At 49.6% G+C, this 72,089-nt stretch overlaps 1 protein-coding gene across 1 annotated transcript; it reads right to left on the bottom strand.

The window, feature by feature from the left end:
- Positions 1-30,268: 30,268 nt before the first annotated feature.
- LOC119969889 (gonadotropin-releasing hormone receptor-like) lies at positions 30,269-59,167 on the bottom strand. The gene is made up of 3 exons (XM_038803869.1): positions 58,622-59,167; positions 39,258-39,465; positions 30,269-30,528 (listed from the first exon to the last, which is right to left on the bottom strand). Exons 1-3 carry the CDS (start codon positions 59,165-59,167, stop codon positions 30,284-30,286), a joined length of 999 nt encoding a protein of 332 aa, XP_038659797.1. The 3' UTR covers positions 30,269-30,283.
- Positions 59,168-72,089: the final 12,922 nt, after the last annotated feature.

Below are 72,089 nucleotides of genomic sequence, written 5' to 3'. Positions count from 1 at the left end.
AAAGCACCTTCCAAACCCATGACTCCTACCATTTAGAAGGACAAGGGTAGCAGATACATGGGGACACTACCACCTGGAGGTTTCCCCCCAAGTCACTCACCATGTTGCATTGGAAATATATCGGCGTTCCTTCACTGTCACTGGTTCAAAGGCTTGGAATTGTCTTCCTAACAGCATAGTGGACTACAGTGGTTCAAGAAGGCAGCTCATCACCAGTTTAAAGGCAATTAGGGATGGGCAATAAATGCTAGCCTAGGCAGCGACGCCCACATCCCTTGAATGAGTAAACAAAATGCAATTAAATTCTGCAGAAATAGCTGATGTGAACATAGAAACAGGAGTCATCAAGCCATCTCTCAAGCCTGTTCAGTCATTTAATTAGATAATGCTGCACTGCATCCTTATTCCAATTATCCGCCTTAGTACCTTCTGTAATACCATTGCCGAACAAAAAATTATCTATCTCAGTTTTCACATTTCAATTGAGTTAGCTTCAACAACGTTTTGGGAAGAAGTGTTCCAGATTTACACTACCCTTTGTGTGAAGAATTGCTTCCTACAATATGTCTGAATGGTCGAGCTTGAATTTAAATATGGGCAGGATTTAATGGAAAAGTTTCTAAGTGTAATTTGTGGTTGATTTTACTGGGAAGTATCTGCCGGCTCTGCTGGCGAGTTCCCTGCAGCTATCTAACAACACTTTACTCACTTTTTTGGGCTCTGGGGAGGTTTCTCACTGGTTTGGCCCACACTTAAGAGTTTCTTTCATCACTAAGGGGTGCTGAGCTCAGAGATCGGGCCGCCATTTTGAAAGGGTGCCCCGATCTCTGTGAGCCCATGGGCATTACCTCACATCTCCCTAAGTGAGGCTATCCCGCTATAGGGCCCTTGGGGACCCCTCCTTTTAAGGCCTGTAATAAAAAATGGAAAAATGTGGCATTTGAGCAGTGGTTGTTGTCCTGGGAGAACTTAGGTTTTTGTTTGGGGATCCAATGTTGGGCGAAGGGAGCGGGTGACCAACTTGAGCTGGTGTCTTTGGAGGAACGGGAGGTTACCAGTCAGTGCCTTGAAACTCAGTTAAAAATCATGTCAAATCTTTGACCATGTTGAGGGGGAGAAAGAAAAGGTGGTTGGCCACTATTTCTATCTGCGGGTGTGAATCGACCCCAGTGGGAGCCGTTGCTGTTTAAAGAAAGGTGGCAGTTGGCAGCGCATGCGGGAGGCGCGTGCTGGCGCTCGCGGTTGCAGTTATTTAACGGCAGTTAAGAGCAGTTGGGGCTGTTGGCAGCAGTCAGTTGAACAAAGGCAGCTGGAGAGGAAGGCAGCAGACAACCGGAGCAGAAGAAAAAAAGCCAACGGCATGCGGAGGCTGGGCGAATGGCTCCGCAAAGCGAACAAAATGCCAGCGGCTATAAAGAAAAAGGTCATCAACAAATAAATAAAGAGCAGGAGGAAGAAAGAAGAATCAAACAACCCAGAAAATATATCGGAAGATCCCCAAGACTAAAAGAATGACGATTGACAAGGAAGACCTGAAGGTCTTACTACTGGCCCAATACATCAAAAGAAAAAGATCTGTTATATCCTTTTTAAAAATAAATTTTAATCTTTTAATTTTGAAAATAAACTTTATTTAAGTTTAAGAATTAATTCCAGTGGTAACGTTTATTTATTCTACTTATAAAGCCTGACCCGTGTTAGTGCTATTAAGTGATAAGTAAACTAAATCTTCTGGGATGATATGGGTCATACCGGTGATTAACTTGGCAAAATTAGTTTGATCCGAATAGCACCCACCAAAGTCTATCCAGGAGTCAGAGACCAGGTAATTCCTGTGCACCACGTAGAATTTCCCGATCCTTTGTGGTTTGGGGAGAATTCTTGGTGGTAATAACTTTAGGCCCCTCCCACACCCCCTTCCAGGATCCCCCTTCCAGAACCCCCACCCGTCATCCCCCAACCTCCTATCCTCTGCAGCCCCCGCCCCCCCCCCCCATCCTTCATGCCCCCCTCCACCCTCCTTTCAAGGGCATGGCCCCTCTTGTGCCCTTGGCAATGCCAATCTGGCACCGGGCACCCTTGCACTGTCATCCTGGCACCATGGGCAGTGATTCTGCCGGCTTGGCAGTGCCACCCGAGCAACTTGGCAGTGTCAGCCGGGCAGTGCCAAGGTGCCTGCGCTCAAGGGGGAGGGCCACCCTGCACTATCCCTGGCTACCCAGGGGCCTCCAATTGCTTGGGAGACCCCCGGGGGCCATTCTGCTTGTCAATGCTTGTGTGGACCAGAACTGAATGGCACCCAGCTGTGGCCTCCCTGGGGAGGCTGGTAGATACCGGGTAAGTCAGACATAAGTTTTAAAAATGTAAATTTAGAGTCCCCAATTATTTTTTCCAATTAAGGGGCAATTTAGCGTGGCCAATCCACCTACCCTGCACATCGTTGGGTTGTGGGGGTGAAACCCATGCAGACACAGGGAGAATGTGGAAACTCCACATGGATAGTGACCTGGGGCCAGGATCGAACCCGGGTCCTCAGCGCCATAGGCAGCAGTGCTAACCACTGCCCTAAGTAGGCCTTAAGTACGTTTAAGGCCTACTTACATGAGTGCAGCTTGGTCCCATCCATTGTGAGGGTATTCCTGATCCCAACACCTCGCGGGACTTGGGTAGATCCCGCGAGGCATTGTGGCTGTCAGGAAGCCGTGGGATACTTCACCCGGGATCCACCAGCCACACTGCACTCCCATTGGGGTAGACGTGGCCGGTAGATAGCACCCTATGGCTCCTTGTTCTAGACTGTGTTACCAGAGGAAATAGTGTCCCTCTATCTACCCTACCAACTCCTGTATTGTCTCACATGCTTCTTTAAAGGCCAGTATTTATTGCATATCCTTTTTAAAAAATAGCCCCTTCCAAAAGCTCCCCCACGTTGGGCATGCCCAGAACATATGGGCATGGTTTGCTGGGCTCCCCGAGCACCCAGCACATCTGTCTTCGCCCCCGAAGAACCTCCTCATGCTCGTCCTGGTCATATGAGCCCTATGTAGCACCTTGAACTGTATGAGGCTAAGCCTCGCAAACGAAGAGGAGGAATTCACCCTTTCCAGGGCATCCGCCCACGTCCCCTCCTCAATCTCCTCACCCAGCTCCTCTTCCCATTTAGCCTTCAGCTCCTCCGCCGAGGCCTCGTCTACCTCCTGCATTACGTGGTATATGTCCAAAATCCTCCCTCCTCCAACCCACACCCCTGAGTGCACCCTGTCCCGTACCCCATGTGGGGGCAACAGAGGGAACCCCTCCACCTACAACGCCTTAACCTGCATGTACCTAAACATGTTCCCCGGGGGGAGCCCAAACTTCCCCTCTAACTCACCCAGGCTCACGAACCTCCCATCCACAAACAGGTCCCTCAACCTCCTAATACCTACACTGTGCCAGCCCAGAAACCCGCCATCGATGCTCCCTGGAACAAACCGGTGGTTCCCCCGTATCGGGGACTCCATCGAGTCCCCCCACCTCCCCCCTATGCTGTCTCCATTGCCCCCAAATTTTGAGAGTAGCCGCCACCACCGGGCTCGTGGTATACCTCGTTGGAGGGAGTGGCAACGGTTCCGTTACCAACAACTCCAGGCTCGTGTCCACACAGGACGCCATCTCCATCCTCTTCCATGCTACCCCTTCCCCGTCCATTACCCACTTACGCACCATCGCTGCGTTGGCAGCCCAATAGTACCCACAGAGGTTGGGCAGCGCCAGCCCCCCCCCCCCCATCCCTGCTCCGCTCCAAAAACACCCTTCTCACCCTCGGAGTCCCATGCGCCCATACAAATCCCGTGATACTCCTGTTAACCCTCCGAAAAAAGGCCTTCGGGATAAGGATGGGAAGGCACTGGAACAGGAACAGAGACCTCGGGAGCACCGTCATCTTGGCGGACTGCACCCTACCCGCCAGCGACAGCGGTAACATATCCCACCTTTGAAACTCCTCTATTTGCTCCACCAACCTTGTGAGGTTACGCTTGTGCAGGGCCCCTCAGCTCCTAGCCACCTGGACTCCCAGGTACCTAAAGCTCCTCCCTGCGTGCTTCAGTGGAAGCCTACCAATCCCCTCCTCCTGATCCCCCGGGAGCACAACGAACAGCTCGCCCTTACCCAGGTTGAGCTTATACCCAGAAAAGCCCCCAAATGCGCTGAGAATCCTCATCACCTCCGGCATTCCCCCCACCGGGTCCGCCACATACAGCAGCAGGTCGTTCGCATAAAGCGACACTCGATGCTCCTCCCCACCCTGCACCAGGCCCCTCCAGTTTCCCGACTCTCTCAATGCTATGGCCAGGGGCTCAATTGCCAACGCAAAGAGCAAGGGGGACAGGGGACACCCCTGTCTCATCCCCCGGTGCAGCCGAAAGCACTCCGACCTCCTCCTATTCGTGGCTACACTCGCCATCGGGGCCTCATAAAGCAGCCTCACCCAACGTCCAAACCCCTCCCCAAACCCAAACCTTGCCAACACCTCCCACAGATACCCCCACTCAACCCTATCAAAGGCCTTCTCTGCGTCTAATGCCACCACTATCTCCGCCTCCCCTTCCACAGCCGGCATCATAATGACATTCAGAAGCCTTCGTATGTTGGTATTCAACTGCCTTCCCTTCACAAACCCTGTCTGGTCCTCGTGAATTACCCCCGGCACACAATCCTCTATCCTTGTAGCTAAGATCTTCGCTAACAGCTTGGCGTCTACATTTAGCAGCGAGATTGGCCTATATGACCCACGCTGCAGGGGGTCCTTGTCCCGCTTAAGGATCAAGGAAATCAGCGCCCGTGACATAGTTGGGGGCAAAGCTCCCCCCTCCCTAGCCTCGTTAAAGATCCGAACCAACAGTAGGTCTGCGTACATTTTGTAAAATTCGGCCGGAAACCCATCCGGCGCCGGCGCCTTCCCTGACTGCATGCTGCCTATCCCTTTAACCAGCTCCTCCAGCTCAATCGGCGCCTCCAGTCCCTCCATCTGCCCCGCCTCCACCATCGGAAATCACAGCTTGACCAAGAAGCGCCCCATTCCCCCCCCCCCCCCCCCACCCCCACCCCTCCACCGGGGGTTCAGACCGTTACAATTCCCCATAAAAGTCCCTAAAGACCCCATTAACGTCTACCAGCCCTCCGCACCACCTTCCCATCTCTATCCTTCACTCCCCCAATCTCCCAGGCCGCGTCTCGCTTTCGGAGCTGGTGTGCCAGCATCCTACTCGCCTTCTGCACGTGGGAGAAAAACGAGTACTCCCTGGCCCTTGGCCTCGCAAACCTCCAGGGATCCACCCCTCCCATCTGATCCATAAACCCCCTCAACACCTTAGCCGCCACCGGCCTCCTACCCATCCGGGACCTGGATCGATCCAATGGGGGATCCACCACCGTGTTGAATTCCCCCCTATGATCAGGCCCCCCGCCCCCAGATACGGAATGCGGCCCAACATTCGCCGTATAAACCCCGCATCGTCCCAGTTTGGGGCGTAAACATTCACCAGCACCACGCGCTCACCCTGCAGTTTACCACTCACCATCACATACCTCCCGCCACTGTCAGCCACCACATTTGACACCTCAAACAACACCCTCTTTCACACCAGGATCGCCACCCCCCCGATTCTTCTAATCCAGCCCTGAATGAAATACTTGACCCACCCATCACTTCCTCAGTCGAACCTGGTCCGCCACCTTCAGGTGCGTCTCTTGGAGCATGGCCACATCCGCCTTCAGCCCCTTCAAGTGCGTAAACACCCGGGCCCGTTTGACCGGCCCGTTCAGCCCCCTCACATTCCAAGTTATCAGCCGGATCAGAGGGCTCCCTGCCCCCCTCCCCTGCCGACTAGCCATAACCCATCCCCTGCCCACCACTGGCCAGCGCCCTCCGCTCGGCTTGTTCCCCATGGCGGCAACTCCCCCCCCCCCCCCCCCCCCCAGGCTAGGACCCCTCCTAGCCGCGCCCCCCCTTCCATAGCACTCCCGAGCCAGCTAACATCTGCTGACCCCGGTGACTCCCGCCACACCTCCGACCCCTCCCCACGTGGGGCTACACCTTCAACCCCTCCCCACATGGGGCTACTCCTCCTCCTCCGTGCGCATCAGCAGGCCCCCCCCCCCCCCCCCCCCCCCCCCACTCTTGCGCGGGAAAATAAAAACCAGCAAAGGCCCGCGCTTCTCAGACCCGACCCCGCAGCACGGGAAACCAGAGGAAAGCCCGCGCTTTCACCCTGCCCAACACCGCCTCCTCTTGGGCATCTCCCATTGCCAGTCCCCACCACCAGCTCCCCACACTCCCAGTTTACACCCCTGCCCAAACCCGTCCACCAGGCCCATACGAAAAGACATAAAGACATCGCCCCACCCACCCTAAAGTCAACACACATCCTGCATGAAACAGAGAAGCCCCCCCCTCCAAGAAAATAGACACAGTTACATTTACATACAAAACCCCCATCCCTGACTCTCAGTTTGAGTCCAATTTCTTGTCCTGCACAAAGGCCCACGCCTCCTCCAGGGACCCAAAATAATGGTGAGGTCCTTGTAGGTGACCCACAGACGCACCGGCTGCAACATGCCAAACTTCACGCTCTGTCTGTGGAGCACCGCCTTCGTCCGGTTGTACCCGGCCCTCCGCTTAGCCACCTCCGCACTCCAGTCCTGGTAGATCCGCACCACCGTGTTCTCCCACTTGCTGCTCCGCTCCTTCTTGGCCCATCGAAGCACGCACTCCCGGTCAACGAACCGGTGGAACCGCACCAGCACCGCGGCGGCTCATTCGGCTTGGGCCTCCTGGCCAGTATTCTGTGGGCCCCCTCCAGCTCCAGGGGCCCCTGGAAGGACCCAGCTCCCATCAGTTCAACAAAACGACCACATAGGCCTCCAGGTCCGACCCTTCCAGCCCCTCCATGAGGCCCAGGATCCGTAAATTTTTCCACCTCGACCGGTTGTCCATCTCCTCGAACCGCTCCTGCCACTTTTTATGGAGCACCTCGTGCATCTCCACCTTCCTTGCGAGGGCCGCGGCCTCATCCTCCCTTTCAGTGGCCTGCTGCTGCAGCTCCCGGATTGCGGCCCCCTGGGCTGTCTGAGTCTCCAGCAGTTTACTGGTGGTAGCCTTCAGCGACTCCAGCAGCTCCACATTAAGCTCCTGAAAGCAGCGCCGAAGAGTCTCCTGCTGCTCCTGCGCCCACTGCCTCCACTCCTCGAGGGCTCCGCCGGCCGCCATTTTGTTTTCCTTCCCCTGCTTTTCCAGAGGCGTTGCCACCGCTTTTCTGCTCGCCCCACTCCTGGTCCAGACCATAGAACCCTGGGGATCTACTGCAGACCCCTTCCCACGTCGGGAATCGTCGATAAAGCGCCGCTGGGGGCCCTGAAAAGATCCCCAAAGTCCGTTTCTAGCGGGAGCTGCCGAACGTGCGGCTTAGCTCCGCATAGCCGCAACCGGAAGTCCTTATTGCATATCCTTAACTGTCCTTCAATCAGTGTTAGTGTGTTGCCTTTTTGAACCGCTGCAGTCCATGTGGTGTCGGTGAACCCACTGTGCTGTTAGTGATAGAGTTCCAGAATATTGACCCAGTGGAACAGTGATATAGTCCCAAGTCAGGGTGGTGAGCAGGAGTGGCTGTTGAAGGTAGTGGAAGGGTTGCCAATCAAGTGGGCTGTGTTATCAAAGATGATGTTGAGTTTTTTGATTGTTGTTGTTGCTGCACTCATCCAAACACTCCTGACCCTTGCCTTGTAGCTGGTGGACAGGATTTAATGAAAAATGAAATGAAAATCGCTTATTGTCACAAGTAGGCTTCAAATAAAGCTACTGTGAAAAGCTCCTAGTCGCCACATTCCGGCGCCTGTTCGGGGAGGCTGATATGGGAATTGAACCGTGCTGCTGGCCTGCCTTGGTCTTCTGATCAGGAGATGAGATACTGGCTACAGAAGTCCCATCCTCTGACCTCTTGTAGCCATAGTGCTTACATGGCTGGTCCAGTTTAGCTTTTGATCAGTGGTAACCCCAGGATATTGATAGCTGGGATTTAGCAAAGGTAATGTGATTGAAAGTCAAGGGGAGATGATGAGATCCTCTCTTTCGGAGTTAGTTATTGTCTGGTACTTGTGTGGTTTGAATGTTACTTGCCATTTATCACCTCAAACCTGAATGTTGCTGCATATGGGCATAGCAAACATCCGTATCTGCAAAGTCACGAATGGTGCTGAACATTGTGCAATCATCAGCGAACATCCTCACTTCTGACTTTAGGTAAATGATGAAGCAGCTGAAGGTGGTTATGCTGAGGACACAACCCTGATAATTCCTGCAATGATGTCCTGGGACTGAGATGATTTCTGTCTAACAACCACAACCATCTTCCCTTGTGCCAGGTATGACCTCAACCAGCAGAGAGTTTTCTACCTGATTCCCATGACTCCAATTTTGAGAGGGCTCCTTGATGCCAAACTCAGTCAAATGTTGCCTTGTTGTCAAGGGCAGTAATGAGGTCAGAAGCTGAATGACCCTGGCAGAACCCAAACTGAGCATCAATGAGCAGGTTATTGCTGAGTAAGTGTCACTTGATAGCACTGCCGATGATACCTTCCATCACTTTCTGATGACCAAGAGTGAGTTGATGGGACATTTATTGTTCAAGTTGCATTTGTCCTGCTTTTTGTGTTCAGGACAAACCTGGGAAATTTTCCACGTCACCGGGTAGATACTAGTGTTGTAACTGTACTGGAACAGCTTGGCTAGGAGTGTGGCAAGTTCTGGAGCATAAGTTTTCAGTACTATTGCTGGAATATTGTCAGAGCCTTTGCAGTATCCTGTGCCTTCAGCCATTTCTTGATGTCACGTGGAATGAACTGAATTCACCGAAGACTGACATTTCTGTTATTGAGGACCTGCGGAGGAAGTCGAGATGGATCAGCCTTTCAGCACTTCTCGCTGAACATTATTGCAAATGCTTTAGCCTTATCTTTTGCTTTAATATGCTGGGTTCTTCATCATTGAGGATGGTGATATTTATGGGACCTCTTCCTCCAGTGAGTTGTTTAATTGTTCACCTTCATTCGCAGCTGGATGTGGCAGGACTATAGAGCTTAGATCTGATCTGTTAGCTGTCGAATCACTTAGCCCGATCTATCAAATACTGCTTGGCACGCAAGTAGTCTTGTGTTGTGTTATGTTGACACCTTATTTTTAGGTATTCCTGACGCTGCTCCTCTGCAATCTTCATAATAATAATCTTTGCTGTCGCAAGTAGGCTTACATTAACACTGCAATGAAGTTACTGTGAAAAGCTCCTAGTCGCCACATTCCGGCATCTGTTCGGGTACACAGAGGGAGAATTCAGAATGTCCAATTCACCTAACAAGCATGTCTTCGGGACTTGTGGGAGGAAACTGGAGCACACGGAGGAAACGCATGTAGACACAGGGAAAACGTGCAGACTCTGCACAGACACTGATCCAAACCGGGAATTTAATCTGGGACCATCGCGCCGTGAAGCAACAGTGCTAACCACTGTGCTACCTTGCCGCCCATTACACCAGGTTAATCTTGCGACTTGATGGTAGTATGAGAGTGGGGAATATGCTGGGCCATGAGGTTATACCTTGTGGTTGAGTACAATTCTGCTGCTTCTGATAGCCCAAGCAGGGATGAACCGTTTTGAATTGCTAGATCTGTTCGAAATCTAGCCTATTTAGCACAGTAGTAGTGCCTCACAATACAATAGAGGGTATCCTCGATGTGAAGATGGGATTTTGTCTCCACATGAGATGTGTGGTGATCACTCCTACTGTCATGGAAAGATGCATCTGTGACAGGTAATTTAGTGAGGATGAGGTAAAGCAGGTTCCCCTCTTGTTGGTTCCCTCACCACCTGCTGCATTTTCTGTCTGCTAACAAGGTTCTGTTCCTTCGCTGGTCTTTCTCAAACTTGCTGCTCCAAGAATGTGCTATATTAAATGTCCTTATCTGAAAACATCGGACACGATCTACCAGCCAATAGGAGCGCGGCATGGCCTGTAGATGCTGGGTGAAACCTCCCATAGGCTTCCCGACAGCCACGAGGTGTTGTGATCAAGAACCTGCCCATAGAGGGCGGGACCAAGTCGCTCATGTAGGTCGGCTTGAATCTACTTAAGGCCTACTTACCCAGGACCTACCAGCTTCCCAGGATCTACCGGGCTCCCCAAGGAGGCTGCAGCTGGGTGCCGTCGAGGACAGGTCCACATAAATGTGAACCAGGCGGAACAGCATCTAGGGGGGGTTCTGCTAGGCCATTGGAGACCACAGGGTGGCCTCCTGGCCCTCCCCCTGGAATGTAGGCGCCTTGGCACAGCCAAGCTGGCACCTGCCCAGGGAATCAGGGCATCCGTGACCTCATGTATGTACTTGTGGGCTGTAGCTTGTGAAATGCCACACAGGTCCCTGTTGGAGCCCTGGAATGATCCTGAGGCATAGATGTTCAGGGCTGCGGTGATCTTGATGGCCACTGTGTACAGATATCCTCCACCTCCATGTGGTACCTAGTCCACGAGGACATAGGCACAGCTGCCTCACTGTCCCCTTGCTGAGGGTCGGCAATAAAAGATCATCCAATGGCTGATATGGGTGAGCTGAAAAATATATACTTTTAAAATTGTAAATGCCTGGGACATTACATATGTGACTACCACAATAGGTGCATTGTGAAGGCTGACAGCGACAATGAATCCTCTCTCCCCCTTCTTCATGTCAAGCATTGGGTTGGAGGGGATGGAGACAGTGATAGAGGGCATGCAAATTAATAATTGATTTTGGCCAGTTGCTACGGTAAATCAAGTGCTCGGGCAAGTAGTTCCATATCCCCTATGGCTCCAGCAGGCCTCCCAGTTTTTGCTCTCCAATACAATGAAAGTTGGATACCAGAAAACTGTGCAGTTGATACTTGAAGCTGCCAATGACTAACATCAATTGAGTCTGATTCCTCCACCATCATTCATGATCTCTGACCTGGCCCTAAGTAGGGCCTACTCCAAGGTTTATCAGGCTGTGCAGAGGGATACGAATAAACCATCTCTGATCCTGAGATACAGTCGATTCTTGAGTGTTTCTTGCCAGGTGTATTTCCAACCCATTAACATGATTGTGGAAACATGGCCAAACCCAAAGCTATTAGGAGACTGGTACATGCTGCCATGAAGCAGTACTCTTACCCAGCTGACAGTATACCACATATTTGAGCCACTGTTCTCATCTGTTAAGAGTTGTATGTATTTTCTGCGTATTTAGCTTAAGTATCATATCCAAACATTACTTCTTAATAAACAACTTTAAAATCACCCATGACTGTGTTAACACACTGAACTATGTGTACATTTGTATTGTTTATTATTATAAAATCAAAAATGCCTTAATAAAATGTTTTTTTTAAAAAATTACCCATGACTTCGACCAGCTTTTTGGGTAATAGGGTGACTCCCAGACCAAACCTTCCATGCCTTAGTCTCAGGAAAACATTGCATGAGTTCCGCAGGGTGGTGTCCCGGGTCCAACCAGCCACAGATGCTTTACCGTTTACTTTATGCATGGAGTAGCTAAATAAGGTTGGTTAGCTGCAAACACAGGTAGCCATATGGGATTTGAAGTCGTAGCGATAACGGAGACTTGGTTTAAAAACGGCAAAAAAAATTCCTAAGCACTAAATATTGGTTACAGTTAAGAAACAGTAGAGGTGCCATTACACTACTGACTGCATTCTATAGACTGCTAACGAGTGGGAAAGTTGTAGAAACAAATTTGCAAGGAAATTACAGGGAGGCGCAAAAGCTTTAGAGAAGTGGTGGGGGGGGGGGGGGGGGGGGGGGGGGTACCATCAGCAAGTTCGCAGATAACAGAAAAATTGCTGGTATGGTAAATAGCGAGGAGGAAAGCCTTAGATTGCAGGATGATATAGACGGGCTGGTCAGATGGGCAGAAAGTGGCGAATGGAATTTAACCCTGAAAAGTGTGAGGTGATGCATTTTGGGAGGACTAACACGACAAGGGGATATACAATGAACAGTAGGATGCTAGGAATTACGGAGGACCAGTGGGACCTTGGGGTGCATATCCAAAGATCCCTGAAGGCAGCAGGACAGGTAGATAAAATGGTTAAAGGCACATGGAATACTTGCCTTTATCAGCCGAGGCATAGAATATAAGAGCAGGGAGGTTATGATGGAGCTGTATAAAATGCTCATTAGGCCACAGCTAGAGTACTGTGTGCAGTTCTGGTTTCCACACTATCAGAAGGAAATCATTATACAAGGAAGGGTGCAGTGCTGATTCACTAGGATGATGCTTGAGCTGGAGCATTTGAGCTATGAAGAGAGGCCGGTTAGGCTGGGGTTGTTTTCCTTAGAGCAGAAAGGGCTGAGGGGGGGGGGGGGGGGGAGAACGTGACTGAGCTGTACAAAATTATGTGGGACATAGATAGGGTAGATAGGAAGAAGCATTTCCCCTTAGTTGAGGGGTCAGTAAACAGGGGCCAAAGGTTTAAGGTAAGGGGATTTAGAGGAGATTTGAGGAAAAACATTTTCAGCCAGAGGCTGGTGTGAATCTGGAACTCGCTGTCTGAAAGGGTGTTAGAAATGTGGGGCGGGATTCTCCCCTACCCGGCGGGGCGGGGGGTCCCGGCAGGATGGAGTGGCGTGAACCACTCCGGCGTCGGGCCGCCCCAAAGATGCGGAAGTCTCTGCACCTTTAGGGGTCAAGCCCTAACCTTGAGGGGTTAGGCCCGCGCTGGAGTGGTTGGCGCCCCGTCGGTCGGCGGGAATGGCCTTTGGCACCACGCCAGCCGGGGCCGAAAGGACTTGGCCGGCCGGCGGAAGTTCCCGCATGCGCCGGAGCGTCAGCGGCTGCTGACGTCATCCCCGCGCATGCGCAGGGGAGGGGGTCACTTCCGCCATCATGAAGACGATGGCGAACGCGGAAGGAAAAGAATGCCCCCACGCCACAGGCCCGCCCGCCGATCGGTGGGCCCTGATCGCGGGCCAGGCCACCCCCCCGGGGCCAGATTGCCCCGTGGCCACACCCCCCCCCCCCCCCCCCCCCCCCCGGGAGCCTGCCCAAACTGCCTGGTCCCGCCAGTAAGGTAGGTGGTTTGATTCACGCCGGCGGGACCGGCATGACTGCGGTGGGACTTTGGCCCATCGCGGGCCGGAGAATCGCCGGGGGGGGGGGGCGCCGACAGGCGCGGCGCGATTCCCGCCCCCACCGAATCTCTGGTGCCAGAGACGGCGGGGGGTCGGAGAATCCCGCCCAGGAACCCTCACAACATTTAAGAAGCATTTGGATGAACACTTGAAACATACAAGGCTGGACCAAGTGCTGGAACATGGGATGAGAACAGGTATGTGCTTTATGTCCGCCGCAGACACGGTGAACCGAAGGGTCTCTTCTGTGCTTTATAACTCTGTGACATTAGGGAGGGTGCAGAAAAGACTTCTGGGGATGGTTCCAGGGATGAAAGACTTCAGATATGGATCGATTGGAGAGGCTGGGATTGTTCTCCTTAGAGAGCAGAAGATTTAAAAAAAAACGTTTCTAGTACATTTTTAAATATTGTATACAAAATTACAAAACATGCAAACATACCTTCAACAAAACACCAACCCCATACAAATTACTCCCTCAACAACTTTCCAAAACAACAAAAAATAAAGGAAAATAAAGCAGCCTGCTACTGTTCAGTACCGCCCCCCATCTCCGCCCTTCCCCAACAGCTGACAGTGACCAATCCTATGAAATACACAGTCGCCGTGACCGGTGGAACCTTTCAATCGATCTCCCCATGGTGTGTTTGACCTTCTTGAGGTACATAAACTTCATCAAATTCCCTAGCCATGTTGAGGCACTCAACCCAATAGGATACGCCTCCGCGCCACCAACGAGACGAAGGAAGGACATCTGTCCCTGCACCCATCCGAAGCACCGGCACATCCGAAACCCCACATCTAGCCACCAGGGGGCGGGGCTCTAATTTACTACTTAGGATCAGCGACATGCTGTCAAAAAAGGGCCTCCAGAAACCCACCATCTTAGAACAGAACCAAAACATGGGTGTCATGCAGTGCTCGCATCTATCCTCCATCCCCTCAAAAGAACAATTCAACCTCACCTTCGTGAGGTGTGTTTGAAACACTACCTTCAGCTGGATAAGGCTCAGCCTCACACACCATGGTGTAGCATTCGCCCTCCGCAGTGCCTCACTCCACATCCCTTCCTCCAGTATTAGCCCGACTCCTCCACCCATTTCACTTTAACCCTTCCAGTGAACTAAACTCTTTCCCTGCAATCAGCACATACTGCCCTTCTCCGACACTGAACAGGAGAGAATCCGCTCCAATATGAAAGATCGTGGCACCACCGGGAGAGCTCAAAAAAGCCTAAGACCAAAGTTTTCTTTCAGCTCCTCCAGGCTGGCAAACCGCCCCTCCAAAAATAAAGTGGTGCTGTTACCAAAGCCCCCAAACATGACCCCGACTCCATCTGAACCCAGAGAGCCCCCAGGTCCCCACACCACCCCAACACCTTCTCTGCATTGGCCGCCCAATAATAATACAGCAAATTTGGCAACGCTAAACCCCCTGCCTGTCTTTCCCTCTGCAGCGCCACCCTCCGAATCCACGGGGCCTTACCCACCCAAATAGAACCAAAATAAGCCACTCGATCTTTTGGAAAAACAACTTGGGCAGGGAACACGGGGAGACATGAAATAAAAATAGAAATCTCGGCAAGGTGTAAAACTTAATTCATTGGACCCGGCCCGCCAAAGATAATGGGAGACTATCCCACCTCAGCAAGTCCACTTTAACTCTACCCCCAGGCTTGTTTAATCAACATCCGAAGCTGCCACCAGTCCCCCACCATCGGGACCCCTAGGTATTGAAAGCTGGTCCCCACCAACCGAAATGGCAACCCCCCCCAAACCAACTCCCCGCCCTGATACAGTAACCACAAAATATTCAGTCTTCCCTATGTTCAACTCGGAACCAGAGAAGGCACTGAAGCCCTGCAAAATACCCAAAATATTCCCTATAGACAACCCCTGGGCCCTAACATACAGCAGCAAATCATCATCATGTAACGATACTCTATGTTCCACCCCACCTCTAATGATCCCACTCCACGCATTTGAGGCCCTTAACGCAATGGCCAATGGCTCAATTGCCAGCGCAAACTACAAAGGACACATCGGACACCCCTGCCTCATACCTGGATAGAACTGAAAGGACCTGGAGTTCATGGTGTTGGTACAACCACTAGCAAACGGAGCCGCATACAGCAACTGCACCCATGAAAAGGTATTCCCACTCCACCCGGTCGAATGCCTTCTCTGCATTCAATATTACAATTATCTCCGATACCGGCCCGGCTGTATGGGTAAGCACCACATTCAGCCGCCCCTTTACAAACCCCGTCTGATCTTCCCCTAGTACTTCTTGGAGACAACCTTAATGCCAATACCTTGGCCAGTAACTTGACATCTACATTTAACAGGGAGATTGGATGATATGATCCACACATTGAGGGGTCTTTATCCTTCTTCTGGAGCAGTGAGATGGACGCCTGCCCCAGTGTCTCTGGGGAGGGGGGGGGGGGGGTGCCCCGTGCAAAAGAGCCCCTAAACATGCTCTACAACAACGGACCCAACTGATTTGAAAACCTCTTATAAAATTCCACCGGGAATCCATCTGGCCCCCGTGCCTTCCTGCCTGCAAATACTTTGATGCTGCCTGAATCTCCTCCAGGCACAATGGCACATCTAGCACCTCCCACAAATCCTCCCTCAGCTTGGGAAACCCCAAACCCCCCCCCCCCCAGAAACTCCACCATCCCTCGTTCATCCTCCAGCGGCTCTGACCTATACAACCTCTCATAGAAGGTCTGAAACACTCCATTCACCTTATTCGGGTTGGAGACTAGCCTATCCTCCAAATTCCTAATCCGACCAATCTCCCTGGTCACCTCCTGCCGCCTTAGCTGGTGAGCCAAGAGACAATTGGCCTTCTTCCCATATTCATACAGTGCCCCTTTCGCCCGCCTCAATGGCCGCACCACCCTGTCTGTGGTCAGCAAGTCAAACTACATTTGCAGTTTTTACCTGCACGCCAAAAGCTCAGGTCAGGTCCTTAGATCCACCCCTAGAATCCCATCCACCAGTTTCTGTAGCTCCTCCCTTGCCTGCCTGCCCACATATGGCTTAAACCCTATGATCTTCAGGGTGAAACCTCTCCGGTATCATTATTTTCAGTTATAACCCTCTCTGTCCGGAACTGAACCCTCTTATTAATTAGGATCGGCACCCTCCCTTGCGCCCTACTATCAAAGCCTGAGTGAAACGCCTGGCTCTCCCAGGCTTTCCAGCTTGATCCTGTTCTTGGTAAACACACCACGTCGGCTCTCAGACTCTTTAAATGAGTAAACGCCGTCGCCCTCTTTACTGGTCCTTCCAGGCCTTGCATGTTCGAGGTGACTAACCTTGTCGGGGGCCTCTCACCCTCCCTCACCATCTAGACTTGTGTTTCTCAAAATTTTTTTTCCCTGGAAACACTTTTGCCAACCTTTGTGACCCATGCCGGCCGACCTTTGCGACCCATGCCACGTTCCGTTACCTTTAATGCAAAGCAGGAGCCTGCTTGGAACCCATGAAATGAAAAAATGAAATGAAAATTGCTTATTGTCACAAGTAGGCTTCAAATGAAGTTACTGTGAAAAGCCCCTAGTCGCCACATTCTGGCGCCTGTTCGGGGAGGCTGGTACTGGGATCTCACTTGAATCAGATTCACAAAAGGAGGAGGAATTGCACATATCAGGTGCAGACTTCTGCCAGTTCTTTGTGCCGTTTTCATCTTTTTGAAAACGGAAAAGCCAACCTTGCACGGTCATTGTGAAGGGATATAGCAACAAAATGCTTGTTTTGCTCATGACTGGATACTCCTGGGAAATGCTACTCCAGAATGCTGACAGCCTAATGGGCTTTTGGCGTGTTTTTAATGTGGTAGCACAGGTCAGGTACGGCTGTGGCCTCTTTTAATTTGGAGTCAGCTGTAAGTTAATAACCGACTCTGGGGTCTCAACCTCAAAAGGAATTTCTCACCCATCACTTCTCTTTCAAAATCTGAAACGTCTGTTTTCATTTGCCAGTACTTCACTGCATAATACACACACGGGCTTTGCATTCTTATTTACATTGGCACAATTGACAAAACCATACCCCACGAGTTAAATTTCTTCTTTGTGAACTATCAATCAGGGGCCCTGGAGCTCAGTTCAGTGCTAACACTAGCACTGCTCTGTCTTGCCCTGGACTCTCCTGACAGCTGTCTCCAGATTCAGTTGTGAAATCCTGCCTATTTGTGTTTCTGGCCGTCTCTTATTTGTAACAAAGTAATTCATCTTCACAGTCAACTTGCCAGCAGCTACTAAATGGAAACAGCTCTCCTCTGTGATTTGGTGCCAAAGCACATACATGGCGCTTGTCGCCAAGTGTACATGCAGGATGCTGACCTGCTCACTGCTGCACTCTCTGTCCAGAAGACCACACACAACCTAATTTATTTTCATTTATAAGGCTGCAGCGGCCATCATTCTCAGCGGCCGTGGGTGCTTCTCCCGTGATTGGGACCACTGCAGGAATGACACGACCGATCACTCTGCGACTCTCCCGACACCTGCCGGCAACCCATCGATGGGTCGTGAGCCACACTTTGAAAAACCGGGGCTAAGGTATTGGTGAGGCGGCTGGAGAAGTGTATGCCGGTCATGGTATTGGAGGATCAGGTGGGTTGTGTGAGGGGGAGGAAGTTGTCGAGTAACATTCGACGTATATGGAATGTGGTTATGATGCTGTCTAAGGGCAGGATGCCGGATGTAATTGTGGCTATGGATGTGGTGAAGGAATTTGGTAGAGTAGAGTGTTCGAGTTTTGTTCGAGGTTCTGGACCCATGTTTATCTCATGGATGGGGTTGTTATATGCGATCCCATGGCTAGCTTTAGGACAAATTTTATTAGAACGTGAGACTTACGACTCCATAGGGGTACGCAGCAGGGGTCCCGTTATCCTTACTTCTGTTTGCGTTGGCTATTGACCCTTGGCTATTGCACTCCGGCATCAGGGCAGTGGTCGAGTATTAAAGGGGAGGCAGGGAGCATAGAGTCTCGCTGTCTGCAGGTGACATTTTCTGTATATTTCCAATCCGTTGGAATGTATGAATAGGATAATGGGCAAAATTGAGATGTTTGGTACTTTTGTTTGCCCCGGTGACGCCGGTAGTGGCTTTGTCCTTAAAAGTCTGGAACCAGCTCAGCCAACATTTTGGTGTGGAGGGTATGTGGGTGCTGGCTCCGGTTCGGATGGATGCGACCTGTAGGGACTGGCATAGGGAAGGGGTGCAAGGAGTGAGGAACTTGTTTGTGGAAGGAAGGTTTTTAAGTTTGCACAAGTTGCAGAAGGTACCCTCCACCCCTCAGTTGCCAGAGAACACTTTGTTGGACAGGTTGTTGTCGCGAGATGAGAAGGGGAAAGTTCCATGGATGGCACATGGAAAGCATAAATTGAGAAGGTGAAGCGGAAGTGGGAGGAGGAGCTGGGCATGGAGTTGGGATGGAGGGTGTGGAGTGAGATAATGCACTGGGTATATACAACATCGTCCTGTGCTAGGCTGAACTTGGTACGGTTCAAAGTGGTGCAGAGGGCTCACATGATGAGGGCGCGGGTGTGTGCGTTCTTTTTGGAGGTAGAGGATAAGTGTGAGAAATGCGGTGTTGGGCCAGCAAATCATGTCCACATGTTTTGGGCATGTACGAGAATAGTGGGGTTTTGGAACCCGATATTTATCGAAAATTGTGGGGGTGAAGATGTCGCCGGGCCCTCTGGTGGCAATCTTTAGGGAGTCGGAGCTGCCGAAGCTCTTGGGAGGAGGGGGGCTGATGGGTGGCCTTCGCCAATCTGATTGCACGGCAGCAAATTCTCTTGGAGTGAAGGTCGGTGGAGCCATCGAGGCTGGGGCATGTAGCAGAATTCCTCAAGTTGGAAAAGATCAAGTTTTCCCTTAGGGGCTCGGTGGTGGGGGAGCAAATGGGGGGAAAATGCCAAACTGTGGGAATTGTATTATGTTTGTTGAATTATTATGTGTTTATGTGTGTGTATGCTCTGGTTTTAATATAAATATTGGGGATGTATAATGATTCTCTGTTACGTGGAGAATTTCTGGCCATGTTGGCCCAGGCATCCATTTCACTGATCGCGAAGAAGGATAAGGATCTTGTGGAGTGCGGGTCTTATCGGCCCATTTCTTTGCTGAACACCAATGTGAAGGTGCCAGCAAAGGTCTTGGTGAGGCATCTGGAGGGTTGTGTTCCAGAGGTGGTCTCTGAGGATTAGATTGGCTTTATTAAGGGGCGACAGTTGTCGACTAATATTAGGCGACTTTTCAACGTTGTCATGACCCCATCTAAGGGGAAGGTGCCTGAATTAATCATCTCTACGGAAGCAGAGCAGGCTTTCGATCAGGTGGAATGAAGGTACCTTTTTGAGGTCCTGGGATGATTTGGGGGGGGGGGGGGGGGGGCAGGATAGGGTGTCCCTTTATGCGGATAGCCTGTCACTGTGTCTCAGATCTCTATCATCTATGGGGATGATAATGGGGCTGTTAAGGAAGTTTGGATCCTTCCCAGGGTACAAACGTAAAGTGACCAAGAGCAAATTATTTTCGGTAAACTCCCTGGGTAGGGGAGCAGACTCAGGAACCCTGCCGTTCAAGCTGGCCAAGACGGAATTCAGATATTGTGGAATTCAGGTAGCTCCTGATTGGACCCTGCTGCACAAATTGAACTTGGCCAGCCTGGTGGAGGGGATGAAAGAGGGATTGAAGAGGTGGGATGTTCTCCCACTTTCCTTGGCGGGAAGAGTACAGACGATCAAAATGAACATTCTGCTGAGGTTTCCATTTTTGTTCCGGTCTCTCCTGATCTGCCTCCCCAAAGCTTTTCCTGTTAGGCTGGATAACCTAATCTCGGCCTTTTTGTGGGCAGGTAAGACATCCAGGATCTGGAGAGCCTTTATACAGAGGGGACAGTGTTCGGGCGGCCTGGTGTTACCAAATTGAATGTTATACTACTGGGCGGCAAATGTAGAGAAGGTGTGGTGGTGATGGGGGGGAGCATGGGTTGGGGTTGGAGCAAATGGAAGAGGCTTCCTGTGTTGGGTCGAGTTTAAAGGCATGGTCACAGCCCCTCTCCTATTTTTTCCGGCCATGTTTACAGCAGGCCCGGCACTGATGGCATCCCTTAAAATTTGGAATCCGTTTAAGATTTGGGATAGTGGGCATGTCGGTATTGCCGCCAATCTGCGGAAATCATAGATTTACACCGTCAGGGATAGATGCAACATGCAGGATTTGGAAGAGGGAGGGGGTCGAGAGGATGAGGGATCGGTTTGTGGAGGGTAGGATCGCAGGACTGGAGGAGTTGAAGGAAAAATACCAATTCCCGAAGGGGAGTGAATTTAGATGTATGCAGGTGCGGGACTTTGCTCGCAAAGAACTTCTTTTGTTCCCCCAGAACTTCTTTTGTTCCCCCAGTTGCTGTGGAATACACTGATGGATAGATTGTTATCGTGCAATGAGCTGGGGAAGCGAGCATCTTGGATATATATGGGTGGCTGCTGGAGTTGGGGAAGGATCCATTCACAGTAGTAAAAGGAAAGTGGGAGGAAGAACTGGGCTTGATACTGGAGGGAGGTGCCTGGAGTGAGATACTGTATTGGGTGACATGTCTAGAGTACGCATGAATGGATTCTTCCCCGATGTGGAGGATAGATGAGAGAGGTGGTTAAGGGGGCCGGCGAATCACTCACACATGTTCTCGTCCTGCCCAAAATTGGTTGAGTTCTGGGCCTCGGTCTGTGAGATCAGTGATCATGGAGCTGTGCCCATTGGTGGCGATTATTGGGGTGTTGGATTTGCCGGAGGTTCTGGAGGGGAAGGGGGTCGGTGTCTTGGCCTTCGCCTTTCTGATTGCCCCTTGACGAATCCTACTTGAACATAGAACATAGAACATAGAACGATACAGCGCAGTACAGGCCCTTCGGCCCTCGATGTTGCACCGACATGGAAAAAATCTAAAGGCCATCTAACCTACACTATGCCCTTATCATTCATATGCTTATCCAATAAATTTTTAAATGCCCTCAATGTTGGCGAGCTTACTACTGTTGCAGGTAGGGCATTCCACGGCCTCACCACTCTTTGCGTAAAAAACCCACCTCTGACCTCTGTCCTATATCTATTACCCCTCAATTTAAGGCTATGTCCCCTCGTGCTAGCCACCTCCATCCGCGGGAGAAGGCTCTCGCTGTCCACCCTATCTAACCCTCTGATCATTTTGTATGCCTCTATTAAGTCACCTCTTAACCTTCTTCTCTCTAACGAAAACAACCTCAAGTCCATCAGCCTTTCCTCATAAGATTTTCCCTCCATACCAGGCAACATCCTGGTAAATCTCCTCTGCACCCGTTCCAAAGCTTCCACGTCCTTCCTATAATGAGGCGACCAGAACTGTACGCAATACTCCAAATGCGGCCGTACTAGAGTTTTGTACAACTGCAACATGACCTCATGGCTCCGGAACTCAATCCCTCTACCAATAAAGGCCAACACACCATAGGCCTTCTTCACAACCCTATCAACCTGGGTGGCAACTTTCAGGGATCTATGTACATGGACACCGAGATATCTCTGCTCATCCACACTACCAAGAATTTTACCATTAGCCAAATATTCCGCATTTCTGTTATTCTTTCCAAAGTGAATCACCTCACACTTCTCCACATTAAACTCCATTTGCCACCTCTCAGCCCAGCTCTGCAGCTTATCTATGTCCCTCTGTAACCTGCAACATCCTTCCGCACTGTCTACAACTCCACCGACTTTAGTGTCGTCTGCAAATTTACTCACCCATCCTTCTGCGCCCTCCTCTAGGTCATTTATAAAAATGACAAACAGCAACGGCCCCAGAACAGATCCTTGTGGTACGCCACTCATAACTGAACTCCATTCTGAACATTTCCCATCAACTACCACTCTCTGTCTTCTTTCAACTAGCCAATTTCTGATCAACATCTCTAAATCACCCTCAATCCCCAGCCTCCGTATTTTCTGCAATAGCCGACCGTGGGGAACCTTATCAAACGCTTTACTGAAATCCATATACACCACATCAACTGCTCTACCCTCGTCTACCTGTTCAGTCACCTTCTCAAAGAACTCGATAAGGTTTGTGAGGCATGACCTACCCTTCACAAAACCATGCTGACTGTCCCTAATCATATTATTCCTATCTAGATGATTATAAATCGTATCTTTTATAATCCTCTCCAAGACTTTACCCACCACAGATGTTAGGCTCACCGGCCTATAGTTACCGGGGTCATCTCTACTCCCCTTCTTGAACAAAGGGACCACATTTGCTATCCTCCAGTCCTCTGGCACTATTCCTGTAGCCAATGATGACCTAAAAATCAAAGCCAAAGGCTCAGCAATCTCTTCCCTGGCTTCCCAGAGAATCCTAGGATAAATCCCATCCGGCCCCGGGGACTTATCTATTTTCACCTTGTCCAGAATTGCCAACACTTCTTCCCTATGCACCTCAATGCCATCTATTCTATTAGCCTGGGTCTCAGCATTCTCCTCCACAATATTATCTTTTTCTTGAGTGAATACTGATGAAAAGTATTCATTTAGTATCTCGCTTATCTCCTCAGCCTCCACACACAACTTCCCACCACTGTCCTTGACTGGCCCTACACTTCCCCTAGTCATTCTTTTATTCCTGACATACCTATAGAAAGCTTTTGGGTTTTCCTTGATCCTACCTGCCAAAGACTTCTCATGTCCCCTCCTTGCTCGTCTCAGCTCTCTCTTTAGATCCTTCCTCGCTTCCTTGTAACTATCAAGCGCCCCAACTGAAACTTCACGCCTCATCTTCACATAGGCCTCCTTCTTCCTCTTAACAAGAGATTCCACTTCTTTGGTAAACCACGGTTCCCTCGCTCGACCCCTTCCTCCCTGCCTGACTGGTACGTACTTATCAAGAACATGCAATAGCTGTTCCTTGAACAAGCTCCACATATCCAGTGTGCCCAACCCTTGCAGCCTACTTCTCCAACCAACACATCCTAAGTCATGTCTAATGGCATCATAATTGCCCTTCCCCCAGCTATAACTCTTGCCCTGCGGGGTATACTTATCCCTTTCCATCACTAACGTAAAGGTCACCGAATTGTGGTCACTGTTTCCAAAGTGTTCACCTACCTCCAGATCTAACACCTGGTTCATTACCCAAAACCAAATCCAATGTGGCCTCGCCTCTTGTTGGCCTGTCAACATATTGTGTCAGGAAACCCTCCTGCACACATTGTACAAAGAATGACCCATCTAATGTACTCGAACTATATCTTTTCCAGTCAATATTTGGAAAGTTAAAGTCTCCCATAACAACTACCCTGTTACTTTCGCTCTTTTCCAGAATCATCTTCGCCATCCTTTCCTCTACATCCCTAGAACTATTAGGTGGCCTATAGAAAACTCCCAACAGGGTGACCTCTCCTTTCCTGTTTCTAACCTCAGCCCATACTACCTCGGAAGAAGAGTCCCCATCTAGCATCCTTTCCGCCACTGTAATACTGTCCTTGACTAGCAGCGCCACACCTCCCCCTCTTTTGCCCCCTTCTCTGAGCTTACTAAAACACCTAAACCCCGGAACCTGCAACAACCACTTGCTTGGAGGTTGGCGGTGCCACCCAGGACTTCAGCGTGGTTGGGGGACGTGGCAAAGTTCCAGCGAGTAGATAAAATCAAGAATGCCCTTAGAGGGTTGGAGGAAGGGTTTCACTCAAAATGGAGGCCGTTCATCGCTGTCTTTGATGATCTGCTTGTTGCCAGCAATTAAGTGGGAGAGGGGACAGGATGGAGGGGAGAGAGGTTTGGGGGGAGCTGGGGGTTTTCTTTGGGGTATTAGTTAGTTTATAAAAATATAAATGGCACACTGTTTTGCCAGATATCAGAGTGTGTTTTATATGTTTGTGGAATTTTCTGTATTGTTTGGAATAAAATATAATTTAAAAAAATACAAAGGACAAATACGTGACCCTGGTCCCATGTTCCTGGGACCCTGGCCTCAGCTCAGAGGAGAGTTTTCCTCACCTGTCCTCTCGGTCTAAATGATAGAGATTGATTGCTCTGATGGGCTAACAATTCTATTATTGGCATACTGTGCAATTATCAGGGTGGTCTAAGATGAAACATGGGGCTGGATTCTCCGCCCCGCGGTGCCACATTTCTGCCTCGACCCGCCGGCGGGATTCTCCATTACGCCGACCGGTCAATGGGGTTTCCCATTGTGGGGCAGCCCCACGCTGTCGGGAAACCCCCGGGCATCGGCAAAACGGAGAATCACACCGGCGGAGAATCCCGCCCATGGTCTTTCTTCATTGAACAATTCCGATGTTCCTATGATGGTGAACTCAGCTAACATCAGATGAGATCAGAATTGGTTTGAATCAATCAGGTTCTTTATTGCATAGCAAAGTGAATGGACAGAGCGACAGACATAATTGGATACATATGGTTTAACTGGCAAAAGTTATCCATCCACAATGATGTAAAAACACTGAACATGCAACACACCCACAGCTCCTCAGAAAATAATTCAATATTGCTTAGACAGTTTACCGAGGGGACTCCAGCCTATCCTTTGGGAATACTGGTTGGGCCACTCTTTGCATGGGTAAGACTGGGTGGAGCTTACGCCGCACAGGGACCATCCATTTTACTTCAAGATGTCATTCGGAGTCCTGTGTATATTGTAGGACCTCTAATACTACACGTGGCATTCCTCGTGAAGCAGGTGGGCTCTACTGGTTAAGATGGTGATGGACAGAATGCCAGTACAAACGCGATAGTAAATGGTCAGATGCCATTCAGAGATGCTACAGCCCTGTTCAGATGGCTGGAGTTAAAATTGGCCCTTGCGTTTTACAAATTGTAAATTGCAATGTTATTGTTATATCATATGCAGGGAATTCCCATGGTGGTCTCTGGTTTTTGGACTTTTATGCCCGGTCTCAGGGATAGTTTTTGGATGAGTTGGTGTGGGAGGTCATAAGGAGGTTGGAGAATGTCCAAGTGAGAAAAGTCCTGGAAATAAGGGGGCGAGCAAATGTCCACGGCGAGTGCTGCTGTGAGTGCTACAGGAACGAAGATGGTGGGGGCTGGGTCGTCAGGTGGGGCCGCTCCCCACATGGTGGAAACTCTTACTAAGCCGGTGGAGTTTGAAAGGCTGTTTGCTCACCATTTGGAGGTGCTTGAGAGGGAGATGACAGCTTCGCTTTAAGAGTGGGCGGAGGAGGCGATCGCCCCGGTAAAGGCAGCAGTGTTGAAGACGTTGGTTGAGGTGCAGGAGCAAGGAGGGAAGTTGAAAGGGGTGGTGGGGACATTGTTGCAACACAGCAACCAGTTCACCTTAATGGGTGAGGAGCTGTGGAGGGTGGAGGAAGTCAACAAAGGGCTCAGAGCCAAGGTGGAGGACCTGGAGAACAAGTCGAGGAGGCAAAGTCTGAGAATCATGGGTCTGTCCTCGGAAGTTGAGGGGCCCGAGGCCAACTGAGTACTTTGCAAAGATGCTTGCGGATTTAATGGGGGAGGTAGAAGAACCCTCCCACTGCGAGTTGGACAGGGCACATTGGTCGCTCAGGCCGAAGCCTAAAGCGAATCAGCCACCGAGGGCGGTTATAGTCTGCTTCCACAGCTACCACGTGAAGGAGCAGGGTGAAGCAGAGATGAGATGAGATGAAGTGGGCAGGCGTTGGAATATGCATTTACCAAGCTCTGATGATAGAGCTGTCGAGATGGTGAGGGGCCTTTGGACAGCTGAAGGCAGAATTGTACGGCAGCAGAGTGAGATTTGGAGTGGTCTACCCAGCAAAGCTGAGAGTTACTCACAACTCAAAGAACTTTTATTTTGAGAAGGTGGAGTTGGCGGAGGTGTTCGTTAAGGCCGAAGGGCTGGGACTGAGATGAGATTTTAACTTGGTTGGTGGGAACAGGGATTGTTTTTTCTTATGGAGGGTTTTTTATTTGATTGGGGTTTGTTTCTGTCTCTTAAATGTTTGTTTTTACATGTGTTCTGGTTTTTTTCCTTATGGGTGAAGTTCAATTTTGTTCTTTGGTTTGAGGGAGATGGGTTTTGAGCACGTGGGGCAGGGTTACAGAGGAGGGGGTGAGATGGAGGGGGGCTCTGGCAGGGGTCACCACACTAGCAAACGCACGTTGGCGAATGAACAGGAGTGTGGTGGGGACAGCACGGTCTTTGGAGCACGGATTTGGTGGAATGTGGGTCGTACAGGCCCATATCTCTGCCGAATGTGGACGACAAGATATTGGCAAAGGTGCTGGTGTTAAGGTTGGAGAGGTGCCTTCCGAAGGTGACTGGGGGGGGATCAGACAGGATTCTGTAAAGGGCGGACAGTTGTCCTCGAATGCAAGGAGGCTGCTGAATGTGGTGCTTTCTCCGGCAGAGGGAAGGGAGATGGAAGTGGTGGTGGCATTCGATGCAGGGCAAGCATTTGATAGGGTGGAGTGGAGTTATTTGTTGACGGTGTTGGAGAAATTTAGGATTGGGCCAAAGTTTGTGTGGTGATAACCACTGTAGATATGCATACTTGTAGTAGGGGGATGTGTGGCTGTACCTGTAATACAGGTTCCTCCGGTAAGCCCCTGCCAGCTAGCTCCGCCCACAGGGAGCTTGTGTATAAATATGCGTGTGAGTCACTGATATCCTATTCTACAGTTGCAGCCAGAGGAATAGCATCACACAGCAATAAAGCCTCGATTGTACATGTCTCTCGTCTTTGTGTGCAATTGTTAGCGCCACAGTTTGTAGCGTGGGTACAGCTGTTGTACAAGGAGCTGATGGTGAGCATGCATACGAATGATATGAATTCAGGGTACTTTGCATTGCATCAGGGTATGTGGCAGCGATGCCCCATGTTCCCCCTTCTGTTTGCATTGGTTACAGAGCCTTTGGCCATTGTGCTGAGGAGCTTGGGGTTGTAGAAGTGGATAGAGAGGGGCGGGGTGTGGATCATAGGGTATCCTTATTTGCGGATGACTTGTTGTATATTTCAGAGCCGGGTTCTTTGGTGGGGAGCATAATGGGGTGGCTTCACAGATTTGGGACATTTTCAGGGAATTTAGGGAAAAGTGAGTACTTTATGGTCTCCTCTCCGGGAGTGGGAGTGGGGAGGGGCTACCATTTTGTCTGGCCCCGGATTGGGCAGGTCTCCGGAGGTTCAATTTCACTAGCTTGGTTTGGAGGTTAAAGGTTGACTTGCTGAGGTGGGACAATCTTCCTCTGTTGTTGGCGGGTGGGGTATAGGCAGTAAAGATGAATGTTTTGCCATGATTCTAGTTCCTGTCTCAGTGCCTGCTGGTCTTTTTACCCAAGGCTTCTTATCAGAGGTGGACAGGCTGATCTCCTTGTTTGTTTGAGTGAGTGAGGACGATGGCTAGGATTAGGAAGGTGAAGAGGGGGCTGCGGGAGGGTGGGGGGCGGGGGTGGGAGGTGGAATGCTGATTAGGGGGAATCATGGGTTTGAGCCGGGGAGGATGAATGCAAGGTTCCAGGGGTGGCAAAAAAGGGTGATCAAGGAAATGAAGTATCTGTTTCTGGGAGGGTGTTTTGAGAATCTGGAGGAACTGGGTGAGAAGTCTGAGGTATGTGCAGGTGCAGGACTTTGCGAGGAAGGTCTTTCCGATTTTCCTGATAGTGCATGCCTCCTCATTGCTGGAGGCGGTGCTGTCAGTGGGGGTTTGGAGAGGAGTTTGTCTCGGCAATATATGGGAGGATTTTGGAGGAGGATTGGGTGCCAATGGAGGGGGTTAACATGAAGTGGGAGGAATAGTTGGGGGAGGCACTGGAGGAGGGATTGTACTGTGAGGTGCTGCAGAGGGTAAATGCCTCACCTTCGTGCGCGAGGCTGATACAGCTGAAGGTAGTGTATAGGGCACACCTCACAAAGTCTAGGATGTGCCGACTGTTCGAAGGGGTAGAGGATATCTGTGAGCGATGTGGGTAGGGCCCTGCGAGCCATGTGCATATGTTTTGGGCCTGCAGCATGTGAGAATCGCGCCCATCATCTGAGGGCAGCTTCAAGCCAGCCCAGCACTTAAATTTTTTTTTTAGAGTACCCAATTCATTTTTTCCAATTAAGGGGCAATTTAGCGTGGCCAATCCATCTACCCTGCACATCTTTGGGTTGTGGGGTGAAACCCACGCAAACACGGGGAGAATGTGCAAACTCCACATGGACAGTGACCCAGAGCCGGGATCGAACCTGGGACCTCAGCGCTGTGAGGCAGCAGGGCTAACCCACTGCGCCACCGTGCTGCCCAGCCCAGCACTTTTTAATGGGGATGTACATGCTGATGGCAGACAGCAGAAAATGTTACTGAAGGAAGAACCCACTGCAAGACTTGCAGATGAGGCCCCCATATTCTCCAGGTGCCATTCTAGTGGTCCTGGTTCAGGAAATGTACAGGAAGTTGGAGAAATGTTTCCCACACCAGGTAGAACATCATCCCCATAACACTCAAGCACCAAGAGGAGGAGATTAGAGAAGATTAATGCTTGGAGCATTGCTCTGGGGACCTTATTCCAAATCAGGAAAACGCTCAATGGCCTCACCAGCATTGTTAAGGTAAGAACTCCAACTCTCAGATTTCTTATTCTCTGCTTACATTTCCATCACCTCACAACATTCCCCTCCCCAGCTTTCCTTCCCCCCCCCCCCCCCCCCCCCTACAATTACTATCACTTTTACTTCACCTATTCACACAATCTGGATTTCCAACTCTCATGATTATAGGAACCCTTATTTCCCTACACCTCATCTTGTAGATAACGTATTAGCTATTCCGCTGTGAAAGGCATTTTCCTAAACATCTCAAGTCCCATTTCCAGCAGGGGAATGTTGAACCTGTTCTTGGAGGCCACTATTACGGGTGGATGCTTGCACAACCTGCCCCTCATGGAAGAAAATGGTTATCTATTGCAGGTGCAAAGTGATGAATAGGAAATCAGGAATCAATGTCACACGGGGCTTCTTCACAACGTACCATCTTTTTCCCTTTCTCATTCCTATCTCACCCTACACATTCTGCACGATGACCCACAAATGCTTTCACCAGTCACACCTCTCCCTGACCTTCCTTTACTCTCAAAGGTAACCTTTGTCCACCTCTTTCTTTTCAGATACTAATAATGTGGGCACCCCTGTGACATTTCAGGAGGGTGACCAGCATTCCTAAAGATGTTGCGTTTTGCATGCACCAGCTTAGAATCTGGGACCATGCAAACTTAAGAACATAGGCAAGAGGAGGGGGTTTCACATGGCGACACACTGGGCACAGTGTGCATGAGCTACGGCCGAAGGATAGGCGGCCTTAGGAGGCTATTCACTGGCGGGCAAAATCTCATGGTAGCTGTGCTGCAGAAGACTGACTTCCTAAATTCCAGGCCCAGTGTACCTAAGCATGGTAATGGGTATAATTCAGGACATGCTAGATACATTAAGCAGCCTGCCAGCAAGCTTGAGCAGGCTGGATCAGAGGATGGACCACTTTCGTCTTGTTTATTTTGAGGAGAACCCGGAAACCATTCTGTACAAGGGGTGAGTTATCTGAACATGATAGCTCACTTTCAGAAACAGATCCTTATCTAAATTAATATTCTAATACTTCTGGTGCTACCTAATGAGTGCATGTAGCTGGCCATCACAATGGGCCCTGAGAGATCCAATGTAGGCCTGTAATGCTGGCGTAGAGGCTTCTGATAGGGATCCTCATAGCTGTCCTAGTGAAGTTGGCCGCACAAGTTACCTCAAAATAATTGGAGCTTAAAAATTAGTTGCATTTGCTTTCAAGGCCTGGATTATACAAGAAAGCAAAGGTCCTCACAAAACCTGGCTGGTACATGTGTCAAGAATCTCATAATTCATAGGATGAGAGCGGGGATTGGCACAAGATGGATATATATATGTGCCAGGGACATCATAGCAGTTTTAGGATTGTGTGGCTGAGTGGGGAAATTGAACTGTGCAGAGTCTGAAAGTAGCAAAATAGCTGGAGTGATGAGCAATGTATCATTAAAAGATAAATGTCACATTTCAGAATTAACTAAAGAGAAAAATACCCATAAATAAACGGATCAAGACAAGGATTTAGTAACCCAAAGAGAAATAAAAAGTGATTGATAGGATCGGGCAACTTATTGTGTAGATCAGGGTCAAACCAATACCAAATTCCCATCAAGTAGTATGGAGTCCAGCAGATAATGAAAGAAGTGGCAAATGCAATTGTCATTTTTATTGTTTTCATGCGAGCTTGTGGTAAGACATTCCTTGATCGGCCCAGCTCCATCTCTGCAAAATAAATATTGAGAGAAATTCAGCATTTCCTCAAGTAACATGGAGGTCAGCAGTGAACACCAGAGTGCACAATATGTTAAATAAAGCATAGAGCTTTCGTATGGTTCTAAGCTAACCTCAAGGAAGGACATTAAACAGTCCTGAGTGCGAATCAACTGGAAACCCAGTTGATCTCAGTGGAATCAGGGAACAATGCTTTCAAATTTGTACAGACAACTTTCTTCGTCCCCGCTTTGCAAGTAACATGATCCGACTCCATCTCTAATCTTGCACAAAATATGTAACACTGTATTTGTTAAGAAGAAAATGGGATTGCTTGATGCTGGGCTAGAATTTTGGTCTTTCACTTCAGGGACCTGGGATTGATAAAAAGGCAATGCCCTATTTTCTGTAAGGATAATTGGAGAATGAGGTAGGGCAGTTTTCGTTCAATTGGGATTGACATTTTACTTGGGAAAAAATAAGCCATGATTTTGTATTGCTAGCACTAAATGAGAAGGATTACTTAACAGGAGCAGAAATTCCTCTTAGGTTGGTTGTGCAAAACAAGTGATATTGTACAGATTGCCCATTATATATCCCTCCCCTGATAGGCAATTCTATTGAAATCAGTTGTTGATGCAATTCTACATGTTTTACATTGTGTCTAAGACAAATTTTAACCCAGAAAACCTTGTGCAGCTGATGTGCCTAGCAGTTAGTACAATGTTCAACATTTTTAAAACATTATCTGAAATGTTTTAGACATAGGGTCATAGGAACTGGATTAGGCCATTAAGCCCATCAGGCCTGCTCCAGCATTCAATACGATCATGGATAATCATCCACTCCAATGCCTCTCCCCCCACATTATACCCATACCCATTTACATCATTGGTCTGTCAACCTTTGCTTGAAACATACTCGATGGCCAAACTTTTCTGGCGCTCGCCACCAGCAGGATCTACCATTCCTGTCGATGGCGACCCTCTGCAGTGTGTTCCCCGGCAGTGGGAGGTATGGGGTGCGAGATAACCCAGAGACATTGGCAAGACCGGAAGATCTCACTGCCAGCCAATGGCGGTCGCCTCCTCCACCAGAAAATACGTCATGGGGCGGGGGGAGGGGGGGGGGGGGGGAGCACTCTGTGCAAAATGTACATCTGATTGAACCAAAAGACCATAGGTCATAGAAGCAGAAGTAGATGATTTGGTTCATCAAGCCCGCTCTGACATTCAATGCAATTATGAAGGCTCTGATGCGATAATCCTTAACTCCACTTCCCCACCGTATCTCCATGACCCTTGATTCCCTTACTGTTGAAAAATCTGTCTACCTCAACCTTGAACACAATTATTGATTTAGATTTAGATTTAGATTTATTGTTACATGTACCGAGGTACAGTGAAAAGTATTGTTCTGCATACAGTCCAAGTAGATCGTTCCATACATGAAAAACATATATTGACCCAACCTCTATCGTCCTCTGCAGTAAAGAATTTCACAGATTTATCACCCTCTGAGAGAAGAAATTCCTTCTCATCTCTGTTTTAAATGGGTGATCCATTACTCTGAGATTATGCCCTCTGGTCCTGGACTCTCCCACAAGGGGAAACAATCTCTCAGCATCTACCCTGTCAAGCCCCCTGAGAATTCTCAGTAAGATTACCAGTCATTCTTCTAAACTCCAATGAGTACCAATTTATACTCTATTCCCTTTGAAATAAAGACCAACATTCCCTTTGCCTTCTCTATTATCTGCTAAACTTTCATGCTAGCTTTTTGTAATTTATGCGCAAGGATCCTCAAATCCCTCTGTCATGCAATTTTTTGCAGTTTTTCGCTATTTAAATAATAATTAGTTCCTTCATTCTTCCTACCAAACTGCATAACTTCACATTTTCCGACATTATATACCATCTGCCAAGTTTTCGTCCACTTACTTTATCTGTCTCTATCCCCTGTAAACTCTGTGTCATCATCATCACTTGCCTCCGCACCTATTTTGTGTCACCCACAAACTTGGCAATAGTGCATTCCCTTCCCTCATTCAAGTCATTAATATATGTCGCAAATAATTGTGGCACCAGCACTGATCCCTGTGACACTGCAGTAGTTACAGGCTGTCTCCTGAGAATGCCCCTCTTATCCCAACTCTGTCTTCTATCAATTAACCAATCCTCTACCATGCTAACCCCATCACCAGGGGCTCTTAACTTATTAATTAGTTGTTTCTGTGGTACCTTATTGAACTCTTTTTGGAAATCCAAGGATATTACATCTACTGGTTCCTCGTTATCTATCGTGCTCATTACTACCTCAAAGAATTCTAATAAATTTGTTAGGCTTGATTTCCCCTTCATGAAGCCATGCTGACTCTTAGTGATTATATTATGTATTTCTAAGTGCTCTGTTATTACATCTTTTAGAATGGACTCTAATATTTTCCCGATGACAGATCTTTAATTTATCTGACCTATAATAAGCTGCTTATTGTCTTCCTCCTTTTTTGAATAAGGTTGTTATGTTGGCAATTTTCCAATCCCATGGGACTTTTCCAGATTTTAATGATTCTTGGAAGATAATGATTACCCAGTGTATTCACTATCTCTGTAGCTACTTTCTTTAATATTCTAAGATGCAACCCATCAGGTTCAGGGACTTATCACCATTTAGCCCCATTAGTTTCGCTCGTACTTTTTCTCTAGAGATAGTTATTGTATTTATTTCCTCTCTTGGCCTCTTGATTATTTAGTATCTTTGGATTTTATTGGTGTCTTCTAACATAAAGACTGATGCTAAATATTTATTTAAGGTGTCCACCATTTCCTGGTTCTCAATTATTATTGCCCCAGGCTCATTCTCTTAGGGGCCTATGTTCACGTTGTTATAAGGGGAGGCAGTGGCATACTGGTATTGCCACTGGACTTGTAAACCACCGATCCAGAGCAAAGCTCTGGGGACCCAGGTTCAAATCCCGGCAATACAGATGGTGAAATTTGAATTCAATAAAAATCTGGAATTAAACGTCTAATGGTGACCGTGAAACTATTGTCGATTGTCGTAAAAATCCATCTGGTTCACTAATGTCTTTTAGGGAAGAAAATCTTCCATCCTCTCCTGGTTTGGCCTACATGTGACCTATAGCAATGTGGTTGACTCTTAACTGCCCCCTCAAGGACTATTAGGGATGGGTAATAAATGCCGGCACAGCCGGTGATGCCCACATCCCATGAATGAATTAAAAAAAGCTTGTTCACCATCACAATTTATCTTCTCCCTCTTTATTTTTTTTGGTCATCTTTTGTTGGTTTTTAAAACATTCCCAATCCTCTGGCTACTCTTTGCCACCTTGTTTGATATTTATTTCAGCTTAATATTAACCGTTGTTAAAATATTCCCTTCCTAGAATCCTTCTTCCTCACTGGGATATATCTTTGTTTTGTGTCGTGAATTATTTTCATAAACATCTGCCATTTCTGATCAACTGCATTTCCTGTTAAACTCCGTTCCCAGTCCATTCCAACCACCCTCATTCCTTTGAAATTACCCTCATTTACGTTTAGCACAGCTGTTTCCGATCCAAGTTTCTCACTCTCAAGCTGAATGCCAAATTCTACCATATTATGGTCACTGTTTGCGGGATCTTTTACTCTGAGATTGTTTATTTAATCTGCCTTGTTACACATTACCAGATACAAAATAGGCTGATCCCTGGTTGGATCCATAGCATATTGTTCCAGGAAAATGTCTCAAATACACTCTATGAATTCCTCTTTATGGCTACCTCTGCCAATTAGATTTTTGCGATCCACATGAAGATTAAAGTCATCCATGATTAAAGTAGTGCCTTTTTTAGATACCCTCATGATCTCCTGATGTATTCTATATCCTACAGTATAGTTACTTTTAGCAGGGTTATTGACTACTTCGACCGGTGTCTTCTCCCCTTGTTATTTCTTACCTTCACCCATATGGATTCTACATCTTCTGATCCAAGACTAATGATAATTTACAAAAATTCGCTAGACTCTGGGGTGGTCCCAGTGGATTGGAAATTAGCAAATGTGACACCACTGTTTAAAAAAGGAGGTAGGCAGAAAGCGGGTAATTATAGGCCAGTTAGCTTAACTTCGGTAGTAGGGAAGATGCTGGAATCTATCATCAAGGAAGAAATAGCGAGGCATCTGGATGGAAATTGTCCCATTGGGCAGACACAGCATGGGTTCATAAAGGGCACGTCGTGCCTAACTAATTTAGTGGAATTTTTTGAGGACATTACCAGTGCAGTAGATAACGGGGAGCCAATGGATGTGGTATATCTGGATTTCCAGAAAGCTTTTGACAAGGTGCCACACAAAAGGTTGCTGCATAAGATAAAGATGGATGGCATTAAGGGTAAAGCATGGATAGAGGATTGGTTAATTAATAGAAAGCAAAGAGGGGATTAATGGGTGTTTCTCTGGTTGGCAATCAGTAGCTAGTGGTGTCCCTCAGGGATCAGTGTTGGGCCCACAATTGTTCACAATTTACATAGATGATTTGGAGTTGGGGATCAAGTGCAGTGTGTCCAAGTTTGCAGATGGCACTAAGATGAGTAGTAAAGCAAAAAGTGTAGAGGATACCGGAAATCTGCAGAGAGATTTGGATAGGTTAAGTGAATGGGCTAGGGTCTGGCAGATGGAATACAATGATGACAATGATACATCCTCCCCGTGTGTGCGTGGGTTTCCTCCGGGTGCTCCGGTTTCCTCCCACAGTCCAAAGATGTGCAGGTTAGGTGGATTGGCCATGATAAATTGCCCTCAGTGTCCAAAATTGCCCTTAGTGTTGGGTGGGGTTACTGGGTTATGGGGATAGGGTGGAAGTGTTGACTTTGGGGAGGGTGCTCTTTCCAGGAGCCGGTGCAGACTCGATGGGCCGAATGGTCTCCTTCTGCACTGTAAATTCTATGGTCTATATGTGAGGTTATCCATTTTGGTTGGAATAACAGCAAAAGGGATTATTATTTAAATGATAAAATATTAAAACATGCTGCTGTGCAGAGAGACCTGGGTGTGCTAGTGCATGAGTCGCAAAAAGTTGGTTTACAGATGCAACAGGTGATTAAGAAGGCAAATGGAGTTTTGTCCTTCATTGCTAGAGAGATGGAGTTTAAGATTAGGGAGGTTATGCTGCAATTGTATAAGGTGTAAGTGAGGCCACACCTGGAGTATTGTGTTCAGTTTTGGTCTCCTTACCTGCGAAAGGACGTACTGGTGCTGGAGGGTGTGCAGAGGTGATTCACTAGGTTAATCCCAGAGTTGAAGGGGTTGGATTACAAGGAGAGGTTGAGTATACTGGGACTGTACTCGTTGGACTTTAGAAGGATACGGGGGGATCTTATAGAAACATATAAAATTATGAAGGGAATAGGTAGGATTGATGCGGGCAGGTTGTTTCCACTGGTGGGTGAAAGCAGAACTAGGGGCCATAGCCTTAAAATAAGGGGAAGTAGATTTAGGACTGAGTTTAGGAGGAACCTCTTCACTCAAAGGGTTGTGAATCTATGGAATTCCTTGCCCAGTGAAGCAGTTGAGGCTCCTTCATTAAATGTTTTTAAGATAAAGATAGATAGTTTTTTTGAAGAATAAAGGGATTAAGTGTTATGGTATTTGGGACGGAAAGTGGAGCTGAGTCCACAAAAGATCAGCCATGATCTCATTGAATGGTGCAGCAGGCTCGAGGGCCAGATGGTCTACTCCTGCTCCTGGTTCTTATGTTCTTATCTAAGATCATTTCTTGCAATCGTACTTATTCCACCTCATACCAACAAAGGTACCCTTTCCTTCCTGCCTGTCCTTACGAAAAGTCACATACCACTGAATATCCAGTTCCCAGCTTTGATCTCCTTGTAACCACGTCCCTTTAAGGGATATAATATCCTATTATATCCTATTAACCTCTTAATCCTATTAACCTATTAACCTCAATTTGTAATGTTAATTAATTTATGTTGTGTTGAACACTACATGCATTTAAGTAAAGAGCCATTAGTTGTATCTTTTTATAGTTTTTTTTCCCATTGTCTATATTTGCTGCTGTTTTATTATGTTTGTGCACTCTGTCCCTTTCTGTCACAATCTGGGTATCATTATCAAATAGCTGCTTTGTAATTCTGTCATACTCTTTTGCTTTGTAAGCCTATGTATCCCCTCTCCAGAACCATCCACCGCCTCTATTTAGTTTATAGCCCTCTCTACTTCCCTAGTTATGAGGTTTGCAAGAACATTAGTCCAGCACAGATCAGATGGAGGCCGTCCAACAGGTCAGATTAGAATGTTGGAGGTTCTTTTGTTTAATTTAGTGCCTAACTCCACAAACTCTATGCAGAACCACTTTCAGCTTTCTACCTACTCTGTTGATACCTACATGGACCACAAAAATGGGATCCTCCCCTTCACACTACAGATTCCTCTCCATCCAAGAGCAGATGTCCTGAAGCTTGACACTGGGCAGACCACACAGCCGTCTGGACTCTCGCTCTTTGCTACATGAACAGTGTCAATCCACCTCACCAAACGGTCCCCTACTACCACTCCATTCTTATGTGTTCCTCCACTGGAATGGCGTCCTGTACCACAGTGCCATGGCGAGTCAGCTCATCCACCCTGTAGCCCCCTTTCTCATCCAAACAATCTGAAAGAACCTCAGACCAGTTGGACAATTGCAGAGGCTGGCACTCAGGCATTCCTGCCCTCTGGGTCCCCATACCTGCCTACACTGCAGTCACACCCTCCTCTCCCTGACCGCTTTCCAAATCAAAAGATTCTCTCTTAAGTGCGACTGCCTCCTGAAACAAAGTGTCCAGGTAACTCTTGCCCTCCCTGATGTGTTGCACTGTCCGCAGCCCGACCTCCAGATCAATGACTCTGAGCTGAAGCTCCTCAAACCGCAGACACTTACTGTAGACATGCTTGCCCTGGCTAACACCTCTTTCCAGGAGCTTCCACAGCCTGCAGCCTTGACACATCACCTGTCCTGCCATACTTAGCAACTTTAATTCATAAATTAAACTTTAGTGTTGTGCATATCGGTGGTGCAGTGGTTAGCACTGCTGCCTCATGGCGCCAAAGACCTCGGTTCGATCCCGGCTCTGGGTCACTGTCTGTGTGGAGTTTGCACATTCTCCCCATGTCTGCGTGGGTCTCACCCCCAAAACCCAAAGATGTGCAGGGTAGGTGAATTGGCCACGCTAAATTGCTCCTTAATTGAAAAAGAAAAATAATAGTGTATTCTAAATTTATTTTAAAAAAAGAGTAATGCAAATGATGAAGGTGAGAAATCAGACACACACATAAAATGTCTGCATGGCTCACCTTTGAAGGTTATGCAAACAGTGGGCTGAATTTTCACTTCTAAATTGGGAGTCAGGATAAATCCCTTCTCCACAAACCTGACTCTGGAGAAAGTGCCCCAGACAATCCAATTTTCACTCTGGAAGAGGGGTGGCTGTTAATCAGAGTCAGCCCACCACCCCCGGGAGTGGTGCAGAGGACAAGCGGCTGCCAGGTGTGGAGGCTGCTGGGTGAAAGGCCCGCCTTGGTAATCTGGGGCTTTGTCCCTGATATACAAAATAAAATAAGACAAAAGACAGTCCTCTGGCCCTCTCTCCTCAATCCCCCCGTTTCCACACACTCTCCATGCCCTATCCATGCCAACTTGTGCCTCCCACCAACATCCTATGCCCCTTTTACTCTTCATGCCAACCCAGGCACCTGTACCCACCCTTTATTGCCCTTTATATCCCATATGCCAATCTATGCCCCTCTACCCACTGCCATGCCCAGTTGTAGCCCAATACCAACTTAGTGTCAACTAACACCAACCAATGCCCCCCAAGCACTTGTATTCATGACCCCACATCAAATATTTTATCAGCCCTTGGAGCTGTCAATCAAACTATGAACTGATAGGCACCCTATTAGGATAAAGAAAGGTGGTGAAATTAGACATGCAGCACAAATTCTATACTGATAATTCTGAGACCTATGTCACCCCCACACCTACCCCTTTGTCTCTCCCTTCCCAGGTGAAAATATTTGGTGCCAGTTTCAGGGGTGGGACTTCCAGAATCCGGTCTGCAGCGCCAGTTTGGCTAAGTTGGAGACGCTGTCTGGCTTTCCGCAATCTCAGGCCACATCATTTCTGGATGTGTGATGGCCGTAGTAGGAGGTGGCAGAGGTTGTATCAGACGGGATCCTCTTGTTTGGTCTCTTGGGTTACGTTTGGTCATCTCAGGTGGACAAGGAGACATTTCCACTGCCCTTAATAAACCTGGGTTTATAGTTTAGTTTTTGACTCTCCGAGGAGAGTTCTTGATACTGGGTAGGATGGTGAGTGTCTTTATTGTGATACAGAAGATATCATCATTATGTGGAACAGGCAGCATAGATCAGTAAGTCTCTTCTTGCACATCATTTCCTGGATGTCTGAGAGAAATCTAGGTGATGACCTTCATCCCATATATGTAAGCTGTTTTATTTTTAAGCTCATGGTGAACTGCTGCTTTAAGTTATTTACCGTAATTCATTTATTTTAACCTGCTGCATAATATATTTTAAACTCAGAAGCCTGTTTGGCATGAAACGCATTACAGTTTTTTCCTAGTATTGAACACACATTAGTAGATTAGTATTAGTAGATTAGTATTGAACATCCCTATTAGTAGGTGACTGGAAATTTTGTAAACATTGCAAGCATACTGTTATCTTTTGGGCGCAGGGCACTTGTCATCTTGATGATTATTCTGGAATTACAGATCAGCATGATGAATAGAGGGATGACAAATAGGAATCCAAAGGTGAAGAGGTTGTAGAATTTCTGGTCCAGCTGGCTATGAAAGCTTCCAAGGGTTGCACATTGTGAGAAGGGAATTGGTTCGGAGTAGTGGATCATTTTGAAGAGGAATAACTACAGAAAATTAGAAAGAAAATCAAGATCAGACATATAAAGCAGAACAATTCTTTATATTTACCGATTTATTTGAAGTATTATTTAATTGCTAATTCATGTGTAATTTGCATCGGTACTGATTTGTATTAAACTGCAAAAATAGATATTTGGTAGTAGCGAACTTGAGTATTGCTGGAAAAAGACATTTTGTTGAAGCTTTTTGTCTTGCACTCATCAGGACAATCGAAGAATACAAATGTCAAGGGAAACAACAACATTTTAAAAAAAGTACATTTTACAATAACAAAACCATACCCAACATATTAAAACCCCAACACAAGAAACCATCCCACCCCCACAACAGTCAACGGTAACCAACTCTCTAAAATGCAAAATCTCAAGTCATATGGAGCCCATCATTCACCCTCGTTAGGGTAGATTTCACCTTCTCCAGCGATAAGAACTCCATTAGGCCCCCCCAGCCACCTCCACAGGTTCTCCATTATCCACCTTCATGATTATGTCCTCAAAGAACTCAAGCCAAGTTTGTCATGCATGACTTACCCTTCATAAAACCACGCTGACAATGGTGCATTGAGCTTTGTCTTTCCAAATGTTCATTCATCTCCTTCTGGATGATTGATCCCAGCAACTTCCTCACCACAGAGGTCAAGCTAACCGGTCTATAGTTTCCTACTCTTTGACTCTCTCCCTTTTTCAATAGGGGAGTTATAGTGGCGCGTTTCCAATCCACCAGGACCTTTCTAAAATCCAGGGAATTTTGAACGTCTCCGCCTCATCCGCGGTCTCTAAATAAAACTATTTTGAATTATAAGTCACTCTCAGCATCGCCGGGTAGACCTCACGTTGCTGCTGTACAGCACCGCCTTCGCCCGACCAAAGGCTGCTCGTCGTCTTGCCATCTCCACCGTAAGATCTTGGTATATACGCACACCAACGCCTTTCCATTTCACCTCTCACTTCTGCTTCACCCAACTTAAACTTTCTCCTTCACCTGGTAGCTCAGGAAGCCGATTATCACAGCCCTGGGTGGCTCGTTCACTTTAGGCTTCGGCCGGAGCGACCGATAGGCCCTGTCCAACTCACAGAGGGAAGGCTCTTCCACCTCTCCCATCAACCTGCCGAACATGTCCGCAAAGTACTCGCTTGGCGTCCGGTCCTCCACCCCCTTGGGCAAGCCCACGATTCTCAAGCTCTGTCTCCATGATCTGTTCTCCAGGTCTTACAACTTGGCTCTTAGCCCTTTATTGTTCTCCACCAGCCTCTGCAGATCCTCACCCATCAAGGTGAACTGGTCGCTCTGCTGCGGCAATACCTCCTCCACCCCCTTCATCTTCTCTCATTGCTCCCGAACGTAAAGCCACCTTTATCAGGGCAACCATGCCCTCCACCCACTCCTTGAGCAAGGTCATCATCTCCCTCCAATGCACCTCTAAATGTTTGGTGAACAACCTTTCAAACTCCCCGATACCACCGCGTTCAGAGTTTCAACTGTAATGTGAGCGGCCCCACACAACAAACCAGCACCCACCATCTTCCCTCCTGCTGGACTCACAGCAGCACTCGTCGGTGGACTTTCACTTGTCCCCTTCCTTCCCTGACCTTTCTTCTGAAACTTCGACATGCCACCAATTCCCTAGAACTCCCCACACCAGATCATCCAAAAAGTACCCCTACGACCAGGCATAAACTTATATCGGAGTCACAGGTCATATGACCTTGGTCTGGCTACCGCATGATGTGTCTGTACCGCTACCTGCTGGTTCGAGGTCGCACACCACCTATGATACAACCCATAGATATATCACCACAACATGCTGCTGTGCAGAGGAACCTGGGGGTTCTTGTGCATGAATCGCAAAACGTTGGTTTGCCGGTGCAGCAGGTAATTAAGAAGGCAAATGGAATTTTGTCCTTCATTGCTAGAGGGATGGAGTTTAAAAACAGGGATGTTATGTTGCAGCTGTATAGGGTGCTGGTGAGGCCATACCTGGAGTACTATGCACAGTTTTGGTCTCCTTACTGGAGAAAGGATGTACTGATTCCGGAAGGGGTGCAGAGGAGATTCATGAGGTTGATTCCAGAGTTGAGAGGATTGGCTTATGAGGAGAGACTGAGTAAACTAGGACTGTACTCATTGGAATTTAGAAGAATGAGGGGTATCTGATTGAAACATATAACATGATGAAGGGAATATTTAAGGGGGGGGGTGCGGGGTGGTGGGCGATCCCTTAGCGGGGGTTGGGCTTGGTCAGGGACTGAAGTGTTCTGCGTTCAAGGTCAAGGGTCACCCCTTGGCCGGGATAGTGAGGGTCTTTGCCTCTGTGAGGCCTTCAAGCTATCAGTAAATATTGTGGAGACCCATAACAGGGGCAACCACAGCTGCAGCCTGTCTGTCCTACCAAACACTTCCTGGAAAGAAGCGTCTTCTTGGCTATATGCAAACGGTCACTTTAACCCCCTTTGACTGTGAGCAGCCTCTAGCTTCACAGCTGAAGGCTACAACAAATGAGGAATTGGCTTTGAGAGCAATTCACAATCCTTAACTCTTAAGTGTCTTCTCGAGGATACACATGCCATGTCTCAAACAATGATTAGAGCATAAAGTATTTCAACCAAACTTTGATGCCTGAACAGTTTGCATGAACTCTAAGAGTGTCAGCACCATAGAGTCAGGTGCCAACAATAAAACACTAAAGAGCAGACCTTCAGTACTGGGAACCTTCTTGCGACCAAAGGGTAAGTGGGTAGGATCAGGGGAGGGCAGCTGAGCACGGTCTCCCTTATGTGTGGAACGCCCTGCCTGCAATAGTAGTAGACTCGCCAACTTTAAGGGCATTTAAGTGGTCACTGGATAGACATATGGATGACAATGGAATATTGTAGCTCAGATAGGCTTCAGATGGTTTCACAGGTCGGCGCAACATCGAGGGCCAAAGGGCCCGTACTGCGCTGTAGTGTTCTATGTTCTATGTTCTATGTTCTATGTTCCTGGCAGGGGTATAGGGGCTCCTGATGTGGCTGGGGGCGAGTGTGCAGAGAAAGGTTTGCTAGCACAATGGAAAAACAGGAGAGAAGGCAGGAGACATAAGGGTGGGGGAGGCCTGGGATATTTGAAGGCCCCGGGATGGAAGCCCGAGCTGATTATTGATCTATCTTCTTCTCCAATTCCTTTCAGTTGGAGTTGTCGTTCCCACAGGGGTTGCCCTCGCATTGTTGGTGGCAGCCCAGGTGGCCAGATGCCGTAGAAGGCAGCAGCGACAATGCAGGCTGGAGGCGGCACCCCATGTAAAGCGGGATGCTGCACACCCTGAAGGCCTGGCTGCCCATCAGGCTGAGGAGAAACCCAGAGGGGGAGGACAGCAATGGCCCAAGTGTATAGGCGTTGTTGGTCTTCCTATGAGATGACGGAGAGCATGTGCTTCAGGAGACTTGGTCTCAACAAAGAGACTAGGACTAGGCACCCTGTGGACGAGGAGGCCGCCCGTCCCCTGTGGCCATGAAGGACATTGCAGCCCTGAACTTTCATGAAACCGACTCATTCCAGGGTTCAAGCGGGTTCCTGTGCGGCATTTCACGATCTCCAGCCCACAGCTCCATCTGGGAGGTCACGGATGCCCTGTATACCTGGACAGACCCACCAAGGTGCCCAGGCTGCAGGATTATCCTGCATTGGCAGGATACCCAGGTCAAGGGGGCAACAGATGGGATGCATGTCACCTTGTGCGTACTGGGGCATCAGGGAGTGCCCTTTAACAGGAAGGGGTTCCACTCCCTGAATGTTCAGATTGCGTGCGATTACTGCCTCCATATCATGCACGGGCCTGCTATCCAGGGAGTGTACATGACAGCTACCCCCTGGGGCACTGGGAGATCCTCAGTGTCTTTGAGGACCACCCCAGGACGACAAGTTAATTTTGAGAGACAAGGGGCACCTGCTCAGGTCCAGTTTGCTGACGCTGGTGTGGAGACCTGAGACTGAGGAGGAACACTGATACAATAAGTCCCATGCTGCCACCTGGGCTGTCATTGAGTGGAGCACCGGACTGCTTAAAATGTGGTTCAGTTGCCTGGATCGCTCTGGTGGTACCTTGCAGTACACCCCCCGAGGGTTTCTTGCTTTCTGGTGATCTGCTGTGCCCTCCACAACCTGGCACAGCAGCAGGGTGGCATGCTGGGGAGGAGGAGGAGGGACATGCGGCCTCATCTGAGAAGGATGTGGACCAGGAAGGGCTGGTGGATGGACCTGGGAGGAGCCTCAGGAGGAGAGGGAGGATGGAGAGGCAGCGGTAGCAAGGGTCTGACACGCCCGGAGGATCATCAGATTCTCAAAGGACAAGGCTGAGTCCATCAGCTCACCCCCTTCCAATTCTCTCCCTCCATCGCCCTATTTACCTCCTTCCCTCTCCCCATCCCACCGGAGGGCAACAGGGGTTGGGGGTGCAGGCAGCCCATTGTGAAGATTAACGTTACAGAGGCTGCACATTTATCAAGTGCAACATGCTTTAATTTGAACATGTGACATTTCCATTCCCCCTAGCTACAAATAGTGACCTTGCCCCACCCACCCAGGCCCACTCAGTGCTCCTCAATCTTCTTGATCTTCCGTGGTCCAGTGCTATGTCTGGGTGTGTCACCAGGATACACATCGAAGGTGGTAGAAGCATGCTGTGTTCTGCGGCTTGTGGCCTTTGATGCCCTTGGTGGATGTCCTTTGGAGGGCCTGGAACCGGAAGGCCCTTGCCGATTTACTGGTGCCATAGGCGTCACCGTGCCTCCCTGTCCTGCCCACTTTCCTTGTGATGCGCCGGTGTCAGGATGGGGGATTCGGAAGTACTCGAGACCGCCATTCTGTCCTTGGCGGCACCAGCCAAGCCCCAGGTTGGCCTCCAGCGCTTTCTCCTCCCTGATGGTGCCCAAAGGGCCTTGGCGGTCTCCACAATGCGGAGGGGCAGCTGGAGTGACCTCCAGAGGTCTCTGATTCATCTGGCTCTGCCAGTCCTGGTGGCTCCCCGTTGTCCCCATTGCTGTCTTCTTTAGATGCTCTTGCCTCCACCTGAGATGCATCAGCAACTTTGTGGTGGTCACCAGACTGTGCCCCAAGAGCCTGTCCGTTAATGTTGTCCACCAAGGTGTGTGTCTCTGTGCTGGTGGAAGATGGGGTTGATAGGTGTGATGCATGGTTGGTGGTCTCCTTGGAGCTCCCCGTCGTGTCGATGGTGACCTCAGTGACTGGGCCATGCTCTGCAGTGCCTCAGCAATGTCCGTCATGGGACATAATGTCGAGACCCTCAGCCAGGGTTGTGCTCAAAGCTTTCCACTGCGAATGTCACCCTGGCAGTGTTGGCCTCGGTGCCACGAATTGTCGGCATTATCTCCTGCGCCTGCACTTGGCTGTACAGTCACTGGAATGATGCTGACATCCCCTCCGGAATGTCACTGCTGTGTCCTGCTCTGGAAGAACCTTGTCCATCCGCATCCAGAAGATCCAGATCTGGTGCTCACCCGATTGTGCCCCAGAAGCCTATCCATTAATGTTGCCCACCGAGGTGTGTGTCTCTGCGCTGGTGGAAGATGGGGATGATAGCTGTGGTGCGTCAATGGTGGTCTCCTTGGAGCTCTCTTCTGAGGTGTTCATTTGGGTGACAGAGGGTTGGGGGTGGGGACAACTCCAGATGGCTCAGCATCATCAGGTGGTGATCCTGCGAGGCAATGGCCTGTGAGAAGGAAGGTCGATCCCGGCCCCGGGTCACTGTCCGTGTGGAGTTTGCACGTTCTCCCCGTGTCTGCATGGGTCTCACCCCCACAACCCAAAAACATGTGCAAGGTAGGTGGATTGGCCACTCTAAATTGCCACTTAATAGGAAAACAAATAATTGGAAACTTTAAATTTAAAAAAAAGGGGAGAGAGAAGGATCATTTTGTCTGACATGAACTTGGACAGGTCATCTGGGTGAAGGGGCAGCGGATCCCCACCTCTCTGGCGCAGGCCAAGCTCGCTGTCAGTGATTGTTCTCTCCTCGGCAACCCTGCATGAGGATCGGATATGGGGAGGGTGTGAGGTGTCAGCCAGTGATTTGTTTGCGTGGGGTTTGGAAATTTGAGGGGTGGCAGGTGGAACAGGTGCCAGGACAGAGGTGGTAACTTACCCTTGCAGCTTGGTGGAGGTCGTCGGTCTTCTTCCGACATTGGACGGTGGTCCTCCTGCTTGTGCTGCCCACACTGAAACCTCTGCCACTGCCTTCCAGGTGGCATTGCTGTGCCTGCTGCTGGTCCTTCAACCCCCTCGGGGAACATAATACCACGTCTTGCAGCCACAGCGCTGAGAAATCTGGCCAGGTCGGCTTCTCCAAAGCGAGGAGCAGGTCTGCACGCTGCCATGCTTGTGTGTTGACCAGGATTGAGTGGTGAGGGAGCATTTAAATGCAGCTCCCCCTTGTTAGAGGTGAGATGCTGAAGCATGAGTCTAATGAATCAGACGGTGAGACAGCACATGGGGAATAATTTGCAGCACTAAGTGCCATTAAATATGGGCCCCAATCTTGCCAACGCGGCCGCTGGGAAACAGCTTGCCAATCGCCCCCAAAATGACATTTTGGAATGTTTCCTTTAAATCTCCCCCTATATATGTAACAATTGCTTTACTATCTCTCCGCTAAGTTTTTAAAATGTGCGAATGAACTCCATCTGGACCAGTGGTCTTCTCTCTAAATTTGATTTTATTATCAATTACTTTCTCCCTTTCTGTCAGAGTTTGCACCAGTTCATGCCCATATCTTAAGAGTGATTTTTTTTGCACATTCTCAAATCTATTACTTTTAATGTAAGATGCTGCCTTCGAGATGTATTTGGGTCACCTATACGATCACAAGTGATCCAATTACATTTTTACAGATCCCCTCAAGGCGAACTTAATTTTTTCCATACCCAGAAAACTTGACATGTCCGAAAGCCATAGTTCGGTCTTCGGGGGTTTTGAGTCCCTCCATGCCAGCAGTATTCGCTGCCGGGCTATCAAGGAAGCAAAGGCCAGAATGTTGGCCTCTTTCTCCCCCTGGACTCCCGGGTCTTCCGAAACCCTGAAAATTGCCATCCCTGGTCTCATCACCACCCTTGTTTTCAGCATGTTCCCGGGACATGACCCCCGCAAATCCCTCACAGTACCCCCTAAGCTTAGGACATGCCCAAAACATGTGAACGTGGTTCGCTGGTCCTCCCGCGCATCTAGCGCACTTGTCCTCTCTCCCAAAGAATTTGCTCATCCGAGCTACCGTCATGTGGGCCCGGTGAACGACCTTAAATTGAATCAGGCCGAGCCTGGCACATGTTGCGGTTGAGTTTACCCTACTCAGGGCTTCCGCCCACAGCCAGTCCTCCATCTCCCCTCCAAGCTCCTCCTCCCATTTGAGTTTCAGTTCCTCCGTCTGGGACTCTTCCCCCTTCACGGAGCACCTTGTAAATATCCGAGACTCTACCCTCTCCTCCTTCTCCTCTAGAGACTATTCTGTCCTGGATCCCTATTGGCGGGAGGCGTGGGAAGGATGGGACCTGTCTGCGTACAAAGTCCCGCATCTGTGAGTACCTAAAGTCATTTCCCCTTACCAGCCCAAATTTCTCCTCCAAACCCCTCAGACTCGCAAAGCTCCCCTCCAGGAACATATCGCCCACCCTCCTCACCCCCGCCCGCCGCCATGTTCGAAACCCTCTATCCATGTTCCCGGGGGCAAATCGATGGTTATCACATATTGGAGCCCAGACAGACGCATTTACCTCCCCTACATGCCTCCTCCACTGGCCCCATATCCGCAGGGCCACCCCCACTACCGGGCTGGTGGAGTACCTGGCCGGCGACAGCGTTAGGGGAGCCGTGACCAGGGCTGCCAAACTGGTGCCCCTGCACGAAGCCGCCTCTACTCGCTCCCAGATAGACCCCGTACCCACCATCCATTTCCTTATCATGACTATGTTAGCCGCCCAGTAGTAGTTGATCAGATTTGGCAATGCCAGTCCCCCTTCGCTGTGGTTCCTTTCAAGCATCGCCTTCTTCACCCGCGGGGATTTTCCCGCCCAGACAAAGCTCATGATGATTTTGCCAGTCCTTTTGAAGAAGGACCGTCAGATAAAGATCGGGAGGCACTGGAAGATGAACAGGAATCTAGGGAGGATGGTCATCTTTACAGTCTGCACCCTCCCCGCCAGTGACGGCGGGAGTGCATCCCATCTCCGAAACTCCCTCTTCATTTGTTCCACCACTCTAGTCAAATTTAACTTATGCAACCTGCCCCAGTCTCGTGCCACCTGTAACCCCAAGTACCGGAACCTTTCCCCAACCAGCCTAAATGGCAGCTCCTTCAGCCTATTCTCAAAGCCCCTTGCCTGCACCACAAACATCTCACTTTTAGCCATGTTTAATTTGTACCCTGAGAACCGGCCGAACATCCTCAATGTTTCCAGTATATTTTCCATCCTGGCCAATGGGTCCGACATGTACAGGAGCAGGTCGTCCGCATAGAGAGAGACCCTGTGTTCCATCCACCCCTTCGCAGCTCTCAACGCAATCGCCAATGGCTCTATGGCCAGCGCGAACAGCAACGGGGAGAGTGGGCAACCCTGTCTGGTCCTGCGATGTAGTCTGAAATAATCTGACATTATCCTCTTCGGCCTAATGCTAGCTTTTGGGGCCTGATCTGACCCAATTAATCAGTCCCTCTCCGAACCAAGCACCTCCCACAAATAGCCCCACTCCACCCAGTCGAAGGCCTTCTCAGCGTCCATTGCCACCACTACCTCCAACTTCTTGCTCGTTGGGGGCATCATGATCACATTAAGCAATCTTCTCAAGTTAGCTGCCTGCCTTTCACAAACCCTGTCTGATCGTCCCCAGTCACCTCAGGTACGCAGTCCTCAATTCTAATCGCCAGGACCTTGGCCAGGAGCTTGGCATCCACATTAATCAGGGAGATTGGCCTGTATGACCCGCAGGATTCCGGGTCCTGGTCCCGCTTCAATATCAGCGAGATAGTGGCTTGCGACATTGGCGGCGGCAGGTCCCTCTGTCCCTTGCCTCATTAAAAACCCTAGTCAGGACCGGTCCCACTATCTCCGAGAACTTCTTGTAAAACTCTAATGGGTATCCATCCGGCCCCGGGGCTTTCCCCGACTGTATGGCCTTTAGGCCCCCCAGTACCTCCTCCACTCTAATCGGGGCCCCATCCCGTCCACTAGCTCCCCGCCTACTTTTGTGAAGGTTAGTCCGTCCAGGAACCTTTTCATCTCCTCCGGCTCTTCCGGGGGTTCTGAAGTGTAGAGCTTACTATAGAAGTCCTGAAATACCTTATTCAGTCCTGCCGGGTCCTCCACTCTGCTCCCCTCCTCATCAACCACTCTACTTATTTCCCTGGCTGCCTCCCTCTTCCTGAGTTGCTGCGCTAGCGATCTGCTGGCCTTTTCCCCATGCTCATACACCACTCCCCTCGCCTTGCTAAGTTGTTCCACGGCCCTACTCGTGGATAGCACCCCCAGTTCCGCCTGTAATCTCCGTCTCTCCCTGAGTAGGTCCTCCCCCGGGGACCCCGCATGCTCCTCGTCTATCCGGTAAATCTCCCTAACCAATCTGTCCATTTCTGCTCTGTCCGCCCTGACCCTGTGAGCCCGAATTGAGATCAGCTCCCCCCTCACTACTGCCTTCCGCGCCTCCCACAAGGTCGCTGCTGAAACCTCCCCCGTATTGTTCACCTGCAGGTAATTTTGCATACACTTCCGCAGTCTCTCACATATCCCTCCTCCAACAACAATCCTACGTCTAACCTCCATTGCGGGCGGTGGTAATTCGCCCCCCCCCCCCCGACCTGCAGGTCCACCCAGTGCGGGGCATGGTCCGAGATAGTGATCGCCGAGTATTCCGTATTCTTTATCTCCCCTACACAGTCCCTGCTCAAGATTTAAAAAATCAATCCGAGAATATACTTTATAAACATGTGAGTAAAATGAATAGCCCCTTCCCGTCAGCTGTCTGGCTCTCCATGGGTCCACTGCCCCCATTTACTCCATGAACCCTTTCAGCTCCCTTGCCATTGCTGGGAGTCTACCCGTTCTGGGACACGACCGGTCCAGCCCCGAGTCAAGGACCGTATTAAAGTCCCCCCCCCATTATCAACTTGCGTGAGTCTGGTCTGGGATTTTCCCCAGCACTCTTTTGATAAAGTCAACGTCGTCCCAATTCGGAGCAAATATGTTCACCAGCACCACTCTCCTTCCCTCCAGCTTGCCCCTTACCATAAGGAATCTGCCCCCACCGTCTGCAACTATGCCCTCCGCCTCAAAGTGAACCCGCTTATTGATCATAATTGCTACCCCCCTGGACTTAGAATCCAAGTCCGAGTAGAAGATCTGGCTGATCCAACCCTTCCTTAGCCTAGTCTGGTCAGACACTTTCAGATGTGTCTCCTGCAACATAATTACGTCCGCCTTCAGAGCCCGCAAATGCGCAAACACACATGCCCTTTTGACTGGCCCGTTTAGTTCCCTGACATTCCAGGTGATCAGCCTGGTTGGGCGGCCCAACCCCACCACCCACCCCTCCGTCCCCACGCCGGTCAGCCATAACCTTTCTTGGGCCCGCTCCCGGCCCGTGCACCGCGCCATTCTTGGCTCGCCTCTTGGCCGCCTCCACCCCCGACCTCCTTTCCATTACCTACTTCAGATCCCCCCACAAAAGGACTGGAGGGTGTGCAGAGGAGATTCACTAGGTTAATCCCAGAGCTGAAGGGGTTGGATTATGAGGAGAGGTTGAGTAGACTGGGACTGTACTCGTTGGAATTTAGAAGGATGAGGGGGGATCTTATAGAAACATTTAAAATTATGAAGGGAATAGATAGGATAGATGCGGGCAGGTTGTTTCCACTGGCGGGTGACAGCAGAACTAGGGGGCATAGCCTCAAAATAAGGGGAAGTAGATTTAGAACTGAGTTTAGGAGGAACTTCTTCACCCAAAGGGTTGTGAATCTATGGAATTCCTTGCCCAGTGAAGCAGTTGAGGCTCCTTCATTACAGGACCCTCTAACCCACGGCGAGACATCACTGAAACGACTACACGATGACATCAATAAGTTCCATCCCACCATCAAACTCACCATGGACTATTCTCCAAATTCAGTTCCATTCTTGGACACACTCGTCTCCATCAAGGACGGTCACCTCAGCACCTCGCTTTACCGCAAGCCCACAGATAATCTCACGATGCTCCACTTCTCCAGCTTTCACCCGAAACACATTAAAGAAGCCATCCCCTATGGACAAGCCCTCCGTATACACAGGATCTGCTCAGACAAGGAGGAGCGCAACAGACACCTACAGATGCTGAAAGATGCCCTCGTACGAACGGGATATGGCGCTCGACTCATTGATCGACAGGTCCACCGCGCCACAGCAAAAAACCGCACCGACCTCCTCAGAAGACAAACACGGGACACCACTGACAGAGTACCCTTCGTCGTCCAGTACTTTCCTGGGGCGGAGAAACTACGACATCTTCTTCGCAGCCTCCAACACATCATCAGCGAGGATGGACATCTTGCCAAGGTCATCCCCACACCCCCACTACTGGCCTTCAAACAACCGCGCAACCTCAAACAAACCATTGTTTGCAGCAAATTACCCAGCCTTCAGAACAGCAACCACAACACCACAAAACCCTGCCAGGGTAATCTCTGCAAGACATGCCAGATCATCGACATGGACACCACCATTACACGTGGAAACACCACCCACCAGGTACGCGGCGCATACTCGTGCGACTCGACCAATGTAGTCTACCTCATACGCTGCAGGAAAGGATGTCCCGAAGCGTGGTACATTGGCGAGACCATGCAGACACTGCGACAACGAATAAACGGGCATCGTGCGACTATCAACAGGCAGGACTGTTCCCTTCCAGTTGGGGAACACTTCAGCAGTCAAGGACATTCAGCCTCTGATCTCCGGGTCAGCATTCTACAAGGAGGCCTTCAGGAGACGCGACAACGCAAAATTGCTGAGCAAAAACTTATAGCTAAGTTCCGCACGCATGAATGCGGACTCAACCGGGATCTGGGATTCATGTCGCATTACATTCGGCCCCCACCAACAAGCCTGGACTTGCAGAGGCCTACCGACTGAACTGGCTTGGGACAATTCACACCTCTTTAACCTGGAGTTACCTCTCTCTCTGCATCTTTGATGATTTGATTGCCTGCAGGTGCTCGCATTCCGGGGCATCTCTGACTGTGTCTATATAAACATTTCTGGAACAAGCCTTTCCATTCACCTGAAGAAGGAGCCGTGCTCCGAAAGCTCGTGTTTGAAACAAACCTGTTGGACTTTAACCTGGTGTTGTAAGACTTCTTACTGTGCTCACCCCAGTCCAACGCCGGCATCTCCACAACATGTTTTTAAGGTAAAGATAGATAGTTTTTTGAAGAATAAAGGGATTAAGGGTTATGGTGTTCGGGCCGGAAAGTGGAGCTGAGTCCACAAAAGATCAGCCATGATCTCATTGAATGGCGGAGCAGGCTCGAGGGGCCAGATGGCCTACTCCTGCTCCTAGTTCTTATGTTCTTATGTTCTTATCAGCAGAATAACTCCCCCCCCCCCTTGCAACATCCCCCGATAACCCCACCCCTGCCATCTACTGGCTGTATTTCCCCCCCCCCCCACCTGACTCCCTTGACTAGCCAATCTGCGAACCCAGTGACTCATCGCTCCAACGCCCACTTGTCTCGCTCCCATTGTTTCCCTGACCTCATCTACCCACTCATCAGCACACCATTCCCCACTCCAACCCACTGGAGCAATCTCACTAAAATGGGAAGATCAAACAAGATGTAAACATCAAACAGCACCGCGAGGCTGCTCCAGGTACAATACAGTTCCAGCTGTGTACACAGAAAAGTGTTCCTTTCTGAGCATTAATAAAATAACACCGCAATAACCCAGTACCCGTACATCACCCATTCGAAACAAACGTAAAAACCATGGACATAAATGAAACGAAAGCCCCCAACCAACATCTTCAATCCCCATTGCTGACCGGCCACTCTTTTGTTACAATAAAGGCTCCAGCGCACTGGAGGGGAGGGGGGGGGGGGATCCCCTCCCCTCCCCCACACCCCCCACAGGCATAAGCTGCCCAAAAATACACCACATGGCACCTTTAAAACAGTAAACAGTCGACCAGCAGTCCAGGCACAGTAGGCATCCCCTCAAACAATAACTCTCAGACCCTAGCTTGTGTCCGTGGGTCCTTTTTGCGGGATGAGCCCCTGATCTCTCCCGAAGTCCATCGCTTCTTCAGGCTCGGAGAAGTAGTGGTGTTGGCCCTGATGTGTGACACAAAGACGGGCCGGGAAGAGCAGACCAAACTTCACGTGCTTTTTAAACAAAACCTCCTTAACTTGTTTAAAGGCTGCTCGCCGCCTGGCCACCTCCTGGCTTAGGTCATCATAGAATTTCATAGAATTTACAGTGCAGAAGGAGGCCATTCGGCCCATCAAGTCTGCACCGGCTCCTGGAAAGAGCACCCTACCCAAGGTTAACACCTCCACCCTATCCCCATAACCCAGTAACCCCACCCAACACTAAGGGCAATTTTGGACACTATGGGCAATTTAGCATGGCCAATCCATCTAACCTGCACATTTTTAGACTGTGGGAAGAAACCAGAGCACCCGGAAGAAACCCACGCGCACACGGGGAGGATGTGCAGACTTCGCACAGACAGTGACCCAAGCCGGAATCGAACCTGGGACCCTGGAGCTGTGAAGCAATTGTGCTATCCACAATGCTACCGTGCTGCCACGGTACCAGGTCCTGGTAAATTCGAAGAACACTGTTATTCCACGAGCTGCTCTTAGCGCTCATTGCCCATCGCAGCACCCGCTCCTTCTCCACAAACCTGTGGAACCTGATCACCATCAGACGGGGGGGGGGGACCCCGCGGACGCATCTGCCTTGCCCGTACTCGATGTGCCCCCTCCAGCTCCGGCGGCCATGGAAAGGCTTCAGCCCCCATCAGCTGCAGCAACAGGTCCACCACAAACGCTGTGGCATCAGCTCCCTCAGCCCCCTCCGGGAGTCCGATGATCCTCAGATTTTGTCTACGGGCTCTATTTTCCAGCTCCTTTACTCTGTCCAGCAGTCTTCTCTGTCTCTCCTGTCATAATATACACACATGTATATGATGGTGCACAGACAGACATTGATTGACACACAGGATGACCAATGAACACACAGAACACAGCAGCCAATCACCAGACAGGACACGGCCACTATAAAGCCAGAGGGCACTAGATTTCCCGCTCTCTTGGGATCCAGCCTCTGAGACAGCCAGAGCCCGTGAGCAACAACTAGAACATCCACCATGTGGTAGTAAGATAGTCTGGTCAGGTTAGCCTCAGGTCACCAGTCAACTCAGCATAGTGTCAACCCACAGTTAAAGTATGTTTAATAGTTAAGAGTTCAATAAAATAGAGTTGCATTTATTCAAGTGTTGGAAGCCTGTCTCTCTCACTGCTATGGTAAACGCAGTCCTCGCAGACCCAGCTTATCCAACACATCATGGTACCAGTGAGTCATGTTAGAGTTTGACGGACCTACCTTGAGATAGTCTGCCTTTGACCAGCGATCAGTCATCCGGTAACATGGACAGCGTCCGCCCTCCCCCGCAGCTCCGCATCACCGGCACCCTCGGTGCCAACTGGAAGATTTTCAAGCAGATGTTCCAGCTGTATCTTGAAGCCACCGACCTTGAAGCTGCATCGGATGCCAGGAAGATCGCTCTCTTCCTCTCTACATCCAGGGACCACGCTATCCACATCTTTAACTCCCTCACCTTTACTGAAGGTGAGGACAAGACAAAGTTCAAAACAGTCCTGATGAAGTTCGACAGCTACTGTGACATCGAATTCAACGAGAGCTTTGAACGCTATGTGTTCCAGCAGAGGCTTCAGGGTAAGGATGAACCTTTTCATTCCTTCTTAACCCATCTTCGTATCCTCGCGCAATTCTGCAGCTACGGCTCCACTTCCGACTCCATGATCCGCGACCAGATCGTTTTCGGGGTCCACTCCAACCCCCTTCGCCAGCAGCTCCTTAAAGTGAAGCAGCTCCCCCTTACCATCGCCATCGAGACCTGCATCCTACATGAGCACGCTAATAACCGGTACTCCCATATCAAGGCGGCAGAGACGGCGCGGCAAGGCCCCCCACAATGCGGAGCGGGTGCAGGCCGTAAAACAGCTCCAGGGCCTGAGTCTGGATGAGGGCAGCCATTTTGCGCGCTTTTCCCGGGCTCCTGCGCACGCGCGCAACGACCGAGGGGACGGCGAGGCCGAGGACCGAACTGCGCAGGTGCACACATTGTTCGACCACACCATGCATGCGCGGTGGCGCATGGAGCATCCTGACGTCGGCGCCATGACGTGCAGCAACTGTGGCTCTGCCCACTTAAAGCGGCAATGTCCCGCGAAATCTCGACGCTGTCTCCAGTGTGGCAAGCTTGGCCACTACGCAGCCCTGTGCAGATCTGCTCAACTGCCCAACACACATCGATCCCAGCAGCAGCGCAGGTACATCCGGTCAGTACAGCAACCCGTTGTATACTCCGACTCCGACATGGTTCCAGATCCTGACAGCGAGGATCTCACATCCCCATTCCGGGTGAGCATCATCACCAAGCATATGGTGCTTTCCGCAAAAAAGGCCAAGCCCTTCCCAGAGCATTGATCTGGACGACAAGTGGTGTGCCACCCTTACGGTCAACAAATCTCGCATACGCTTCAGGCTGGACACCGGCCCTTCAGTTAACCACATTTCGCAGTCTGACCTGGACAACATCCACGTCAAGCCGAACATTCTTCCATCGTCCTGCCAGCTTCTGGATTACAATGTCACTGCAATTGCTGCCAGTAGCCCATGCCAGCTTGTGGTATCTCATCGTTCTTCAAGAGCCCCCTGCGTTTCGAAATTGTAGGGTCCAATAAAGCTTGCTTGCTCGGTGCTCAGGCCTGCAATATCCTGAATCTTGTGCAGCGGGTTCACTCCATGTCGCCCACTGAGGCATCAACCTCGCCAGATGCCAACTTCCAAACCCAATTAAATGACATCATAGCACGATACCACAGCGTCTTCGAGAGAATGGGCACACTCCCTTACACATACAAGATTCTTCTGAAACCGAATGCCACACCTGTGGTTCATGCACCCCGTTGGGTGCCGGCTCCCCTTAAGGACTGCCTCAAGCAGCAGCTGCAAGACCTCCAGGACCAGGGCGTCATTTCTAAGGTCATGGAACCCACGGACTGGGTTAGCTCCATGGTTTGTGTCAAAAAACCATCAGGGGAACTGCGCATTTGGATCGACCCCAAAGATTTGAACTGTAACATCATGAGGGAACACTACCCTATCCCTAAACGAGAAGAACTCACCAGCGAAATGGCTCACGTCAAGTTTTTCACAAAGCTGGATGCCTCCAAGGGGTTTTGGCAGATACAACTGTACGCATCCAGTTGAAAGCTCTGCACATTTAACACCCCATTTGGCCGGTATTGTTACAACCGGATGCCCTTTGGTATCATCTCCGCCTCGGAGGTGTTCCACCGAATAATGGAGCAAATGATGGAGGGCATCGAGGGGATGCGAGTGTACGTCGATGACATCATTGTTTGGTCCACGACTCCGCAGGAACACATTGATCGCCTCAAGCGAGTGTTCCAGAGGATCCATGAGCATGGCCTCCGACTCAACAGAGCCAAATGCTCGTTCGGTCAAGCAGAAATAAAGTTCCTCGGCGACCATATTTCGCAGTTCGGTGTGCAGCCAGATGCGGATAACGTGTCGGCGATCAATGCTATGAAGACACCAGAGGACAAGGTGGCGGTCCTCTGCTTCCTAGGGATGGTTAACTTCCTTGGGAAGTTTATCCCCAACATTGCATCTCACACCACAGCTCTCCGCAATCTTGTAAAAAACCCACCGACTTCCAGTGGCTCCCCGCTCATGAGCGAGAGTGGCGTGAGCTCAGGGCTAAACTCACCAAGGCCCCGGTACTGGCGTTTTTCGACCCTGCCAAGGAGACGAAGATCTCCACTGACGCGAGCCAGTCTGGCATTGGGACAGTACTCCTCCAGCGTGACAAACCCTCCTCTTCCCCCAGTCGCATATGCATCTAGAGCCATGACACCTACTGAACAGCGCTATGCTCAAATCGAGAAAGAGTGCCTGGGCAGACGATCAAACGATCTGCCAGTGGTCGATGGCATACTAATGAAATTGGACAGATTGTAATACCACAGAGTATGCGGGAGCTTGTCCTCGGCCAACTCCACGAGGGTCACCTGGGGGTGGAAAAGTGTCGCTGGTGACATCATCATCTCCTTCAACCCATTGACTTCTAGCGCAGCAATCGTCTGCGTGTCCGCCTGCTCTTCCACCGCCTCTCCCAGCTACTTAACTTTTTCGTCCTGGGCATCCAGTTTCTGGTTCAACTGATCAACTGCCTTCTGAAGTGGATCCAAATTATCCCGCTTCAACGACTCAAAACTGCTTTTAATCACCTGCAGCATGTTTTCCAGCGCTTGTTGGATCACCGGGTCCAAGGTCCGTAGGTCCGCCATCTTTGCTCCCGGGTCAGCTTCTCCTGCACCTTGCCTTTGTCCCTTCCTTTCCTGTTTTCACTGCTTTCTGCTCTCTCGCGGTTCCATCCAGCTCTGCCCGCTCCTCAGCACCTCCGTGGCTGTCCTTTCAGCGCTCCACAGTCCCGCAAAACCGGGGAACATAGAACAGTACAGCACAGAACAGGCCCTTCGGCCCTCAATGTTGTGCCGAGCCATGATCACCCTACTCAAACCCACGTATCCACCCTATACCCTTAACCCAACAACCCCCCCCTTAACCTTACATTTATTAGGACACTACGGGCAATTTAGCATGGCCAATCCACCTAACCCGCACATCTTTGGACTGTGGGAGGAAACCGGAGCACACAGGGGGAGGACGTGCAGACTCCACACAGACAGTGACCCAGCCGGGAATCGAACCTGGGACCCTGGAGCTGTGAAGCATTTATGCTAACCACCATGCTACCCTGCTGCCCCTAAACCAGAACCAGGTCCTCAAATCCCGCCGGAGTGAGAGCCACCGAATGTGCGGCTCACTTGCTCATTGCCGCCACCGGAAGTCCCCAGATTCAATTCTTAGTCTGTGATGTTAGCTGATCCGTAATTGGGTGAGCTTGAGCATTAAAATTGACATCAGTCCCCAGGGCTAAATAGATGAAATCACCCTGGGATTATTTTCTGGATTGTAACCGGTAGCCTCTCCTGGAGGTTTGCACGGGTGGATGGGGGTGAATGGGGATGCAATCCCCTTATAATCCTTCAATCAGGACATGAACAAGGGTCATGTTTGCCGAGTACATGACTGCTGCTCAAGCGGATGATGACTATGTTTGTTTATTTAATTTAAATTTATTTTTAAGTTCTTCTGTTGTTCATTGGGGTTGGGGGGGTGGGGGATGGGATACATGCGTCGATACGGTCTGGAGGTGTTAACAGTTATTATGGGTTATTTTGTTGCATTTCATTGTTTGTCGTTACGTTTTATATTTTCTGTAAAAAATTCCAATAAAAATATATTTAAAAAAAAAGAATTTCAGCCAGGGAATGCAGTTAATGCTTTTGGAAGAGTTTGGAGCAGAGACAGTTAGGGGGAAAAGAAACAAACAAGAAGGTAGGGTTATTGCCAGCATATAGATAAGTCATATGAAAGAAATAGAAAGCTAGACCACATACACTGTGGAGATTATTATTAATTATGTGTGGCTGAGTTTGCTTGAGTTTGATGATGATTGTCAACCATAAAAACACGATCAAACAGCAATCTATTGTTGAAATAAGAACATATCAGTGCTAATGGTCAGGAATTAATAAATAAAGACAAGGCTGTTTGTTACTAACTTTAAAATTAAAGCCGAAGTCTACTCAGGCTGAACATTAAATATTAGGCATGCAAGAAGTTTATAGCTGATTTATAGCTACAACAGCAAAGCTTTAAATCTTGTTCTATAGAATCCACACACTAATGACTATCAAAGATATGCACATTAGTATAAAGTTCATACCTGAGGTAAAGCCAAGACCATACTGAAGATCCAAGCTGTGGCAATCATGTACCTTCCACTGTGGGCACATTTTGTTGCGCTCTTCAAAGGATTTGTAATCGCCAGACAGCGATCCGTGCTGATCACCACCACCATGAAGGCAGGGCAGTACATGGAGAAGAGTTTGAGAAAGTTGAGGAGCTTACAAAGGAATTCCCCACCGTACCACTGAACCGTGATGTTCCAGACGCCATCCATTGGCATAACTATCAGGGTCTGCAGGAGGTTGGCCACTATGAGGTTGTTGAGCAGCAACCTAACGCGTGATTCTTTCTTCAGATGCTGCTTGGAAAGCTTCACCAGGAAAACCATGTTGCCGATAATGGAGAAGATCAAGAAGAAGAAGGTGATGGCCACTCTAATGACACCCGAGATGGTCAGACTTGGCAGATGCAAGGAGCAGTTGAACGCAGTGGGTGCCAGGGTGTCATTGAAAGGGAGGATGCAATTCTTTCTGGACTCCATGTAAGGCACCAAAGTGTCATTCTTCTGGGAGATTGACGGCATGTTTCTGGGTGCAGGAACATCAATCGAACTGTGTCCTGGTGCTTATAACCAACTGTTAGCTGGTATATTCTCACTCTGTCGGTGGCTGCAGCAATCTGGCGAGGCCAGATTGAAGCACAGGTGAATATGATCCTTCACTAATGTTTATGAAACCCTGGTAATGAAAAGTGCACATAATCCCTCTGCAACAATCTGCAGCGCGCTTGACTTTATTTGCCAGTGGTGTTGGTTTGGTTCTTGAAATCAATTTCGTTTTAGCCTCATTTCATTATTTCACATTTTGGTCATATTTCAATTGTAATTTCTCTGAATAAATTAGCTGTGCTTTTAGTTTCATTGATAATAATCAAAGTCAACAATGTTCCCCTTCGTGTCAATTGGCAATTCCAGGACTATTAATGAGTGAAGGGTTTTGTTGAAAAAGATGAAAAAGAGCATATTTTATTTTTATTTTAGAAACCGTGCTGGCAGAGAGCATCACATTTCATTACGTTAAATGCAAAATTCAGTCCTCTATTGATTCAGTTAAACACTCCTATTTTTTGCCCTATCATTTCAAACCAAATAAAATGGAAACTCCTGGAAACAATTTTGGGTGTAATTCAGCCACCGTGTTGTACCCGACGTGGAGAAGGGTCTGACGGGTGAATCCCGGAAGAGCCCCAAAGTGGGACGATCGCGAGTCACCCGACTCACTACGGCCAGCACCATTTGGATCCTGCCCTCGCTGGGCATGATCTAGATAATGAAATGGCTCACTTAAATATCCCCACGATTTACCAGGCGCCCAGAAGTCAACAGCCGCGCCAGCGAGGTCTCAACCAGGCGTCGATTAGTACTGGTGGACCAGGCATAATGGTGATGGACAGGGTAGGGTAGTTTCCTGGCACTCTCCCTGGCACCTGGGAGCTAGGGTGCCCAGGGCACTGCCTGGGTACCAGGCTGGCAGTGCCAAGCTGCCCGGGTGCCATGTTGGCATCTCCAAAGATCGGGGCCTGAGGGGGACCATGCCTGTTAAAAGAGGTGGTGAGAGGGGGTATGAAGGGGCTGATGGAAGGTCGGAGGGGTGAAGGGAGTTCTGAAAGAGGGGGCCCTGAAAGGGGCAGGGGGTTGTAGAGATTGGAACAGCCTTTCAAAATGGTGCCCTGATCTCCGAGGAGCCGGTCTCGTTGGCATGTTCAGACTCCCAGTGCCGGAAAAATTTCAAAGTGTGGCCTCCACCGGGGAGAATCTCCCCAAGGCCTAACGGAACAGTGAAGTGCCATTGAATAGTGGTCTCCATCTTGACATTGCAGCAGTCGCAAAACACCCTGTGCCCAAAATCACACTTTGAACTTTCTCACTTGAATCGCGCTGTTTATGTTTTTGTGTTGGGATGGGACTTTGAGTCGTGCCCTTCTGTGGTGCCGGAGATGCAAGCCCACCATCAAACCTCATTCCAGTTATATTTTTGTCTCTGAGATGCGTGGGTGGGGAGGGCTCAGGTTTTACGAGCCATGATGCAGTGCAGGAGCACTGTGGATGCTGTGGCAAACTGATAAAAAGGTGTACCTCAATCCTCAGGGTCAGTAACCAGCTCCTAACATCATTTTTCTTCTCCCTGTTATGGCATTGCAGACGGCCAGACTGCCCAAATCCCAAAGGGAAACTTAAATCAGTTGCCAGAACAAGTTTTCAATTTATGTATAATGAGGAGTTTTTGGAAATCAAGGTAAGTATCAATCAAACCAATTGAGATGAGTTCATATTATTTTCAATAGCAATTTTCAGCGTTAAAACTTGCTGTCTTGACAATGCTTCTCTTGGACTTTCATCACTTATGCCATACACAATTTGATCACAGATCAGCGGATCATGCAAAGCTGCATAATTACAAGTTTGTGTTAGTAATTTTAAATTGGTGACAAAGCTGGTGAATGATTCCCCATTTTTTTGCAAACGTTTGTTGAATCTGAATCTCTCAAAGATTTCATTTGTTTGAATTTTGCAATGGTCATCAAATTTGTTAATTATTATATCAAATTTACTTTTGTCCTCTTCAGAGTAGATGAAAGAGTTAGACATTTCTATTGCCTGCTGTCCTGCCATGGATAAAAGCAATGCAATCTTCCTATCCTCAGTAGCAGCGGTTAAATAATGTGCCTCTAGATAAATCTGAAACTGCTGTTTGAAGTTTCCAATTGGAATTAAGATTACGGGTTGAATTGAGCTGATATGGAGCTTTAACATGGTCCATCAAGGTGATTTTTCTGCGGAGGATCCAAATGCTGCAAAGCTTCCTAAGTTGAATAGTCGCTACGAATTTGTTCTTTTTTTCTCGCTTTTTCTAATCTAATCTAGTTAGTTTTCTTGAAGTCAAGCCCTGTTATATTGCGTTGTGTAATATCTTATTACTCATTTGCTTTCTGCCAGAATGGTCATACACTCGATATTCATTAATACTCGAAGTCTTCAAATAAAGCAACCACTGTTTACTGAGTAACGATAATCATTTAACTATGAGTTCATTCTCTCTTCAACAACTAAACTATAGATATTTAAAAAAATGTATTTTATTACAAACATGCATCAAAGCAGGTTACAGCCAATAAATAGCCCGGGAAACATACTTCCCAACAATCAACTCTACAGTCTGTACAGATTTTTCCCCTTTTTCACCCTCCCCCCACCATCCAACCCCCCCCCCCCAGCAACGAACAGCTCCTCAAACGCAGTCACAAACATCCCCCACTTTTTCTCAAACTCCCCTGCTGAGCCCTTAACTCATACTTTAACTTTTGTAACTGCAGGAATTTATACAGGTCACCCAACCAAGCCGCTACCCCCGGTGGCAATGCCGACCGCCTCTCCAGCAGAATTCGCCACTGTGCGATCAGACAGGCGAAAACCACGACATCGGCCTTCCTCCTTTCCATGGGCTCCGGCTTCTTTGAAACCCCAAATATCGCAACCAAAGGGTCCGGGTCCACCTCCTCCTCCACTGTCCTGGGTAAGACCCCTGCCCAGAATCTTCCCAATTTCTCGCAACCCCAAAAGATGTGCGCATGATTCGCTGGCCCCCACCCACACCTCTCACACTCATCTGATACCCCCTGAAAGAACCCATTCATTCTCGCCCGAGTCATATGCACCCTGTGCATCACCTTAAAAGATATCATCCTTGCACAAGAGGAGGTCCCGTTTACCCTTCGCAGTGCCTCACTCCATACTTCCCAATTGATCTTCCCTCCCAACTCCACTTCCCATTTCTCCTTGATTAAACTATAGATTAAATTAACAAGATTAAATATATATTAACTATGATTACCGAGCTTCCGGTGGCACTCACGAAAGGAGCGGCTGCCTTGAGAAGAGGCTCCTGCCGGTCCGCGATATTTCGGCCTTTTTCGGGGGTTCCTTCATTGTTTTTTTTCTATCCCAATTTCTTTGGCCTTTGGAACTTGAGGGACAGACGGCAGGTCGGGCCGGTTTGGAGCAGGGGAGGAGCCCTGCGGGAGTGTCCGGTGGCCGGAGGAGCAGAGCTTGGCACGAGGCAAGGCCTGAATCCAGGACGCAGTGTAGAGGGGGAGCAGAGCACATCGAGTGGCCCCCGCTGAAAATGAACGTTTGTGAAGTTTGAAGTCCGGTCCCGGGAAAGAGATTTTCTGATTTTTTAATTTTAAAAATTATTATTTATTTATTTAAGATTGAAGGAAGAAGGGTAAAAATAATAAGTCATTAAAGGATGCCAAAAACAGTTGTGAAGAAGGGAGGAAACGTGGGTTCGCCGTCAAATGAGAGCACCTGTAAAAGTGCTGACAAGATGGCGGATGCCGGACCGCATGGTGGGGCCGCACTACTTGCAGTGGAAAAGATGACCGAGGTGATGGCTGTGGAGCTGGAGAGCACTTTGTGAGGCAGATGGAGGCGTTGAGGAAGGAGATGGCGGTCGCACTGAAATCATTGGTGGAGGAGGCAATCGCCCCGGTGAGGGTAGCTGTGGCAAAGACATCGGCCGAGGTGATGAAGGAATTGGAGGATGCCATGTCGCAGCACAGTGACCAGCTCACCTCGATGGGGGACGAGCAGCGGAGGGTGGTGGAGGTCAACAGAGGACTCCGAACAAAGCTCAAGGACTTGGAGAACCGCTCGAGGCGGCACATTCTGAAAATTGTGGGCTTGCCCAAAGGAGCAGAGGGCTCAAGGCTGACAGTATACTTTGCTAAGATGCTGGCAGAGTTGAAGGGGGAGGTTGAAGACCCCTGCCGGTATGAACTGGACCGAGCTCATCGGTCGTTAAGGCCAAAACCCAAAGTAAATGATCCTCCAAGAGCAGTAATTATCTGCTCACATAAATACTGTGACTGGGGAGCTGGAAAACATATAAATGTTATAACTTTCTTTTCATTTACCTGTATTGTAACTTACTTGACTTCACATTATTATAGAGTTAAAGTTTTTGTTTGGTTTGATTGGCATTTTTGTTCCTTTTGTTTGTTGCAACGGTTATATGTTATGATATTTTGTGGAATTGTATGGGTTAGATTGTTTTCCTTTTTCTTCTGGGACAGGGTGGGAGGGGACAGTATGCCTTTGGTGGGGGGAGGGGGGTGCACTAGCTAACTAAAGTCTGCTGGTGAACTGAGGTGAGGTGAGAGGAGGGCTGCGGACATTGGAGCCTGGATAGCAGGTTTCAATGGGCCTACGAGGCGAGAAAGAGGGGGGAAGGGATCGATACTGGGAAACGTATTTCCGAGAGGAAATGTAAGGGAGATTCTGGGAAGGGGGTGGGCATTCAATGTTAATAGTGGATAGGGTCGGGTCAGGCTCATGGGGCAATGCCCAGTGGTATGATGATGGTGGATAAGAAGGGGGGGGTGAGAGACCCCCAGTTAGGATAGTCACGTGGAACGTGAGGGGGTTAGGTGGTCCCGTCAAGAGGTCCAAGGGTGCTTGCACATCTTAAAAGTTTGAAGGCCAATGTATCAATGCTGCAGGGGATGCACTTGAGGGTGATGGATCAGGTGAGACTTAAAAAGGGCTGGGTTAGTCAGGTATTTCACTCTGGATTTGACGGAAGGGCTCGAGGGGTAGTGGTAATGGTCAGCAAAAGAGTACGCTTCCAGATGGAGAAGGTGGTGGCAGATCAGGGGGTTAGATATGTGATTGTAACAGGGGCGCTGGAGGGGAGGCTAGTGGCACTGGTGAGTGGAGATGGTCCCAATTGGACGATGTAGGTGTTTTGTTATGCTCTTGACGTAGCATAAGCTGCTTCCTTGATGTGCACTCTGACAAAGGAAGGTTCAGGCTTGGAGATAGCTTTAACACATTTATTAAATTGTTAACAATTCTCCTGTTAATCCTGCTATAGCTACTCAGACTGACGAACCAGTCTGCTACAATCCAGGTGGTGGGTATCATGTGTTTCAAATCAACCCTGTGTACACACTGAGAATCTCCACTGGAAAGAGGAAGATCATGTGTGCTGAGTCCTTTTATATGGGTTGGTGTAATGTGGGTTGGTGTAATTCACGAAGAAGGTGTTTGGGGTCATCCCCTACTTGGACTTACGCAAAATGATAGTGGGGGGGACTGGAACTTGCTGCAGGAGCCAAAGTTGGACAGGTCATGGCCATTCTCGCCGGACCCGTCAGTGGGGGGGGGGGGGGGGGGGGGGGAGGGGGGGGGGGGGGCGAAGGCATTGGCTGGGCTAATGGTGGAGATGGGAGGGGTGGACCCTCGGAGGTTTCAGCACCAGTGGGAGCGGGAATGCTCGTTTTTCTCAGCAGTCCATAAGGTGTCTTCGCGGATTGACTTTTTCATGGTGGGGAAGACGCTGCTGGCTGGGGTTAAAGAGTTGGAGTACTCGGCAATTGCAGTATCAGATCATGCTCTGTATTGGGTGGATATGGTACTGGAGAAGGGGTGGGAGTTAGATGTGGGACTGTTGGGGGATCGAGGGTTCTGTCACAAAATTGAAAAAGTAATCGAGGAATATGTAGGTTTTAACTGCACGGGTGAGGTGTCGGAGGCGGTTGTCTGGGAGGCTCTAAAGGCGCTGGTGAGGGGTGAGGTGATCTAGTTCAAGGCTAGGGTGGACAAAGAGGTTGGTTGGAGCGTCAGAAGGTAATAAATGAGATGCTGGAGGTAGATAGGAAATATGCAGAGGATGGGGACCCAGCAAAGTTGGAAAAGAGGAAGGAACTACAGGTGAACCTTGACCTATTGACGCATGATCAATTGCATGAAAGACTCAGATTGGTACAACTGTGACTTTATTACAGTCAGATACGTGGCCTCCTGCTGCAGCTGGCGAAATGGCTGATCAGGAGGAGGTCATGCATATTTATACAGCTCCTTGTGGGCGGAGCTAGCCGGCAGAGGCTACCGGTGAACCTGTAGTGCAGGTCCTACCTTACATCCCCTAATACAGGTGCACACAGTGGATCACCACATTCACCCCCTGTTAAAAATGAGTCTAGCGGGGGTGGCGTGGATCTATATACAGATTTACAAATAATTTACAGAGGGGAGGGGGAAAAAAAATATGTCCATCTTGTAGTCTGGTGCCTGTCAGAGGTTAAGTCTGTCCGTTAGTTTAACAGTTCGCTGGGAGCGACGTAGCGGTGGTGGCGATGTCGATGCTGGCGGTGTCGGCGTCGACGACGTCGGTGCTGGCGGTGTTGGTGCTGTCCAGTAGTTGGATGACTCCGGAAGCGTGCCGTCAGCTTCCTCGTCCTCTAGCGTAGGCAGGGGAAGGAGGGATGGACCTGGTGGGGCTAATGCTGGGAGCACCGGGGGAGGGGAGGGTGGCGCATGGGTGGGGAAGTGTGTGGGAGTGGAACCTGAGGGAGCCAGGTCCCTGAGTGAGACCGTATCCTGGTGGCCGTCGGGGAACTCTACATAGGCATACTGGGGGTTGGCGTGGAGCAGGCGTACCCTGTCCACCAAGGGGTCCGCATTGTGGAGTCGGACATGCCTACGTAGAAGAACCGGTCCTGGAGCTGCGAGCCAAGTCGGGAGCGACACCCCGGATCTGGACTTCCTAGGGAAGGTAAAAACACGTTCATGGGGTGTGTTATTTGTGGCGGTGCACAGTAGAGACCAGATGGAGTGCAGTGCATCCGGGAGGACCTGCTGACAGCGAGCGGCTGGGAGGTTTCTGGGCCATAGGGCCAGCTGGACGGCCCTCCAAACCGTCCCGTTCTCCCTCTCTACCTGCCCGTTTCCCCGGGGATTATAGCTGGTCGCCCTGCTGGAGTGATACCCCTGCTGAGCGGGAACTGACGCAGCCCATCGCTCATGAATGAGGATCCCCTGTCGCTGTGGATGTCGTCAGGGAAACCGAACAGAGCGAAGATGGAGTTGAGGGCCTTGATGACGGTGTCAGACGTCATATCGGGGCATGGGATGGCGAAGGGGAACCTGGAGAATTCATCGACCATGCTGAGGATATATGTGTTGCGGTCGGTGGAGGGGAGTGGCCATGCTGAGGCGTTCAAAGGGGCGGGACGCTTTCACTAGGCGCGCACGGTCTGGTCGGTAGAAGTGCGGCTTTCACTCCGCACAGACCTGGCAGTCTCTGGTGACTGTCCGTACTTCATCGACGGAGTAGGGCAGATTGCGGGCTTTGACGAGGTGGTACAATCGAGTGACTCCCGGGTGACAAAGGCTGTCATGCAGGGCACGGAGCTGGTTTACTTGTGCGCTGGCACATGTACCTCGAGAGGGGGCGTCTGGGGGCTCGTTGAGCTTGCCGGGGCGATACCAAATCTCGTAATTGTAGGTGGAGAGCTCGATTCACCACCGCAAGATTTTTGATCTTGCCCCGCTGCGTGTTGTTGAACATGAAAGCTACCAACCGTTGGTCAGTGAGGAGAGTGAATCTCCTGCTGGCCAGGTAATGCCTCCAATGCCGCATCGCTTCAACGATAGCCTGGGCCTCCTTTTCAACAGACGAGTGTCGAATTTCAGAGGCATGAAGGGTGCGGGAGAAGAATGCCACGGGTCTGCCTGCCTGGTTTAGAGTGGCGGCGAGGGCAACATCTGAAGCCTTGGCTATGTCTGCTCAAATACGGGCGAAGGCATGTTGGCCTCATGCATATTTATACGGCTCCTTGTGGGCGGAGCCAGTCGGCAGGTGCTACCGGCGAACCTGTAGTGCAGGTCCTACCTTACATCCCCTAATACAGGTGCACACAGTGGATCACCACACTACTATCTACCAGGAAGGCGGTACGCCAATTGAGGCGAGTAAGGGGTACAGTTTACGCGCATTGAGAGAGGGCCGGTATGAGGGAGGCTGAGGGAGGCTGTGGAAAGGGAAATTATCCAAGTGCGGGACAGGGCAGGGAAGTTGGTGGTGGTTCCAGATCGGATTAACAAGGTCTTTAAGGAATTCTGTAAGAAGTCTTACAACACCAGATTAAAGTCCAACATGTTTGTTTCAAACACTAGCTTTTGGAACACTGCCGAGAAAAAGCATGTTCCTGCCGTTCTTGTGTGCGGCGTACTTTTGCGCCAATGTCCGGGAAAACCATGCTAAGGCGGGTGCAAATTCTCTGGCCCATTAGACATTCCGTGGGAGTTACCCCAGTCACCGCCTGTGGCGTGGTCCTATATGAAAACAAAAAACGAGCCAGTCTCGTGTCCATCGACCCGGAAGACTGCTTCTTTAGGCCTCATTTGAATGTCTGCACTGCGCACTCCGCCAACCCATTTGAAGCCGGTGGTATGGGGCAATGCGGATATGGCGTATGCCTTTCATCTTCATGAACCTCGCAAACTCCTCACTTGTGAACGGAGTGCCGTTGTTCTTGACCAGCACTCCGTTAGGAGGCTATGCATACTGAAAGACAATGCATCTTCTCGATTGTTGCGCAGGACGTTGTGCCTACCATCTTATGCATCTCTAACCATTTAGACTGGGCATCGATTAACAGAAGGAATATGGATCTTTGAAAAGGGCCGGTGAAATCCGCATGCAAGCACGTCCAAGGCCGCCCTGGCCATTCCCAGTGATGTAGGGGCGCGGCCGGCCGAAGCTTCTGATGCTCCTGGCAAATGGAGCAGTTTTGGGCCACCTTCTCAATGTCGGTGTCGAGGCCTGGTCACCAGACATAACTCCGGGCCAACATTTTCATTTTGGTCACAACCGGATGCCCATTGTGCAAGTCTCTCAATATCAGCTCCTGTCCTTTTTCCAGGACAATCACACGAGTCCCCAACAAGAGGATACCATCTTCCACGCTAAATTCTGACAGCTTGGAGGAAAATGCCTGCAATTCGCCTGGGAGCTGTTTATGTTGCCCATCATACAGGACTATGTGCTGAAACTTTGACAGGACTGGCTCCATCTGAGTCCACTCATGGATCTGTGATGCTGTGACAGGCAAGGAGTCCATCAAATTTAGGGTTGCAACCACCTCACCGGTTGTGGAGGTCGACATAGGGCCGGTCAATAAAGGCAATCGGCTCAGTGCATCGGCATTCGCTATCTTGTTCCTGGTTTGTGCTCCAGAGAATACTCGTATTCAGCGGGCAACAAAGCCCAGCGCTGGATCCGTGTGGAAGCAATGGGCGGTATTGGCTTGTCCTCTCGGAAAAGTCCCAGCAGAGGCTTATGATCAGTCCCAATAGTGAAGTGGCGGCCATACACGTACTGGTGGAAGCGTTTCACCGCAAAGACCACCGCCAGGCCCCCTTCTTGATCTGCGCGTACTTTGTTTCCGCTGCAGTCAATGTGCGGGAGGCGAAAGCTATAGGCCACTCGGCCCCATTCACCATCTTGTGGGACAGGACAGCCCCAATACCATACGGGGATGCATCACATGTGATGAGCAAAGGCTTTCCAGGATCATAGTGGGTTAGTAACCCCGATGACGACAATTGTTGTTTTACCCGCCGGAAAGTGGTTTCTTGCGGCTGACCCCATACCCAGGTGTGATTCTTCTTTAGCAGAAGGTGCAACGGGGCCAGCGTAGTTGCCAGATTGGGGAGGAACTTCTCGTAATAGTTTGTGAGGCCGAGAAACGAACGAAGATGCGAAGTGTCAGTTGGGGCGGGGGCCTGTTGGATTGCGCGCACCTTCTCTGCGACGGGGTGCAAACCTTTACGGTCCACCCGATAACCCAGGTAGACTACTTCCTTCACCTCAAAGATGCACTTTGTGCGACATTAATGGACTCCAGCCTCCGAAAAGCGTCTAAGGACAGCCTCCAAATTTTCCAAATGTTCCTGCTCCGACGTCCCTGTAATCAAAACGTCGTCCAAGTAGACAGCAACACGCGGTAAACCTCTCAAAATGCCCTCCATGGTGCGTTGACAAATAGCGCAGGCAGAGGATACCCCAAAGGGCATCCGTGTATATTCATACAGGTCCCGGTGTGTATTAATCGCTATATATGGCCTGGAGGCAGGGTCCAGCTCCAACTGCAGGTTGGCGTGACTCATATCTAATTTTGTGAACGAGAGTCCGCCTGCAAGCTTCGCGTAGAAATCCTCAATGCGAGGCATTGGATATCGGTTGAGCCGGGAAGCCGTATTCACTGTAAGTTTATAGTCACCGCACAAGCGAACTGTGGCATCTGGCTTCATTGCAGGTACAATTGGTGCTGCCCAGTCAGCGAAACGAACGGGCCTGCTAATACCCAAAGTCTGCAAACGAGTGAGCTCCCCTTCTACCTTCTCAAGCAAGGCTTAAGGCACCGGACGCACCCGGAAATAGCACGGTGTGGCTCCTGGTTCGACTTGGATAGGAGCTACGGCCCCTTTTAATTTTCCCCAAACCAGGCTGGAATACATCTGGGTACCGTCCTAGTACCTCAGTCAACCCTCCAGAAACTGTTTGGAGGTTGTGTTGCCACTGCAGCCGCAAATGGTGCATCCAGTCCCGACCCAACAGGCTGGGCCCATGGCCGCGCACCACGATAAGTAGGAAACGCCCCTCCTGGCGTCCATAAACAACAGGAGTCATCGTAGTTCCTGCAATGCCCAATGGTTCCCCCGTATAGGTGGCCAACCTGGCCTGTGTGTCGGTTAATGTAAGGGTCTGTATACCCTGCTTGATGCGGTCGAATGTCCTCTGGGCGACCACGGAAACCGCTGCGCCAGTGTCCAACTCCATCTCAAGCGGGTGACCATTGACCCATACTGTCACTTTAATGTGGGCCACACGGGGAGCTGCCACACAATGCAGCTGCAGGCAGTCGTCCTCCGTCTCCACGTCCTCGGGAGTAGTCGCTGCGGGTTCATCCAAATGGAAGTTACGGCCCCTGGGCTGGCCCCAGTTTAGGTCGGAAAGATGACGCCTCTGGCGCCCCCAGGACCGGCGTCCGCGACCGGGTCGGCGCCCACAAGTCTGACATGGCTCTTCATCCATTGGTTCTGGAAAAGGCTCCCTTCGGGAAGGAATGTCCGACGGCCACTGGCATCGATCCGGATGTTGCCTCGCCCAAGGTACCGCAGGGGTGCAGGGGGACGCTTTCGGACAGAAGGGATTGCGCCCCAAGGCGTGCATCTCCATTCCCTGTAGCTCCTGCACTCCTCGTTCTGCGCTCTCTCGGGACAATACTATTTGAATGGCATGTTGAAAAGTCAATGTTGGCTCGGCTAACAACTTTCTCTGGGTGGCCGCATTGTTAATACCACAAACCAAACGGTCGCATAACATTTCTGACAAGGTCTCACCATAGTCACAGTGCTCCGCAATCCTGCGTAGCTTGGATAGAAACTCAGCAAGGGATTCTCCTGGGGTCCCCTCAGCGGTATTAAACCGGTAACGCTGGACTGTCGTGGACGGGGTTGGGTTAAAATGTTGCCCCACTAAGTTCACAAGTTCATCAAATGTTTTGGTGTCCGGCGCAGCTGGGTACGTAAGGCTCTTAATCAGCCCAAATGTATGCAGGCCGCAGGCGGTGAACAATATGACCACCTGGCGCTCGTTTTCGGTGATGTTGTTTGCCCGGAAATAGTAATACATCCGTTGTGCGTACTGGTTCCAGCTTTCCAGCGCAGCATCAATAACATCCAAACGTCCCTGCAGAGGCATGGTGTAAAACTGGCCAGCTTTATTTATGCAGGGAGTCTGCTAACAATTTCTCTGCCCCCCTCATTGGGGAAGCTCATACTCCCAAAGAATTGCGGGATTGCCATTAGTCACCAGCCAGTGGTAAGCAGGCAGGTTATAACAGACACCTGAACACTAAGCTATCTCTCACTATCTCTGTCACTAGTCACTCCAAACAAGAAGTGGTGGGAAATATCCTTGAGTTTATCTTTTATACCCATCTCTGGTACTGCCATCTAGTGGTTATCTAGCTGTTACTTTTGTATATTAACGCAATACATATACACAGATATGCAGATCACTACATTCCCAACATCAAGTTGAGCACGAGTAGGCCGCTGAGTTGCTCCCAGTGAATTAATTTTGAAGTGTAGTCATGGCTGTGATGCAGACAAGTGCAACAGTCAAATTGTGCACAGTAATATCCCAGAAGGAATCGCAAAGGGTAAGCGGTCATTCTTGTTGATGTTGGTTGAGAAGATTGACTTGGGACATTTGGACAATATGGCACTCTGCTTCTAATAGTGCCATGGAATTTTAGATCCTTCTGAGATGTTAGGTCTCAACTGAAAGCGTGCCACTCTCCCTGAAGAACTAGTTTAGATTACATACAGAAATCCAAGTATAGGTTTCAAATTCATAACCTATTTTCATAATAATATATTTTTTAAGGAAATATTTGATTGAGGCATTTATAATTTTTACAATTTTCAACATCAAATGTCAACAAAAACAAAGGCAACAATATAACCAACAATCCCCCCCCCCCACCCACCGGGCAAAAAACCCAGCCAACATGGCTTACACAAGTAGTGCCACCTTCCCTAGCCACCCCTCTGTTGGTTCTCCTGTCCTTACTTGTCTCCCCCGTGCCTC

Source organism: Scyliorhinus canicula, chromosome 8 (assembly GCF_902713615.1).
Source record: "Scyliorhinus canicula chromosome 8, sScyCan1.1, whole genome shotgun sequence".
Classification (NCBI taxonomy): domain Eukaryota; kingdom Metazoa; phylum Chordata; class Chondrichthyes; order Carcharhiniformes; family Scyliorhinidae; genus Scyliorhinus; species Scyliorhinus canicula.
The sequence above is the reverse complement of the archived record's forward strand: the minus strand, read 5'-3'. Positions and strand labels throughout refer to the sequence as shown.

What these genes read in the sequence shown, in the direction of transcription:
- LOC119969889 (XM_038803869.1), bottom strand. Translation starts at nt 59,167, where the DNA reads ATGCCGTCAATCTCCCAGAAGAATGACACTTTGGTGCCTTACATGGAG. An exon ending in TGGTCTTGGCTTTACCTCAG is followed by an intron (nt 39,466 to 58,621) that starts GTATGAACTTTA and finishes AATTTTCTGTAG; the next exon opens with TTATTCCTCTTCAAAATGAT. An exon ending in CCTGCGCCCAAAAGATAACA is followed by an intron (nt 30,529 to 39,257) that starts GTATGCTTGCAA and finishes TTTATTTTGCAG; the next exon opens with AGATGGAGCTGGGCCGATCA.